Genomic DNA, 72,089 nt, shown 5'->3' on the forward strand with positions numbered 1-72,089 from the left:
AAATCTACTGTGGGGGCTGCTGTGATCCAAGTTGCCAGGGCAATGAAAGACCTGGTGATATCAAGGGTAGTGACTCTGGGAAACGTGCAGGCCATAGTGGATGGCTTTGCTGCAATGGGATTCCCAAACTGTGGTGGGGCCATAGACGGAACCCATATCCCTATCTTGGCACCGGAGCACCAAGCCACCGAGTACATAAACCACAAGGGGTACTTTTCAATGCTGCTGCAAGCCCTGGTGGATCACAAGGGACGTTTCACCAACATCAACGTGGGATGGCCGGGAAAGGTACATGATGCTCGCGTCTTCAGGCATTCTGCTCTGTTTCGAAAGCTGGAGGAAGGGACTTTCTTCCCGGACCAGAAAATAACCGTTGGGGATGTTGAAATGCCTATCGTGATCCTTGGGGACCCAGCCTACCCCTTAATGCCATGGCTCATGAAGCCGTACACAGGCAGCCTGGACAGGAGTCAGGACCTGTTCAACTACAGGCTGAGCAAGTGCCGAATGGTGGTGGAATGTGCATTTGGACGTTTAAAAGCACGCTGGCGCAGCTTACTGACTCGCTCAGACCTTAGCGAAAAGAATATCCCCATTGTTATTGCTGCTTGCTGTGCGCTCCACAATATCTGTGAGAGTAAGGGGGAGACATTTATGGTGGGGTGGGAGGTTGAGGCAAATCGCCTGGCCGCTGATTACGCGCAGCCAGACACAAGGGCGGTTAGAGGAGCACAGCAGGGCGCGGTGCGCATCAGAGAAGCTTTGAAAACGAGTTTTGTGACTGGCCAGGCTACGGTGTGAAACTTATGTTTGTTTCTCCTTGATGAACCCTCCGCCCCCCCCCACCCGGTTCACTCTACTTCCCTGTAAGCCAACCACCCCACCCTCTCCTCCCCCCTTCGAGCACCGCTTGCAGAGGCAATAAAGTCATTGTTACTTCACATTCATGCATTCTTTATTAATTCATCACACAACTAGGGGGATAATTGCAAAGGTAGCCCGGGATGGGTGGGGGAGGAGGGAAGGAAAAGGACACACTGCAGTTTAAAACTTTAACTCTTATTGAAGGCCAGCCTTCTGATGCTAGGGCAATCATCTGGGGTGGAGTGACTGGGTGGCCGGAGGCCCCCCCACCGTGTTCTTGGGCGTCTGGGTGAGGAGGCTATGGAACTTGGGGAGGAGGGCTGTTGGTTACACAGGGGCTGTAGCGGCGGTCTCTGCTCCTGCTGCCTTTCCTGCAGCTCAACCATACGCTGGAGCATATCAGTTTGATGCTCCAGCAGCCGGAGCATCGACTCTTGCCTTCTGTCTGCAAGCTGACGCCACCTACCTCCCGTTCTGTCCATGCTGGAGCTCTTTTGCGATCCTGGGACTCCATCATGGTTACCTGTGCTGATGAGCTCTGTGTGGTCACCTGTGCTCTCCACGCTGAGCAAACAGGAAATGAAATTCAAACGTTCGCGGGGCTTTTCCTGTCTACCTGGCCAGTGCATCTGAGTTGACAGTGCTGTCCAGAGCGGTCACAATGAAGCACTGTGGGATAGCTCCCGGAGGCAAATAACGTCGAATTCCGTCCACACTACCCCAATTCCGACCCCCTAAGGCCGATTTTATCGCTAATCCCCTCGTCGGAGGTGGAGTAAAGAAACCGGTTTAAAGGGCCCTTTAAGTCGAAAGAAAGGGCTTCGTCGTGTGAACGTGTCCAGGCTTAATTCGATTTAACGCGGCTAAAGTCGACCTAAACTCGTAGTGTAGACCAGGCCTAACAAACTATTAGCACATGTCAGCAAGATGCACACAGAGAGTTAGCTGTGGCAGGCTAGAGCAGGGCAGATTCATACCCCAGCTTGCCATGGTCTAATTATTCATGTAAACAAGCCATAAGACTTTTTGGAATACCATTAAAATCAACTAAATATAAAGGGCTGACGATTCAGACACCACTCAAAATGCAACATAGAGCAATTTCAATTTTTTTTTTAATAATTTACTAACAAAACTGGACTTTGCATGAAAAGGGTTTTTGAAAACCCAGGTTTAAAGAAGATAAGAAATGTTGACATTAAAGAATTGCCGTGTTTTCCTTAGCTCCCTCTTCCCTGCAAACTAGATTAAGGGGGTAGAATAGGGTAACATAACAGTGAAATATAAAATGAAGGGTTGCTAAATGATAATATTAAAGACTTTGATAGTGATTTTTTAATTATTTGAAGGACGATACTGAAGGACCAGACCAGGAGATCAGAGGAGGTGATGACCATCCTCTGATGGAAGGTAGAATGTTGCAAATTCCTGGTGGCACAGAATGTGGTAATTTGGGCCTCTCCCATTCTATCATGTCTGTTATTATTGTCTGGTATAAATGTATCTTCAGATAGTATACATGACAATAATTCTGTCTAAAATTGTATAAATAAAGGTGATTAAGCGTGAACTTGTGTCTCAGATCCCAATTTAACCCCTGACAGACTCATGGTAGTTAAATTCCCATGGCACTTTCCCTGGTGCTGAATCTACAAAAATGTTGGAATTCTGAGTGAGTAAAACTATGTTTAGGTGACTAAACAATTATATATATCAGTGGTTCCCAAACTTGTTCCACCGCTTGTGCAGGGAAAGCCCCTGGTGGGCCGGGCCGGTTTGTGTACCTGTCGCATTCGCAGGTTTGGCCGATCCTGGCTCCCAGTGGCCGCGGTTCGCTGCTCCAGGCCAATGGGGGCTGCTGGAAGCGGCACGGGCCGAGGGACGTACTGGCTGCCGCTTCCAGCAGCTCCCATTGGCCTGGAGCAGCGAACCGCAGCCACTGGGAGCCGGCCCGGCCTGCCAGGGGCTTTCCCTGCACAAGCAGCGGAACAAGTTTGGGAACCACTGATATATATCATTCATAAAATTATTTTTCAATACGTTTGTATAGCATTTCATTCAGTAAGATTCATCTCTTTTTTTATTCTTATTAGCTGTGAAAAAAATGTTTGGCATATATTGTAATCAAAGGTATATGGGTGCCTATTTCCTGGTACCTAAAAAACCTTAATCGTGTACTAGAATAAAATGTGGTTGTAGATAGCATTTTTGTGTCATACTCAAAGTTTCTCCAAGTACTTTACATTTGCTCACACCAGGAATTGTTCACAGACAGTTTTGAACAAGTGAAGGTGTTTTACTGAGCACAAATGTTGTCCAGAACCTGGTGGTTCACCATGGTGATTTATTTAGCATGCATCTAGATAGCAACAAAAATGGGTTAAAAAAATAATATCTCTTCTGAATGGAAGTAACTCTAAATATTCACCCTATATCATCTTATCGGGCTTTATTCTGAGTATGTTCATTGATTTTACTTGTGAAGCAACATAATAATGGGAGTCTGGTGGCATCTTAAAGACTAACAGATTTATTTGGGCATAAGCGTTCGTGGGTAAAAAACTCACTTCTTCAGATGCATGGAGTGAAAATTACAGATGCAGGCATAAATATACTGACACATGAAGAGAAGGGAGTTACCTTACAAGTGGAGAACCAGTGCTGACAGGGCCAATTTAATCAGGGTGGATGTGGTCAATGCCCAATAACTGATGAGGAGGTGTCAATACCAAGAAAGGGAAAATTGCTTTTGTAGTGAGCCAGCCACTCCCACTCCCTATTCAAGCCCAAATTGATGGTGTTAAATTTGCAAATGAATTGTAGCTCTGCAGTTTCTCTTTGAAGTCTCTTTTTGAAGTTTTTTTTGTTGAAGGATGGCTACTTTTAAATCTGTTATAGAATGTCCAGGAAGACTGAAGTGTTCCCCTACTGGCTTTTGTATGTTACCATTTCTGATGTCTGATTTGTGTCCATTTATTGTTTTACGTAGAGACTGTCCAGTTTGGCCAATGTACATGGCAGAGGGGCATTGCTGGCACATGATGACATATATCTCATTAGTAGATGTGCAGGTGAATTAGCCCCTGATGGTGTGGCTCATGTGGTTGGGTCCTCTGATGGTGTCGCTAGAGTAGATATGGGCAAAGAGTAGGCAACAGGGTTTGTTAGAGGGATTGGTTCCTGGGTTAGTGTTTCTGTGGTGTAGTTGCTGGTGAGTATTTGCTTCAGGTTGGGGAGCTGTCTGTAAGCAAGGACTGGCCTGCCTCCCAAGGTCTGTGAGAGTGAGGGATCATTTTCCAGGATAGGTTGTAGATCGTTGATGATGTGCTGGATAGGTTTTAGCTGGGGGCTGTACGTGATGGGCCTCTCCTGTAGTAGGTGACTTCTGGGTACCCATCTTGCTCTGTCAATCTGTTTCCTCACTTCCCCGGGTGGGTATTGTAGTTTTAAGAATGCTTGATAAAGATCTTGTAGGTGTATGTCTCCGTCTGAGGGATTGGAGCAAATTTGATTGTATCTTAGGGCTTGGCTGTAGACAATGGTTCATGTGATGTGTCCTGGATGGAAGCTGGAGGCATGTAGGTAAGTATAGCGGTCGGTAGGCTTCCGGTATAGGGTGGTGTTTATGTGACCATCACTTATTTGCACTGTAGTGTCCAGGAAGTGGATCTCTTGTGTGGACTGGTCCAGGCTGAGGTTGATTTTGGGGTGGAAATTGTTGAAATCCAGGTGGATTCCAGGTTGGATAATAACTGTTTAAACAAATACATGTTTAAAAAAAAGTTATCTGCCTGTGGACAGATGATGAACAGAAAAAAAGGCAAAATTCATCAAACAAATTGTCCATTATGAATTATTCACCCAGCACTAATTATCATCAAAGATTTCCAGAATTCCATCTTGAGAAATACTAAATAGTTCTAAAAATGAATAGCACAAATAATAATTCAAAATGTAAGTCACCACCTGTTAACATCTATACATTCTCAGGTCAAATTGCTGCTATGAAGTTGTTGTGAATTAAAACTTGAAAGTTTAAATTGAACACTGTCTTGTATGTTCTAATCAGTTTTTTGAAAAATGTAACAGTAGTCCCAGGATTCCACTTAAGTAGTTATTTCCCATGGTGTAATTGCCAGTGAAGAAGAATAGGGTGGCTAAACTACAGTGAGATTGAATTTACAACTGATAATGCCCTTCCAGCCTGCCCTACTTTGGAGTGCATTATTGGCAGAAAGGCAGGTTTGGGGTCCCCTAAGATTATGTGATTTAAGTCTCAAAGCTCTCTAAAGACTACTGCATGCATAACCAATGGAAAGAGGATTTTCAAATGGCTTAGGGACTTCACTTTAAAATCTATGCTTATTTTAATCTTAATGATTATTTTAAAATATGAAACAAGAATTAACATTTATATTCATGACAAAGTTACCAGCTCCCTCTCTTCATGCCCTCACCCTTTATGTATCATAAGCATCCTATAGCTACTTTCCTATTGCCTGCAATAAACCCTCAAATTAGTGCTGTCTATAAATTTCTGCTTGCCTATTTATGTATGTATTTATTTTTTATTTATCAATAACACTATGTATAATCCCAAACACATTAATAACATCACTGCAACAAACTAGCATAGGATGACATCCTGTGTTATCTTCATTTAGGATCACAGAAAGAAATGCAGAGCTGATTTTTAAGGCAGTGTACTCAATAAGAACCCCCCAATACTCAGACTCCCTCATACCTGCTGACACCCAGGTATTGATGTGCAGGTGAGTTTAATGGGTTGTAGGCTGGTATAACTTGGACACTCAGGATCTAGAAGAAGGCAAACCTTAACGTAGTAGTGGTCTGTTATTCTAGTTACACACTTCCATTCTGGCCCCTCAGCAAGTGAGTTACACCAACTTAGACAACTTTATGCACTGTTAGAGTGGGGCAAATTCAGACAGTGTTTAATAAGCGGGTGTGAGAGTAAGTTACATATTGGCAGGTGGATGTGGGCCTCCATAGTGAAGTCAAAGTTAAGTCTGAGGGAGTCTAGAAAAAGCATAAGTTAGTGCAATGTATCATGAGGGGACAAGAAGAAGATGTAATCTACATCCATTTAGACTCTTTCTAGTCTTACAGTACTTAAAGTCTATCCTGAATTAGACTCACCTCAGAATTTGACCCAGAAGATCCTGGCAGTTTAAGAAAGAAACTTTGTTTGACCATCAAGTCCTTCCCATGATATCATTCACTGGCAGAGGACAAAGCAGATATTAAACTGACAGTACACTTTGTGTTTGATCTAATAGCTCAGTGGTTTGAGCATTGGTCTCCTAAACCCAGGGTTGTGAGTTCAATCCTTGAGGGGGCCACCTAGGGGTCTGGGGCAAAATCAGTACTTGGTCCTGCTAGTGAAGGCAGGGGGCTGGACTTGATGACCTTTCAAGGTCCCTTCCAGTTCTAGGGGATAGGATATCTCCATTAATTTATTTTCTATCCCTGTTGCCATTAGATTTTTTTCATGTTAGGGCTAATTCTTTCCTATTTCTGTTGCCATTAGTTTTTGACCTAATCCCACTCTAGATATAATTCAAGGCTCCAAGCTTCAGAAGCTCTGTGGCTGCTTTGCTGTCAATAGGAAGATGGCGCACTGTATGGAGATCCTCCAGTGGCATAGAACTGGTGTAATAACTCTTATGCAACCCCCTTCCATGTAGCTGGTATAGGAGATATGGCTGGGGATTCCTTTACCCTCGTGATCCCTAGCTACCAGGAATCAGCCTCTTGGCACCTCTGACCAATTGGACCAGCCCTCCTGATGCTCTGGTTCACACCAGGGAAATGGACTAGAGTACAACCAGTCTGGGGTCAGGAAACAACTCTTCCTGAGTTATGCTGTGCAATTCTCAGCTCCATTTGAGGATCAGGGTCCTGGCTGGTAGCAAAAAGGAAGAGGAAAAGTTAACCTTTTTCCTTACCAAAGGACATATACAAGCTCCTAACCAAAGAGCTCCTATAAACTTAGGAGAGTCACATTCAGAATAGAAGTGCTGCAGCTGCTGAGTGTGTTTTTATATATTAGAGCATTTTAAGATTGTGGGTGTATCACACGCAAATGATTTAACTACAGTCAGCTGTCCTGTAAGTTGTTCATAATTACTGATTTTGCTTTTCAGATGAACATAATAAAGTTCTCAATGTAGTTCTTTCAACTGCTGCGGCAGTGCTGACTCTTCAGTATTGGATAGTTCAATCACATAGGATATCTCCATATTCAAGTGAAGCAAGATATAAAAAAAGAAAGATAGAAGCAACACAGAGGTAATGTCTGGTGTTATTAGCAGCTCAGTTTCATTTGCCTCACAGTGATGGCCTGGTTCTTTGAAAATTTGAATTTTTTAATCACATTTCTAGCAGCAGCCACAGCTCTCATATTTCAGTAAATTCAGTAAAATGTTTCCTTCAGATTTTGTTAATTTCCATTTATAGACTAGAATAAATCTTTTTTTTAAAGGCTAAAGCTCTATGAAAATATCTGGGCCTGCTTGTGCAGAGAATATACATTGCCTACAAAGCAAGGAAAAGGCTGATAAGATTGACACAAATTCTGATTTACACTATTTAGGCTCTTCTAGAATTATGGTACCTGTGTGTAACCCACTGGTGAGTGTGCATTGCAAGTCTCCTGCTGTGCCAATACACAGAGGATGAGTTATTAACTAAAGTCTTGAGTCTTGAGTTCAAGCTGTAACAGCTCATGCTTTAACCTCTGGAGGTCCCCCATTGCATTGGCCAAGATGGCATCCATCAATGTCTCCTCTCCCCCAGTATATCACTCCACATGTTTTGAAAAGGTCTCACTCCAATAGAGCAATATATTTTATCTGTCAACTCTGTTATAATAGCTGAATATCTAAGGCCTTGGTTGGGCTGCTGTGTACAGTCAAAGTTCAAATTGTTCTATTAAGATGGATTACCTGGGGCAAGTTATGGTGGGTGTCACATGGGATTCCTCCTGTGTTTCCAATTGGCAGTATAGGAATAATTAAATAATTAAGAGAGAGAGAGAGAGAGATCAAATATTTTATTTAAAAGAATATCAGATTTGTTAAATCAGATCTAAAGGCTGCTCATTACTACTTCCTTTTGTTCTATTTGTACAGCACCTAGCACAATGAGGCCCTAGTCCAGGACTAATGGTAATACAAATAAATAATAGTAATAATAATAATACTTCCCTCTTCCTTTTCTATCAAATATATGACAATGGGACAGAACAGCACTGAATTTTCCTAATAGGTTCAAAATGAGATTCAGCCATGGGAAACTGGATTCGTATCAACCCAAATGTTTTTAACTTCCGGGTCCTCAAGCCCATGTGACCGGGTTCTGACACAGATACAATAAACCACAGGCATGTTTTGACTTAAATCGGGAAGGGTTTATCAGATAGTTAGATGGAACAGATCCTGCAGGGTGCTGAATACCTTCTACTCTCAAACCTTCTCATAAGATCTTTCCTTTCAGGGAAAAGTCTTAGGAGGAATATTTTAGTTTGCTTTTTTGGGGACTCCTGTCTAAACTTATTTCCTGGCTGCCTACAGTTTGCTTTTGAAATTTCCATCATCCCCTATTCCCTTTTTGTTGTAGTGATCTTTGTCTGAAAATAAACTGTTTCAAAATGTCAAATCAGATTTGACTACAATCACTTTAAGGTCTGGCCAACTGGTAGAACCACTATCCAATCTACATGAATTTCATGCTAAAATTAACACATTACTCCATATTTTAAAGTATATTTAGTGCTCATGAAAGGTGCCAGACTGACAGCCTGGAGTCTGAAATCTTTCATTTATCCACAGATCATTTAAAGATCAGGCAGCACATAATTTGATTGGGCACTTTTTTTGTGGGGGGAGGATAGGAAAGGGAGACTAAATCCAGGATTACAAGAATATTTCAGTTACATTAAATCTTTGGCTTTTTTGCTAATGCTGCCAATAAAGGTACAGACTAGTGCCAGTTGTGATGATAGTTTTCTACATGAAGGACACAACCATCTTACACATATGAGAAGTGCTGTTGAAGTCCAGTGAGCAGGATTTGGCCCAAACTGCTCTCTTCTGTGTTTCACTAAAGCTATTTGTACTCATGTACTGTACAAGAACTTAAAACAACAGTAAAGTGAGGTGATAACCAATCACCAGTGGAATTAATGTACATTTCAATGGGTGTTGTGCTCGCGCAAGGATTGCATGATTTGGCTTGTGATGTAAAAATCAAGCACAAATATTTTTAGAGAAATAATGCACTTTAGAGCAGGAGCCTCCTGATGGAACTATTATACATAGTCTGTCAAGCAATTTTTCTTAGCATGGAAGCAAATTTTAGTCTTGTAATAAGATATAGTGCTGTTGGTTTTCTGATGCACAGGCATCTTTAGGGAAACTGTGGCAAGCAGCAAGGGAGTTTGGTCTCTGACTTAATCCTCTCTAACAAGCGTTAATTCTTGAGGTAGAGCTGCTCCCTGAGAATTGGCCATTAGTGTTTCGGCTGAACGATCTGAAAAAAGAGATTGTCTTCCTGGTGTTTGTGACCTCCTCTGTTCAAGGAGTGGTTTAAATATTGTACAATAAACAAGGAATAAATCCAGACTGTATCACTGTTAAAGTAATTTGCAAGGCCCCAACATCTGCTATCACAGAGGGGAAACAATAGTATATAAGGTACATGAACCTAGACACCAGGTCTATGCTGGCAGCAAAAAATAGCCAATACTACTGGAATAGGGCGGAATCTTGGCCTCACTCAAGTCAACAGCAAAACAGATAATTTTCATCCATCTGCCCTACAATTAAAATGATTTTATTTGAATGGGTTTTTCCCTAAATAGTAAAACTAATATATTTCTGACTTAGTATCTACAACATGTAGACATTAACATCTTCCTTGCCTGTCATTCATCATTTCATCCCCTCTCTCTTTGAATCCTACTACTAGAGCTAAGCAAATAATTGATTTTTCAGTTCAGTGGACAAAATGAAAAATCCAGAAAAAAAGAAATCTGTTCATTCTGAATGACAATTTTTTTTATGCCGAAAAGAAAAATAAAATTTTAATTCATTTCAAAGAACACGCTTCAAACATTGTTTCAAGATGACATTATGATATTTCAAAATGACATTTTCAAAACAAAATGTTTCAAATTGGCATTTTTAAAATATTTTTACAAAACAAAATATCAAAACAGCTTGTTTCAAAAATGTCAAAATGAAACATTTCAACATTTTTTACTTGTTTTCCATGGTGGAGGGTTTTTGGCTGAAACTATTTGCAAATTCAGCCTAAAATGTGCTCCCTGCCCAACAAATGCATTTCTTGGTGGATTTCATATTCACTGGAAAAAATTGTTCATTTCTAATAATAACTAATTAATGACTTATTAAACAAAGAATGTTATTAAGACCTTAAAAGGTATATTGGGATCAGATTCTTACAATCATGGTCAAAGGATATAGTGCCAACAGTTTGTCTAAACTCTATTCCCTTAACATTTTCTTCTTCAGTACTTTTATTTAGAGGAAAGACTAAATGTTGAAGAGTCATTTATAAAACTACAAGAAACAGCAGCCATTTTAAACAAATGAACATATAACAGGCTTACAGCACTGTAACAGCAGGATACAGGAGAAAAAAATGTAAAAATAGCCACTTCAAAAAAATTGTTTATTAAAGCCCTTGTCTCCACAGCAGGAAATAAAAAGGAAAAATACAGAAGCAGCCACCTTAAAAATGATATATTAAAAAATGCATCACCAGAGATATACAGAAAGAAAACACTTTACCAACTGCCTTAAAATGAATTTATTCAGCTACACCCCAGCAGGAAATGCTATAGAAAAAATAAAGCTGCCACTGTGCAAAAAATAAAGAAAAGTGTTTCCAAACAAGGGAAAATGAGGATGCCACTCTTTCTTTAAATAAATTACTGGGCAATGTTTGTATTGTATTGAAGAACTGTAATAGCTCTACTAACTAAAAGCTTGATCTTACACGGCGCTGGGCACTCTGGCCCTGATCCAGCAAAGTACTTAATCATGTGCTTATATTTAAGCATGTGAATAGTCCTTTTGGTCTCTATGCTTATGCATTTTTTTGGATCAGGACCAGAGTGTTCAGCAACTTGCAAAATGAATCCCTATTGACCACATTCTGCTTTGCAACCACCCTTTGCAAGCTCACTTTTCATGGAGAGGATAAAATTGGCCCCAAAGTTGCTGTAGTGATGCTGCTGCTGTAGTGGTGGTGTATAAAAACTGTAAGCATAGCCCCTCCCCTCAGGGAGTCAGGACTGGAGACAGAATGGTCTAGAAACTCCTGCTGAGGCCAAGAGGAAGGGTTCTTCATGGGGTGATCTGGACAAGCAGTTTACTGGACCCAGGGCTGGCTCCAAGCACCAGCGAAAGAAGCAGGTGCCTGAGGCAGCCAATAGAAAGGGGCAGCACTCCGTCCGGTATTGGGGCGGCACGTCCGGGTCTTCAGCAACTTTGGGGCCAATTTTATCCTCTCCATGAAAAGTGAGCTTGCAAAGGGTGGTTGCAAAGCAGAATGTGGTCAAGCTCAAGCTATCTTGCTGGTTCTTGCAACTTGGAGTGGTTTCTCTACTCTTCTCACCTGGGTTCTTTTTCTGATTCCTGGTGCCTCCACCCCAGGTGACTCCTCACTGTGCCCAAGACACAAGGGGTGTTGTCCCTTGAGAAAATAAGTAATGTTACTAACTGGTAAGGAGTATAATACCTAGTATACAAGAAGCTATAAAGTACATCAACACAAAGCCCAGCAAAGGAATGACACACCCAAAATAACAATATAACAAAGGGGGGATTTATTGGGTCAGGAAAATACACTTTGGGGAAGGAAAGGGTTAAGGATAATTACTAAGTACTAAACAGTAACACATCACCCAATTCCCCACCTTCCAACACTCCCAACTGCTCCCAACATCCAGCTCCCTCTCTAAGGTGACCAGCTAGTAAGTGTGAAAAACTGGGACACATTTTTTTCCGGGGGTGGGGCAGGGAGGTATAATTGCATATATAAAACAAAGATCCTTATATTGAGATTGTACTGATAATATTGGGACATTTGGTCACCCTATCACTGGCATCTTCCGAGGCAGATGGTATGCTGAGGCTGAGTCCTGAGATGAGTGCTGCAGTGCTGTGTACTTACACACACACACAAATCTACTAATTGTGGCTTCACCCTGGGTGGGGCAGGGTCCTTTCCTGGTTCCCACCAGGTTCACTGATTGCCTGGTCTGGAGTTCTGTGGAGGTCACTGCTGGCTCTTAGCTTGTGCTGGGTTGGATCTTGGCCTCTCTGGTCTCTGCACAACTGGAACTGACTGATCCATGCAACTTTCCCACAGCAGTACAAAGTCTTTGAATCAAAGACTCCCTATGTGGGGAGTGGGAATTAATCAGAGACTCACTGGTTACTCCGCTTCTCTCTCTAGTAGCTCCCAGACTCAAAAGCTGAAAACTAAACTTGTCTCTTGCTTTCTGAATCAAGCTGACCCCTTAACTGGGGGCTGAGCAGCCCTGGCTTATCATTGGTCCAGTCAGGGCCGGCTCCAGCTTTTTTGCTGCCCCAAGTGGCGAAAAAGAAAAGAAAGAAACCCCCCCCCCCCCCCGATTAAGCTGCCGCCGAAGTGCTGAAGAGAGGGACTGAAGGACCCACCACCGAATTACCGCCGAGCACCCGGATGTGCCCACTGCCGAATTGCCGCCGAAGACCCAGACATGCCGCCCCAATACCGGAATTTATAGACCATTCTGTCTCCAGTCCTGACTCCCTGCATGCTGAGAAATGGTGTCACAAGGTTCAGGTAGCCATTACAGTTGTAGTCTGTTGGGTCAGACTCCCTAGCTGCTCAGTCCAGAGCGGCAGGAGCTGGCAGTCCAAGTGGCGATTACATAAGCTATCACTTCAAATTCTTAAGGGGTTTCTTGGTCCAGCCTGCAGGCTAGGGGGCTCTGTGGTGAACTGTGTGATCTGCATCTTGAAGCAGTCAGTCTGCAAAGAGACTTGAAGCTATTGAGTCAGGTTTTCTGCTCCACCAGTACAAAGGTGACTTAAGCTTCCCTAAAGGGGCTGCTGAGAATCCTCTGTTGTCATTGTTACCCTTAAGCCCCCCTTCACCTTGTCAGGGCAGGTGAGGGGGCAGCAGAGGATGTGACCAGAGGGTGCTGTGGTCCAGCAGTCCTGAGCCAGTGGAATGGCCCCAGGGACCATTCCCTCTAACATAAATTAGGGCAGCTCTTTGGTACTCCAACTAGTTGTACTGGGGGGTGGGGGCTAAACCAGCCCCTAGATTCTCCCAGGATGAAAGGATTGTGGAAAGGTGGCATAATGCAATCTCTGCTTCAAGAAGCACAAGTACACCTGGGGATCCAGCCCATAAAGTTACTGTAGAATAAAACCAATGTGAGTAAGATCACATTATGGCCCATTATATCCAGGTTTGTTCAAACGGGTTTTGTACTGGCAAATATGTTACTTGTGTGCACTTGTGTATGCGCATGTGTGTGCAAACACACACACACATACAACTGGAGGCTGGGAGAAAATTGTGCCTTTATTGAGATCCTCACATGAAAGGTGCTTGATACGTGTAGAGCAGTGGTTCCCAAACTTGTTCCACCGCTTGTTCAGGGAAAGCCCCTGGCAGGCCGGGCCGGTTTGTGTACCTGCCGCGTCCGCAGGTTCGGCCGATTGCAGCTCCCAGTGGCCGCGGTTCGCTGCTCCAGGCCAATGGGAGCTGCTGGAAGCAGCGGCCAGTATGTCCCTCGGCCCGCGCCGCTTCCAGCAGCTCCCATTGGCCTGGAGCAGCGAACCGCGGCCACTGGGAGCTGCAATCGGCCGAACCTGCGGACGCGGCAGGTACACAAACCGGCCCGGCCTGCCAGGGGCTTTCCCTGCACAAGCCGCGGAACAAGTTTGGGAACCACTGGTGTAGAGCGTTAGCATTGTAACATTATTTTTTTCAAGAATTAAGATCAGTTTTCCTACTTTTAAATTATAGGAGGGTAAATTAACTAAAGTCACCAACTTGGCACCTTATTCTGCATTTCTCACTCAGGTAAAACTCCCACTTAATTTAAAGGGAGTAAGGGCTTCAGGATCAGGCCATTGGTTTGTGATTTATTTTCACTCCTGCTGTATAATGCAATAACTAGATCTGTGGGGCGGAGTCAAACAACTGCATATAAAATGGAACCTATTATGGCTGTTCACTTGCTTCATCAAAAAAAGAAAATGGGGTGAGTAGAGTGGATGAAATCAAAGTCCAGTATCTGCTACAATCTCAAAAGACAACAGCATCAGAGACAGCCCTCACTTGCAGCAAAGCTCGTGTAGCTGATTCAGCAAATTATGACAGCGAATGGCAATGATAATTAGAGCTTGGACAATAATTCATAGCAAATTATTTATTTAGTGAATTTCATCTTTTCCTCTGTCCATGGATTGTCTGTGATCAGACTGGTTTTCTGAGACTTATTCACCATTCAGAACTATTTAAGGGTTTCTTTAGTAAATGCTTCTTGAACTGCAGAACATTCACAAACAGCACTATGCAAGACCCATAGCCTGTTCTGAAATCTGTCTGAGAGAAATTCAGGATACCGGCAACTAACAGGTGTCAGTGGAGATTTTTTTTGTACTGGTTTCTCAGTGGGATCGGGAATGTGGCTTGGAGATAGAGCTGGTAGAAAAAATTCTACTAAAACTTTTTCCTATAGAAAAATGCCATTTTTTCAGAAACTAATTGTGTCACAGAAACTGATCAGTTTCAACAAAAAAATGGTTGGGACAGTTTCTCAGGTCCAGAATGGGAGAGTGAGAGAGAAAGATCCAAATAGCCCCATGCTTAGGGAAGTTGCCTGGGTGGTGAGACACACCTGTGATCCTGGAATAGCTAATAGCTCAGTATTTATGACCATTGCTTAGGAAGTGGGAGATCCATTTTCAAGTTCCTGCCCTGTCTGATTTGGAGCAGGGTGCTGTCTTGGATATTCTGTGGTATCTCACACTTAAAATGGAATTGTTGTTTGCCAGCCAGCCATCTTTGGAGGTCAACCACTTTGAACCAATGGAGGAAACAAATTCCAGAGTTGGTTTTTCTTCCTCACTGGAAAGACCATACCGTTGTCTGTTTCAGGTGTTTCCTGATTCAACTAGGGGTCTGAGTTCTTAAATGCCTCAAGTGATCTCAAATATCATGTACAGACAGAGGTGATCTTTAAGGTATAAATTGTCCTTAAATCCTTTTAGTGTCTCTCTCCTCTCCATCAAACTGCTATGTACATGGAGTTTGCTATAACAGCAATTCCAGGCTTGTGGGCACATCAGAAAGCCATATTTTCAGGGGCTCACACATTTAGTCTCCAGCTACTTTGTGGCTACCTGAAATTACGTCACACTGATGCTGAATGCTGTGACGCTGGCAGTTATTTCTGTATTTACTGCAGATATTTATGTTCATAGCTATACTGATAATAATAATATTTACTGAGGATACCAAAGGTGGTCATCTGCAGAATGAGGTGAATTCAACCCAAAAGTTTCTCCCGCCTCTTCAGCAACTTCTCACCCACAGGCTGATATAAATCTATAAATGCTATTGCTAAATATGTACGCTAGCCTCAGACTAAGAACTCTACCCAGCATTCCCTCTGGAGGCAAAACTCTCATAGGATTTAGCCTGTGAAAGAAAGGGAGGATCCAGACCCTGAATACAGGATACATTTACTAATAATTCCGGTGTTTGAACTTTTATTTGTTACATTTTTATTATACTGAAAAATTTTGCAACCATTTAATATTTTTCTACAATATTTTCTATAATATTACACCTTCAAATTGTGCACAAGAATTCTAGAATAAAATGGAGTAAAAGTCTTTCATGATAAGAATTCTCTTTTTTAGCTAATTAACAGTAACTCCAAAAAGTCCTTTTGCATTTCTTTTTAAAAGATGTTTCTGTCTCTGGGATGATTTTTAAAAAATCATTTATCTAAGATAACCATAATAAAATGTCCTATGTAAAGAAAGGGGTTTTAAATATTAATATGTGCCTTTTATGCCACTTCAGCTGTCATTCTATCTTTAATTTCATATAAACTATTTGGAGTTGATTAACTAGCATATAATCTCTGCCAGCCAAGTACATGAAAAGTTGGTGGTATATTTTTAATCATCTATATTCAGAGCTGAAAATTAATTTTACTTTGATTTTTTTTAAAGATCCCCTGATTTTTTTTTTTTTTTAAGATCCCCTGATTAAAACTTAAGCAGCTAAACATTTTAGGCATTTAACTTCAATGTTGTGTCCTCCTCTATCAGAACAAAATTGGGCATTTTCCTATACACAATAGAGGGAAAAAAAGCAATTACTATCAATCAGTGACTAAGCAACAGATTGGAGTATTTAGAAAGACTCATTCATATACAGATTTGCAGCAGTGTTCAGCTTCTCTGATTAGATTCCATAGATTTTAAATTGTAGCTAATTAGGCTGTCATAGGTTCATTAATGGCTCTACTGATTCAGCACTCCCTCACCTGCATGCATATTAAAGCTCATTAGCTCCCTTGTCTAAAATACCACCTGCATTAATTGCTGCTGATGCACTAGGCCTCTTCAGAAGCCTCTTGTGACAACCAGTCTACCTGCTTGTAATACCCATTGCCCCCCAAAGCTCTTCAGCAGAGCTAGTGCATAAAGTTCATGGTGTTTCACATGTGGTGATGCTGCAGCTGTTGAGAGGGCAGTCATGCCTGTTTTCTGCTTAACAGCAGGAAATAAATAATTAGCAATGCCTTTACTGTAATGCTGAACACAGGACCAGCTTATTTTCTCTTGAGCCTCTACTGTATGTTATGTAACTATTTAATTTTCAAGCACAATCTAAATGCTAGGAAAGATACAATAAACATAAATAATCTATGATGACCAAGAAGAGTACAGTAGTTGACTTTAAGTCAGGAAAGGCCAGTGAAGTAGGAGTCTACACCTGTGAGGTAATGAGTGCCTAAAAACTCCCAGTAAATTCACTGGACACACACTGTAATTTAACTTATTAACACATTACATGCCACACTCTTCAGGGAAGTGTATGATGTCTGTGGTATCATTTATATAGATTGTGGGGGGGGGGGAGAAATGTCTAACTTTTTAAAGTTGTGCCCGTGTCCCTGTTCTTTTCAGAAGTGCTGAGCAGCTACAGTTCTGTCTGAAGTCAGGGAGAACTCGAAGTGCTTAGCACCTCTGAAAATCTGACTTTCTATGTTCAGGAAATAACTGTCAACCAGGTAGAAGTTTCCACCTGGTTGAAATATTATTATTGTGGTGAATGTGGGTGGTGGACTGTTGAATGGCCTAAAACAGAGATTCTCTCAATAATTTTTTTTGTGGCCTCAGAGTGTGGCCACCAACTCTTGCTGATGGTCACTCTGACAATTTTTACTTAAATACTAATTAACTTTAGGAAAAATAAAAAATATGCACATACACATGTCCAAATCATTGCAATTTATTTATGTACAATTTTTTTTTTTTTGCAGACTGAATAATAAAATTAATGTACAGTTGTCTCTAGTCTTTATTGAACCTAAACAGAACAGAAACACAAATAAGGTGCTTTGCACGTTCTTATCTTTTTTTCTTGTTATGTCTTTTGCTTTTTTGGTTGCTTTTTTTTTTAGACTTCCTAGTTACAAAGTCTGTTGTGAAAAGTGATATTAAGAAATATTTAATATGGCAAGACTGGGGACAAATTAAGCCCCAGATAGGGAGGTGGATATGGAGGCAGCAGGGGCCAGGAGCACTGGGGGAGGCAGCGAGGGCCAGTGGTGATGGGGGGATGACTGCCACCTGCCACCTCAGGGCTGGACCCTGACCCCACCAGCCCTGGGAAGGTGGGGAACTCACTGGCTATCTGTTCCTCCAGCTTTTGTGTCTCCAGAGGTGGGCAGGGTCCAACCACTGCTGGCTGCTTTGCCGCCCCTCCCCCAATCACTGCCCAGGAGGCTGTGGCCGCACGAAAAGTCCCTGGTGGTCACATTTGAGAAACGCTGGTCTAAAGATTGTTTGCTGAGCCAGTTGAAATTTTTAACGTGCAAATTTTTCCACCAAAAAGTGGCTTTTTTCAAACAATTTTTTTATGAAAAATGTACATGGCTATTCTTTCTTTCTTTCTTTTCAAAATTTCCATGATCTTTTGTTTTGAAAGTGTATGTTATTGAGAACTGCATTTTCTCACAGAAGACCATGATTTTGCTAAAGGAAAAATGTCAAAATGTTTTCAGAAAAAAATTGGTAAAAATGTGGATAAACATTTTGGAAAAACATAATGGAAAATGTTGCAAAAAAAATGGAAAATGGGTCTATACTATTAGGGCAATAATATGACCTTGTGCACCTGAGTGGCACCAGGGGGAGAATAGAACCATACTGCGAATAGCAGGTAGCTTGAGTTATCAAGACACAGCAGATGGAACCAGCAGAGGTCTTTATAGGTGCTTTGGAAAGGTAGAGCATATTCTTCCTCCTTCCCGCCTCCACAGCCACTGAGAGATGTCAGCAGGCATGGGGTGGGGGAGTGAGGACGGTGACAATGCCTTCTCCCCCACTGCCCCCAATTGGCCCCTTTGGTGCTATGGAACTCTGGCATGTGATAGGTGGGCCTCAGGCTCCAGCAATCACTAGAGGTCCATACTCTGTCTGACTCCTGTCAAGATGCTGGAGAGTGGGAGAAAGAGGCTTCTTCTACCCTTTTCTCCCCAGATGCTTCCTTCTCCCCTCCCTTTCTGGCACTCATGCAGGGACAGCAAAAATGTTGCCCTTAGTTTTAAAACTTTTCTTCAGCCCCTGATCTTGTTCCAAGGCTAATCAGATTTTACTAAATGTTTTTGATGAAATCCTTCTCTTGTGTCTGGCACTGATACAGCTTGTATTCAGGTTTCATTATGAAAGTGAACCAGAGTCAGTACAGATGGGGGAAATGACAGAATCGCAGGTATTTTTTCATTCAGACCCACATTTATAACACAGCCCTAGGTAATGACTATTGGCACTAACTGACACCTTTGCTGGCTGTCACGGTAGGGAGACCAAGAGCATAGAGACTGTGCCATAGACTCATAGACTCATAGACTCATAGACTTTAAGGTCAGAAGGGACCAATATGGTCATCTAGTCTGACCTCCCGCATGATGCAGGCCACAAAAGCTGACCCACCTACAACAGAATCTTCCAGCCTGCGACCCCTGCCCTATGCTGCGGAGGAAGGCGAAAAACCTCCAGGGCCTCTGCCAATCTACCCTGGAGGAAAATTCCTTCCCGACCCCAAATATGGCGATCAGCAGAACCCCGAGCATACAGGCAAGATTCTACAGCCGGACCCTCATTTTACCTGCGATGGCACGTTAATGCCTAATTGACTAAAATCACATTATCCCATCAAACCATTCCCTCCATAAACTTATCAAGCCTAATCTTGAAGCCAGAGAGGTCCTTCGCCCCCACCGTTTCCCTCGGAAGGCTGTTCCAAAATTTTACCCCTCTGACGGTTAGAAACCTTCGTCTAATTTCAAGCCTAAACTTCCCCACGGCCAGTTTATATCCATTCGTTCTCGTATCCACATTACTACTAAGCTGAAATAATTCCTCTCCCTCCTTGGTATTAATCCCTTTGATATATTTAAAGAGAGCAATCATATCCCCCCTCAGCCTTCTTTTGGTTAGGCTAAACAAACCGAGCTCCTCGAGTCTCCTTTCATAGGAAAGGTTTTCCATTCCTCGGATCATCCTAGTGGCCCTTCTCTGTACCCGTTCCAGTTTGAGTTGATCCTTTTTAAACATAGGAGACCAGAACTGCACACAGTACTCCAAATGAGGTCTCACCAGCGCCTTGTATAACGGAAGCAGCACCTCCCTGTCCCTACTAGAAATACCTCGCCTAACGCATCCCAAGATCGCATTAGCTTTTTTCACAGCCACGTCACATTGCCGACTCATAGTCATCCTGCGATCAACCAGGACTCCGAGGTCCTTCTCCTCCTCCGTCACTTCCAACCTATGCGTCCCTAACTTATAACTAAAATTCTTGTTAGTCATCCCTAAATGCATCACCTTACACTTCCCACTATTAAATCTCATCCTATTATTGTTACTCCAATTTACAAGGTCATCCAAGTCTCCCTGCAAAATATCCCGATCCTTCTCCGAATTGGCAATACCTCCCAACTTTGTGTCATCCGCAAACTTTATCAGCCCACTCCTACATTCGGTTCCGAGGTCAGTAACGAATAGATTAAATAAAATTGGACCCAAAACCGAACCTTGAGGAACCCCACTGGTGACCTCCCTCCAACCCGACAGTTCCCCTTTCAGTACTACCCGCTGCAGTCTCCCCTTTAACCAGTTCTTTATCCACCTCTGGATTTTCATATCGATCCCCATTTTTTCTAATTTAACCAGTAATTCCTCGTGCGGCACAGTATCAAACGCTTTACTAAAATCTAGGTAAATTAGATCCACCGCATTTCCTTTATCTAGAAGGTCTGTTACTTTCTCAAAAAAGGAGATCAAGTTGGTTTGGCACGATCTTCCTTTCGTAAACCCATGTTGTAATTTGTCCCAATTGCCATTCACCTCGAGGTCCTTAACCACTTTTTCCTTCAAAATTTTTTCCAAGACCTTGCATACTACAGAAGTTAAACTAACAGGCCTGTAGTTACCCGGGTCACTTTTTATCCCCTTCTTGAAAATAGGAACCACATTAGCTATTTTCCAGTCCATCGGTACCACCCCCGAGTTTACAGATTTATTAAAAATTATCGCCAAGGGGCTTGCAATTTCTCGCGCCAGCTCCTTCAATATTCTAGGATGAAGATCATCCGGTCCACCCGATTTAGTCCCATTTAGCTGGTCAAGTTTGGCTTCCACCTCTGATACTTTAATGTCAATTGCCCCTCCTTTATTCCCCTCTGTCCCGCTCCCTCTATTCCTAAGCCCTTCATTAGCCTTATTAAAGACCGATGCAAAATATTCATTTAGATATTGTGCCATGCTTAGATTGTCCTTAATCTCCACTCCATCTGCAAGCTTCAGTGGCCCCACTTCCTCTTTCTTTGTTTTCTTCCTATTTATATGGCTATAAAACCTCTTACTATTGGATTTAATTCCCCTCGCGAGGTCCAACTCTACACGGCTTTTGGCCTTTCTCACCGCATCCCTACATGCTCTGACCTCAATAAGGTAGGTTTCTTTGCCGATCTCTCCTCTCTTCCATTCCATACTTCCAGCAAAGGCACATTAATGAGTGGTGTGGGGATGGTTGCACTGTCATTGCTCTTTTTTTAAACCCTCCTGCGGGTAGCAGGCTTCAGCCAGTTTAACATCCTTATGGCCACGGGATTCACTCATATTTTGAAAAGTGACAAAAGTAACCCTGGTGTTCGTCCTTTCTTCTAGCAACAGTACTTCTTTCCAGAGCGTCTTTGAGAGTCCCACAAGCATTGATTGCAAAGAGCTGTTGCATCACAGTAAAGTTTCCCTAAAAGAAACTCTGTAATCTACAATCACTGATACTTCCAGCACTGCTCAGAGACTAATATATTGTATATCTCCTAAGCATATATAATATCAAATTGTCAACCTGTATTATATCAGGAAAGCATAGTCTCTGAAAAACATACATCTTGGGTTATCTAAAGACTGCAGAACAGTATACAGTATACAGACAGTAATATAAAGTACTTGTCTGTGTAGGCCTGGGGACTGTTTAAATATACTGGATTACTGGAGCCTTCTGTTCATTTCACAAGCACACATACATTCTTGCTGTATTATAGAAGGGAGCCAAATGACCCATAAAGCCAATTTAAAGCCAAGGGGCTATATGGGATCTTCCTCTTCCCTCCACATGGCAGCCTCTATTCCCACAAAATAACTGTTAGGACAAGGGAAAAAAGTGGAAAAGGCCAAGGAAGAGCAGATGTACCTCTGCCTGATACTGTTCTCACCCAATGCAAACTAAAATCTGCCTAAAAATCTAGGATTAGTCAATGCTGCTCAGAATACCATTTACTTTCCCTGCACACACTGTTAGCCCTACTGGAGGGGTCAGCGAACAGTCATTGGCTGCCAGCCAATGGTAACATAGCAGCAAGGGATCAGTGCTGCTAATGCTGGACTGATGGTGTGTACACATGGTTGGAACCAGAGATTTTGACATGTCCTTGGTTCATAAAACCTAATGTGGTCCTGCCTCTTGTTCTTCCTGCTCTACTCAGCTCCACACAAAGAAGGGTATGTAGCATCAGAAATTCATCTCATCCTGGGCCTGATCAAAAGCTCTTTGAAGTCAATGGAAAGCCTCCCACTAACTTCCATAGACTTTGGATCAGGGCTCTAATCCTGCCTACTGTTGGAAGTGTGTGTTTTTACACCTTTTGACATCAGAAGGAAACATAAGAACCTCAAATTTTGCCTTCTTTGAAGAGTAAAATTCTCACCAGCATATTTGGAAAACAAAGTACCATTTATGGGGTCAGCTATACAGCAGAAGCAAGTTCTAATGCACATCATATTGCTGTATTTACATTAAATTAACTGGATATATCCCCGCTTTTCTTCCCTTAAAATGTTTTGTTCATAGATTTTTGAAATTGCAGTGTTAGCCAGGAAAAGAAATCCTCTCCAGTTACTGCTGCAGTGTCTTTTATGAGGCTTACACAAAAGGGAGTGCATACAGCTTTTGAGACCTTAAAGAAACCTGACCTAAAGGACAGGCCTTTGAAGTCTAAAAAACATGTATAATCTACTTTTACTTAGTCTAACAGAAGAACCGTATTTACCATGCTCATGTCATTATGGATTTTATTTTTTTGTTCTGAGTACGAGGTGTATGATAGTCTGGAGATTATCAATTTGGGATACATTTGAAAGTTGACTTTGATCTTCTTAAAGCTACCAATCTCAGCTTTGGAAGGAACAAAGAGATAAGAGAAACTAGAAACCTAATTTGCATCTGATACCTCTGGAAAAAAAAAAAGAGAAACAGAGAACTAAATAACTAGAAAGCCAAAAGTCCTGCTCTACTCACCGCAGGGTCTTTGTAAAATTGCTTGTTTTATAGCCAGAGAGACATCCAACAGACTGTAGTGAGATAAAACCCAGTAACTCAATTATAGCCATGGGCAGCCTTATTCTTTATATGGCTCATAAAACTAGGATTTGTTTTTAATGATGAACTAGAACCTGTATCTCTTTTAAGATGTAAGCCAGAAGCTGCACAACAGGGGCATTTATTCAGACTTCAAAAAGAAGTCAAATGAAAACTGGATGTTAATTATAAAAGAAAATACAGGAATAACACTCTGTTAAGAACTATGTCTGAAACGTATATTTTGATTTTTCTTTTGAACCTGTTTCATTCTCTCTCTTAGCACGTCGCACCCGGGCTCCACCAATGATTCTAGCCTCATTATGACACAAACACCACAGATCTTTCTTCCTCACTACTTGTTTGCATGAAATGCCCTGCCTGAGCTGGTCTGAAAAGCCAGTGACCTCTCCTCATGCAAATATCTCCTGAAACCTCATGTCTTTCGTGACACCTACCAGTAACTGACCGAGTCAGGCAGCACTTCTTTGGCCTGGCCTTCTCCAACATAAACACATGGCAGCGTGAACGTTAACAACAAAAACCAGAAAACCCAAACCCCTAACAAAACAAAATGCTACATTGCATACACAATTCTGTCTTGGGGAGATGATGACACAAACTACATGTGTCAGATGTTAATCATGCTGCTTAATGCACAGTTGCAAGGCACTCACATACTACAGTGATGGGCTGTTATAAAAACCTACACAGAATAGAAAATCACCTACTTACTGACATCATTTATTTATCTCATAAAAGAACTGCTCATCTGTGTGGAGAAAGGCTGTTGAATGCTGGGAAGAGCATAGAGAACTGGATGAAATCCCAGTGCCCCCCCCCCCCAGGTAAATGGGAGTTATGAAATTGACATCAATGAGGCCAGGATTGTACCCGCTGAAATTAAAGGTGGAAATTGGTGTGGGATAAGAACAAGAGGGATGAATTGTTGGGGAAAGAATATTTGTAATTTATAAGATGTGCATTTGTAATCACCCTACCTGTTTTGCTGATATGGTGTATCCCTCTCCATCCCGATTCATTTATCTTGTTTCTTCTGTTGTATTCCAAGGGGCTGCTTCCCATTCATCCAACCCATCCTATGGTAGCAGGTCTTATAAACACACTAACATGTCTAACTGTTGCAGGACCTATAAACTGCCATCTGAGGCTTGAGACGACCAAAGGGCATTGAAGTACTTTGTCTCAATGGAGAAATTGTTTTATTTATTTATTCATTCATTTTTGTATGAATATTCTCCTTGAATTCTTCTTTAAATTGTCGTATATTGCCTTACATTCACAAAATATTAAAATTATCATGAATAAAGAATTAAAGCTCATGGGCTTGATTCTCCTCTCACAATAATGTAAATCAAGAGTAACTCCAGAAAGGTCAATTGGCTTTGTGCCTAGTAACTCAACTTCATCTAGGCATTTACCACAATATAAACTGAGTGTAAAATGCTGCCATTCTATTAACACTGGTTAATAGTAACTTCTTTTCACTGGTGTATATGACTACAAGATTTCAGACCTGAAGAAGAGATTTCTGTGGCTTGAAAGCTTGACTTTCCAACCAACAGAAGTTGGTCCAATAAAAGATATTACCTCATTCACCTTGTCTCTACAAGATACAAGACAGAGGAGACTATGGGCCAGTTTCTTGGAGCTATGTTGATTTATACCAACTGAGGCCTTTGAATTTCTGAAGAACAATAGAAAGCACTTATGAAATGCAAGGAATGGCATTTCATTTTATCTAGATCAAATACTGAAGGTTTTGAGCCTTTGTGACACATTTCCCTTCTTTTAGTGGAAAGAACTTGAACAAGTCTTAAGTGTAGTTTGGTTTCAGTTGAATTTCCTGACAGGATCATTTCTAATGAATCATATCAATTACTCCAACTAAAAACAAAAACAAAAAATCAAATCCATGGATCACTTTCATTCAAATCAATGAAAATTTCTATTGAGCCTACATTCCATTTCCTCTGTTTGATTTCAGTGGCGCATTAAGTATGCAGACTAAAAATAATGAAAAGTTTCTCTCTGAGCATGCAAGAGGAAAGAGAGTCTGAGAAAATCTTCTCTTAAGAAATAAGGACCTGCTCCAAGGTGGGTTTAAGGTTTTCTCTTAATCCCACCAATTAGAGCCTTATGTGTGAATTTCCCTACATGTGTGGAGTTAACACGACACACAACTCTTCCAGCATAATTTTGTTTAGGTAAATATTGAAGATTTGTCCAGGATATGTTGTATTTGTACTTATAAGAAAATAGCACCTGGTAATTTTTGACAGACAAAAGCAGTGAGTTACTGAGCTCTTTTCTGAGTAGAATAAACACAGGGTTGCTCCCTTTGGTGACTAAAGTACTTGGTTCTGATTAGTTAATTCATCCCTTCTGATTTTTTTTTATCCTTATGTCTTATTTGCCACTACACTTCTCTCCTCTAGCTCCGATATACCAACAGTTGAACTAGCCCAGCAGGCAGCCTTTTAGTTTGAACAGCCACAGAAACAAGAAGGATGCAGTGCAGCAGAAAATTAGGTGAGCTTTATTCACACCCCCTGTAATAAAATAGATTATCCACTATAGGGACTAAAATGTGTGGAGCAGACCTTCCAGAATCAAAACACATTTATCTCTTATGGGAACTGAACATTCTTTTCCAGGGAACCTCCCATTACCCCAGTTCTTGAGTGAGGACTGATTAAAAATATATCACAGAAACTATAGTGCTGGATGGAGACTATCTCTGCACTGTTGAGTAAGGGAAGGCAAAAGGCACAAAAAATCAGCCGTCCCACACATCCTTTACAACAGGATTAGATATACTTAAAGTTGTAGCTCTGACTGCAACAACTGCTTCGGAGCTACTACCAGCATTAGCCTTCCCAAATGAGGTTGGGAAAAGAAGGGGCTATGGCCATTTGACCCGATTTAACATTTTGTGTGTGTCTGATAGGCTTAGGGGAAAATTCTTCCTTCAGTAATACATATATGAATCCTTTGAAATCTGTGGGTGTGCATGGGTGTCAGTGAAAACATTATTTAGCCCTTAAAGATGATTTAAAAGAGACCTCTTAGGTCAACATTTTGAAGACTTGTCCAAATACATTGTACAGATTCCATAAGAAAAGAAAGCCTTGGCAATTCTTGCTGGTCCATGAAACTTCATTGGTATTTGATGGTATTCACTCTTCTTTGCCAAACTCTCCAGTTCTTTAAAGCAATCATTTCTAAGAGGTGTATGTATGGGTAGAAACTTCCGCTTGAAAACGTGAAAACAATAAGTTTAAGGATGCATTTTAGAAGTAGCATCTGAATAAGCAGCTAAAGCAGGATAGGTGTTGCTGTACTTTCTTTCCCTTTGTGATGGTCCATTGTGGGGCTGAGATTCATTGGCAGGATTACCACTGTCTGTGCTGAAGTGGTTTTGTTTTAAATACACAGGAGCATCAATAAAATAGCTTCCATCAGCACTAAAAATTCTACTGATATTTATTAGAATTCAAAGGAAGGAAAAATGAAACAGAGAATAAAAATATTGCCTTTGTATCAGATCCTCATGTATACTGAGATTCTGTGGCCATGGGGTTTACTGAAGAATTTACCCCTTTGTGCAGAAACCAACCTTTCGTTTCGACAGAATGATGTTGATAGTCATTGTGGTTGCAAGGAAAAGCTGGAAAATGAGAACCAGTTATAAACCAATGTAGTATTCTCTTCCTGAGTTTTCAAGCAGTCTAAAACAATGGCCCAGAGACATGTGATCTTCATCACAATGAAATGTTAACTGTGAAAATGAAATATATTATTGTAAATGTCATTACAGTTAACCATTTCACAGCTTGTCATTTTTGCAGAAATGTCCAGCTAATTTGCTACTCCCTAAATCCCTGTCTCCCACCTCTCCATAGATATCAAATGCCCCAGTGATCCCCTGCCTAGTTGCCAAAACTTCCAGGTTTGTTTCTGACAAAACTGAATTTAAGCTCAAAATAAACAATGAGAGGGCAGTTGCAGTGACTGTACCATTCAATTTAATAATTAATTCATCTAAAGCTTTTTTTTTTATTTAAATGAAGCTGCTGTAGAATTTTCAGTTGGCATAACGGAGTGCCACTGAACCCAAGAATCTTGTAGCAGAACACTGATTCAGCTTGCTGTGGAGTATACAAGGGGTTTGCTGATGTAGTTAGGGACAATGTAAAATTTCCCAGTGCACTTCAACCTATCAAAGACTCATCCAAGGAGCCCAGGAGGAACTACCAAAAGCCAACCCCAAACGAATTATATTAATATGCTAGTATACTCCCCAAAAAGGGGAACAACCCTTTTGGATCTACTTGTTTTATCTTCAAACAAGCCCTGTGTGGCCAAAATGTCATTTTCCTGCAGATAATCGTATATACATTATAGTTCTAGCTGTCAAGCTGGTACTGTATGCATTGCAGTCCCCAGCCACCAGATGCCCTTAAAGTAGCAACAGTAGTTGCTTCCTTTCCTTGTTCTCCTGCTAGCCTCCTCTAGCACTGCAGGGTAAGGGAAGTGAAGCTTAATTTTGCAGAGAGACACCAGGAAGCCACAATGGCAGCAGCAGCAACTACATTAATGTTATTATAATAATTATTAGTAGTATTTATTATTTATGTTGTGGTAGCACCTAACGGGCACAGCCAGACTGGGCCCCATTGTACAGCACACCATACAAATATATAATAAAGAACTAACATCTCCTTCTCCCTCCTTCTGACTCTGAGCAGCTTGAGGGGCAGGTGCAATAGAAGACAGAGCCACGCATCCCCGAGATTTGAGGGAGGGATAAGGGGACAGGATTGCCATGGGTGGTTGCATCAAGAGACTGAGGAACAGAATGATTGGAAGCTTGTGGCTGAAGTGCCAGTCTGCTCTTCTGAGATTTTCAGCCCATTTTCACAACCAAAAGTGTTAGGATAAGCTTTTGATAACGATGCAGACTTTAGGATGATTACGGGAGCTGAACCTCTAAATCTGTTGCGGTTCATCCATCACTGCGTGACACCTGACATCTTGATAAATCATCATTTATTTCTAACTTAGTTTTTTCCTGCATTTTCTGCAATGCAGTTGATTACAACAGCATTTTGTTATGAACTCTAATTTTCAGAGGTTTGCATGAGGTAGCGGGATGGCTCAGAGCATTAGTAATGATCCATATATAGCCTTTGCCTTAGGTCGCCAGTCTAACTTAAGATCAAGTTAGTAGTGACTAAAAGTTATTGACATCCAAGGACTTTTTAGTAGCTTACATTAAGGAAATTAATTGTCTCATTGCAGTTCCGAGAGGGCAGGTGCTGATATCACAAAAAAACAACGTACATTTGACAGTCACTGCAGGGAGTCTATGCACTGAATGGGCAAGGAGAATGAATTACCATCTCATCACAAGCGATGGTTCTTCAAGGTCAAGGCAGATACATGATGAAACAATGAAGGGAAATTGATGTTGTTAATGCTTGTACTCTACTTATTTTTATTTATATTTCAGTAGTGCCCAATCAAGGACCATGTTTTGCTAGTTTTTCTACAAATGCCTCAGAAGACACAATTCTTGCCCCAAAGAGCTTGTGATCTGTAATTTAAGACAAGGCACAAGTGATGGTAAGAAAAAAATAGGAGGCACCAGATGATGGAGGGAAGATGAGGATAACAATAATATCATGAACATACAGAGGTTACTCATGTACCTTTTTTTTGTAAATAATACAATTAAAAAACGGTTATCTCCAGCTGCTGCTTGATTCAGCCATTATTAGTTGGTTGATCTTCTGTAGATATCACAGCAGACAGGGTTTTGAAGAGGAGGATATTGTGGTTGCTCAGGGAATGCATTCCATGTATAAGCTGCTGCATGGAAGAAAGTGCAGAAACGTGTGGGAGAAGTGGACGAATAGGCAACATTGTGAAGTGGAGAGGTGAGAACTTGAAGCTTAAACTTGATGCAGTGGATGGAACCTGGAATGGAGTTATATGCTCAGAGCAAGAGGTCGGAAGATAACCTCGGCAGCTGTATTTTGTGTAGATGGTAACACAGTGATGTGGTGTCAGGGAGACAGGAGAGGAGGAGGTTGCAGTAATCAAGGCAAGAAATAATTAACAAGATATTTTCTGGGATGGGTATGGATGAAAGGGTCAGATTTTATTGATGTTGTGGAGGAAGACATAGAAAAAAGGTAACATGAAACTAAACATTGAGACATTTACTAGGTAAAGCTGCATGTCTGTGCTTCTCTCCCTGTAAAAGCATCTTTCATTGACAATGTGAAATTTAACAGTCATTTAGTTCATGATTTGGTATAATCACAAATGTCTAAGATTATGAAGTTAGAAAATCAGATACTGTGCATGTGGTAACATGTGTTTCCTAAAGTGTGCTAGGATGTCTAAGTAAACATGCACTACTCGTACAGGAATTCACCAATGTTGTTCACCAGTGTGGAGAGGATAATATGGAGGTGGCTTGCAAATCTTATACAGAGTGAGGTTTGTTTCAGGAAGTCCCCAGTTTTTTTGAAAACCAAAACTACAATAATTATTGATTTGTTCATTCATTAAGATATGTATTAAAATGAATATAGCATGTATGTCCCATGCTGTTGGTTCCCTTGCCAAACTTTTAAAACTACTGCCTTCCAATAGAAGTAATGGGAGCAAGCAGTCTAGCTAGTTTCAAGATGGAACTTGATAATTTTCGAAATGGGATTATTTAGGTTACCTGTGATAGCAGGGGACTGTACTCAATGAACCTCCCTGCCGGTCCTATGTCCTATATTCCTTTACGATATAATCAACAGACTCCAGCAATCATCCACAGTTCACACTACCCTGGCAGCAACATAGATAATCACACACTTAATAAATGCCATAGGCCACCAACAAAATCACCACCAACATTATTTATATCATAGACAGAAAGAAGGAAGTGTTTCAGAGAACTGTGACTTTCTGTACTAGAGAGTGAAAACAAGAAAGAGGAAGCTAGAAATGATCTGGTGTGATGGAGTAGGTGCATGCTGCTTAGTCAATGCCTGCCATTGTCAGACACACTTTTTATGGATATTTGCAATCGCACATTGTCACACACTATCTAAACACACTGGAAACAGAATTGATATAGAATGTGCAAGACAAACAATGAAGTCTCATCACCATTGCTCTTTGTTACTCTTTTTTAAAAAATTCTTTAAGTTGAATACATTTAGGGACAAATCAGTATACTATGGGTTTTAGCCTTTAATGTTTAAACTGCTTATAATCTCATATACACATCAGGGGATTATTTGTTGTTTATCAAAGAGCGTGTTGAAGGGTATTCATACAGAATATCAATATCAACATACAATAAAACTCATTGGAAGAATCTAGCAACTAACCAATACCATAACATGACAAAAACATTTACTTAATCCTTCCTGATATTTCTCTGTAGCCTAATGTGGGGGAGAAACATGAATAATAATAAAAAACACTATTTGTTAGATGTACCCTAATCATGCTCTTAAACCAGATGAGATATTTAAGATAGCTAAGTTGCTACTAAGAGGTACAGTATTCTCTTCCTATTTGGTGATACTTGGCAAACGTACAGCAATCTGTAGTTTGAAGGAAAGGGAGTTGTAGGCTTGTAACGAACCCTCATCTTCTCTCCTCCTTCCCCCCCAAAAAAAACGAAATAGGAGTTTAATCTCTGGATCAGTATCAGTGGAGCAAACAGAACAGAGAATAATTGTATCAGCAGTATTTGCAGGAAATAAAAGGTAATAGTATACTTTTCAGTTTAGAGGACTGAGCCAAAACTGTCATCCTGACCCTAATCCCTTGTTGTTGTGATTGCTGCTTTTTCTGTTGTAGGTGGTGACAAGAGAGAATGTGATAAAATATTAGTTAACAAAATGATGTTCTTTATATTTCCTCTACAGAATGAGAAGGGCCTCCTCTTTTTGTGGACTGAAATACTTTGCTGTCAGTTCTAGACCAGTGCTATGTGGAGCCTTTTCTTTAGAAAGAGGATATTTTGTTCATTTCTAATTCTGCTTAGGATCCACTTTAGTAGCACTTTCTGCCTTAGATTAATTACCCTGATCTAATTCATGTAGTGGAGGACAGCTGTGGTACGTGGGTTGCCCACTGATGTATTGTGTTAAATGATGCCCATCTGTCATTGCAGCATATCAGCATGGATTCAGTGTCATCCACTTCATTGGTTCTGCTGAGATGTGAAGTACAGCTACAATGTTTACTACTGTTGTTAATTTAATATCTACACCTTTAATAACCTGACTGCTGTCATTCGCCGAACAATGATACATGATGGCCAGTGAAGAGCCAGATAGACGGCATTAACTTGACAGCATAGCAGACCATTTGGTACAGTTAATTAGAGCACTTCTGGGCAAACTCGCTGTTCTGGGTCTTGTAGGGCATTCTCCTGTTGAAATGCCATATTGAAAAATAAAGGTAAAAGAATCTCAACACTTATTCTAAAAAGTCTGATCATTAACCCATTTTCTGACACAGAACTGTTAATTTTTTTTAATGCTCATTATATTTTTTCACTGCTTATCACTGTCCCCTGGTTTCTCTACAACTCCCCTCTTGCCCCCAGTTCCCCAAAAGATTTCAGTGTATTTGTTTTGTTTCCTTCGAAACAGAACACTGCAAATATAGTGCACAAAATCTAAATACTGTAGTTTAAAATGTTGTGGTTACATGCATATGTCCCAGGAGTTGATCTTTTGCAAGGCCCCTGGTGTGCATGTCATGCCAAGCTATTTGCCCTGTCAAGGTATTTTTTTATTTTTTTATTTAAAGGCTGTGTGTACTCATGGATGCAAAGGTTGTTATCTGTTGGCATATTTTAATACCAATTACAGATATGGACATGGTAAAACAATTTTTCACTTTATTAAGTAATGCTACAACTCCAAGTTTGAATGATGTCACTAACCTTTATTCTTTTACATAGTTATATGATCCAAAAGCCAGGCTGATTTGTACACATCAGAATGCAACATATGCTTCCTCCTGTACCGAGACATCTTCTAGTTGGCATGAAGACTAAAAAAAAAGGATTAGGTGACAGAGAATTTGGAACACAGCACTGGTGGCAGGCAGCTCTGATGATTATGTACCATATGGGACTGTCACATGCCTTGAACATCTGACTGCCTGGTCATGTGTAGCACAGAAAATGGGACAGAGATAGCAGAAACTGGGTGGATGACACTGCTTTCATTAATATGCCCAATGGTTACATATCCCTGCTGCTTACCTGGCATGTGAGGAAGGCATACATACTGCATTCAACAGTATGTCACACAGTGCTTAACACCAAAGATAGAATCAACAGTTGCCTGTGTTGCTGTAGAAATAAAAATCTTCCTTCATTTGCATTTGGAGCCAAAGGAGAGTCGGAATGGACTGATTCTGATCTGACCTAACAACCTCTGCTTCCTCTCTCCATGATGTGGCTTCCAGAGGGAGGTAGTAAAAGAGTTGCAGACGGCTCTGTTCAATTTGAAGCCCCTCTGAGGGAACATTTTGCCTACAATTCCAGTGGAACATGCCAGGAGAGAAAACAGCTGCACTTCCTCTAAGATGGCAGCCAGGTGCCATGGTACTCAACTTACTGACATCTAGCATTCATGCAACACTGATTCTGAGAAATCAAGCACTCTCAAATCTGGATATGCCCAATTCAGTTTGAAATCTCAACCCTACTTCTTCCTCTTTATGCTTGGATCTTAAAATACTTTTTTTGGTTATTCTAAATTACTTGCAAATAAATACACAGAGAGCCTGCCACATTGTGGGAGACAGAATAATAAATAAAATAATAATAAACTAATTAATAATAATAATAAATACAAGCTAATGGAATATTGGGAGTCCTGCCAGCTTCTGGTTGGATTTGAAATACAGTAAGATCTGCGTTTCTCACATTATGCAAAACTTCTTCCCGTCTCATAGACTTATAGAATTTAAAGCCAGTATGGACCATTGTGATCATCTAGTCTGACCTCCTGCACAATGCAGGACACGGAACCTTGCCCACCCATTCCTGTAATACACCCATAACCTCTAGCTAAGTTACTGAAGTCTTCAAATCATGAATTAAAGACTTCATGTTACAAAGAATCTACCATTTACTCAATAAAATCTTCTAGAGACCCGTGCCCCATGCTGCAGAGAAGGTGAAAAAAAAAAACAGGGTCTCTGCCAATCAAACAGGGGAGAAAGTCCTAGTGGAGCCAGGAAATACAGAAGGGTGCAAATAAAATAAATAGATAATGATCTTATCAGTAATAATAATTAATAATAATATCATGTGTTTTTAGACCCCAGAGTGTCAATTCCAGGTGATATTTACTGATTTTCTCTTTTATTTCAAAGATACTAGATTTTATTTCTATGTTAGTCATTGTCTAATAATTGCATCAGGTGTGATGTCCTATTTAATGTGCTGGCTTGAATCACCTTGAAAAAGCAAACAAAGCTAAATCTATACCAGCAAAGAAAAAGTTCGGCAAGAAAGAATTGCTTGTTTAAAAATCTTGTAAATTAACAATAATATCATTGTTCTTTGTGTGTGAGAATATTGATTTTGTCCATCTCACTTGACTGGAAAATCCTAGTTCAAAGGCTGCATGGCACAAATGATGGAAGTTCAGATTGACAAGAAAGAAGGAAAGAAAAATGATGCCATGTATTGATTTCTTTCATTTTCTTCATGTTGATAACAATCAGGAAAAAAAAACCCTTTCATATAGGAAAAAAAACAGAATTTTTTCTTGACTAAATTTTGCTCCCTGATTTGTGCTGGAAGTCAGTGAGAGCTAGCCATGCACATACAAAATGGCAGAAGATGTCATTTAAAGCCATATTTAGAAACCAATATATCCTGACTTTTGCCAAGCAAGATAATGTTGTAGGCTCCAGAGAACTTTCATTTCCTTCAGTGGATTTACTCCAGAGGTACATTAATGCAATTATTAGTATTATTATTAGTAGTAGTGATAGTGTCAGTACCCATGATGTCCTAGGTGCTTTCCAGACATACAAGAAAAGGCAGTCTAAGCAGTTCATCCATCAAATTGATCTGTCCTTGACCTAATGAGTCCCTGGTCCTATTAAAGTCTATGGCAAAACTCCCATTGGCTTCAATGGGGCCAGATTCAACCCCTGCTATCTATAGGCCAGAGCTTCAGTTACTGTAAATTGGAGTAATTCCACCAAACTCAATGCAGTTACCCTTATCTATCCCAGTTGAGGATTTATCCCTGTATATCTCAATATGAAGGGATACAGCCTCCATGGGTGTAATTCAGCATAACTCCATTGACATCAAGGGAACTATGCTGATTTATGCTAGTTAAGAACCCAGTTTGAATATTATAACTTCATTTTTTTGCAGATTTAAACAGGAGCTTTTTTTTCTTCTCTCATACCTTGTAATATACCTTTGACACAATGACTGAGTCTTGGAGGTGTGCTTTCCACCTTATAACATACTGAGTTCATATTTGCAAAATCAAAGGGTGTATATTACATTAGGTGAGTGCAGGTTTTATGATTTTTTTTTAAAGAAAGTCCAATTAATGAATATATTGTACTATAAAAATGAAATATATATATTATGATGTGGAATATATTTCCTTTCCCCTGGAATATATTTCTCATACACAGCACCTTTTGGCTCTTTGGAATTAAATATATTGCAAACAGGAAAATTATTAAAGGTTAAGTACTGTATTTTTCATTATAAATTTTCACTGCACAGTAATGAAAACTGAATAAGCAGATTAAAAACTGATTTAAAAATTAATCCACAAATCTCTTCTTCAAGAGATTTCAGCCTTCAATTAGTAACCCAAGATTTAAAAATTTCATATTGAGCACACCAAGATTTATGTTATGGTCATGGTTGTTGTTGCAAATAACCTGGATATAGCAGACATAAAAACGAAAGTATTCTTTGAATCCTACTGTAATATGGGACTTAATGAGTAAGAGAAAAAAAATTACATATTAATTGGCTAATATCGGTAAGTGAGTGAATGTAGTCACACTAGCTTACCACAATAAAATGCTAGTATCTAAATTTTAATCTAGAAAAAGGGAGTGCTCAGAAAGAATTACAACAGGGACAAGTCAGGAAAACCAGTTTGTTGAGCACATTTGAAATACTGGGTGAAATCCTGACCCCATTGAAGTCCATGGCAAAATGCCCAAGAACTTCAGTGGGGCTTGGATTTTACCCAGTGTGTTCTACTAATAAGATAGGGAAAATTTTGCTCTTAAATGTATATATAGCTCCCATGACTAATAATTAATATTAATAATATGAAAGATAATAATGCTTCCTTTCTCCACTCTTTGTCTTTCTTGTGGACTTTTGAGGATGGTAGTCAAGGCACCACCACAGATGACCAAGAAGAGTTTAGTAAAAATGATGTAGTGAGTGAGTAAATGCAAAATGTAGTTGTTCAGACTGGATGAGCTAAGTGGTGTTTGTTTAGGTTTGTATGTTTTCTATGCGCCAAATCCTTAATCACTTTTTACTTCATTTTTAGTCAGGCAAATTCCTATCTTGTCTTCTCCCTTACCAATCAAATCTGGTTGAATATTGGAAATAATTCAAGAATTTTTTGTAATGATGAGGGGCTTTGATAAACCCAGAACAAAACTTTGGGTTTTTTTAAATATCACTCTGTATACAGGTGGATCAAAAAATTTCAATGCCAACTCCAATTTCAACTGTTAGGTCCAGCAGAGTTTTGCACAAAACATAGCCACTGTGCTTCTAAGTATGAACTTAAACAAACAGAGTTTCATGTGGTTTTCTGCTTCATAAATGTTTGCATTTCTCAGCCCCAAATTCAGTAAAGCTTTTGCACATGAGTTTAAATGCTATCCTGAATAGGGATGCTTTCCTGAATCAGGGCCCTAGTACTAAGTAGACTGTTGCTCATATATATATATTCCAACTCTTCCTTGCCCTCCATACAGTAAATAATCATGTGCCATGTTATTCTTCATCAGTAGTCCCCACTGTATTTCGCAGACAGTGAAAGGTTTCATTTAGAATGCTCCACCCAAGAAGTTGCAAGCAAAATTACACATAGTTTCTTACTCATTTAATTTCCTTGCAGCAAGCAAGTAAGATCTAGTAAAAACTGATACATAGGAATCTGTAATGTAGTGTTTTTCTACATATCATAAGACATTGAAGCAGTTATTAATAATTTCCCCCAAATATTCAGTGTAACAAATGACTTTGTGTTTCTCCTTCATGTAGTTATTTACCTGTGAATAGTACACAGCACCATTGCTTTAGAGGGGTTAGAGAAAAATTCATGAATTACAATAGAAGATTTTCTCCAAAATCTACTCCGGGGGGCATTCTGTGCAAACAAATTATTTTAAAATTCTGCAAATTTTATTTGTCAAAATAACACTACTTAATCACTTTTCAATTATTCTGGTAATTTATTTCAAAATACCTGTCAGCAAGTATGTCTGTAACAATACACACACACACACACACCACCACCACCGCCCCTCTTCCCCCCCCCCGCAGAGTCCAGGGATCCATAGGGATCCTGATGCTCGGTACTAGGCTTGCACAGAGTTTCTTGTGCACCTCCCTCTCCTTTCCTCAGAGCATGTTGGGAACTGTACCTGCCAGGAACCCTCTAGCTCCCTATCCCACCCTCCAGCAGTGTTGTCTTCTATGTGCAAGCTGGACTCTGCAAAGTCCAGTGGCCCCTAGTGGTGGCTAGCAGCATTGCAGCCCATTTCTGTGAGTGAAAGGAAATTTTGCACGCATAACGTTAATTTCTGTAAAATTCTACATTGCGCAGTGGCGCAGAAGTCCCCCAGGTGTAAAAACCTCTGAGTCTTAAAATGAATCTATAGTCATTTTTAAGTAATATAACAGGCTCTATTCTACCTGCTTAATGTTTCCCATCAGGAGGACATAAGTAGAGTGCAAAGATAGATTTTTTCTGAAACTTTTCAAAGTTTTCTTTGGCAATGTATGATTTTAATTGTAAATAGTTGAAGATGAACACAGAAATCTTGCAAGACAGATGATCATATAGAATTTGAACAAAAAGATTCACTTAATTTATGCCTTTTAAAAGAGGCATTTCAATTTTTTTAAATGATATTTGATTTCTTCTTCTCCTTATTGTATTTGGGGGGCTCCTAACAAAAAAAATATTATGGCAACCAAAAAAGGAATGAATATACAGAGATTGGTTTCTTTACTTCAGGGTTAATACCAAATCAGCAGTAATGACCATGAATATTATAGGTTTTCCTATACAATAGGATTTTTGTTCTTCAATAGCTATGTAAATTACAGTATTTTTTCTATTTTCCTACCAGCCTCTAGCAATATCTTACAATATACATAATATACCTAGAAAATAATTAGCATACTTACTGCATAAGTACTCTCCCTCCCATTCTTAATCAGAGAAAGTCAATTATTTCTTGCACTCACAAATAACATTGTGATGTAAAATACGTTTGATCTTCCCCTTCGTCCCCTTTGTTCAATCATTTCCAGATCCTGCATTTTCAGGAAAACACTAGGGCAATCTCACTCTGTAGGATACAAGTAAATCCCATTAAGTCAACTGGAGCTATTCATGTTCTGCAGGGGGAGAATAGGGACTGTGCTTGTCAATTACAATCATTATGTCAGGAATGAGTCACAAACTTGTTGTGAAATGCATCTTCCTTAACGGGCAAATAAGGGAACACATTTTGCCCTGAGGAACAACCCATGCACAGTCTCTTACTCCCACCTGTGTGGTAAGGAAACGCTTGGCAGAATTTGGCTCAAGGATTCTAAATATGGATCTGTTCTGCTCATACAATGAGACTAAGAGACTCTGAGGGAAAAATATCTGAAACAGAATAACATAGACCAGGCTTTATGCAGTAGCGATCATCCCAGTGCAGAAGAAATTGAGGAGCGAAGCGTAACTGATGGAAGTCCTATTACTAAGGAATTAAAAGATTTATCTGAAGATAAAGAATGGGAAAGTGATGGAAAATTGTCCTTTTTTCCTGCAGCAAAAAGGACGGTGATGCTAAAGAAGATTGTGGCTCATATGAAAAGGAGAGTAATGACAAAGAAAAATCTGGTTTACATGAAAAGGAGAGAAACGATAAAGAAGAATCAGCCTCACATGATGACAGAAACAGCAGTGAGAAAAATTGCACAACACAAATTGATACATCAAATTCTGCTTTACGGCCATTGAGCCTAAACTCTGCCGATATTGATTGTACAATTTTGAACGGGCCAGGCAAAATAGAGAATATGATGTTTCTAGTAAATAAGCAGAAGTGATACTTCTCAAAGCCACACTGCAAAAGAGTGCTCAAGAATGGTGAGAAACTGAATCAGCATTGTCTAGTTTACTTGAAATCAGAGTGTTCTGTTTTTGTTGCAAAATATTTCACAAGAATGGCAAATCATTGCTTGTGCTTTCTGGATACAATTACTGGCATAACTTAGCTGATGCTCTGAAGCAACATGAAAAGTCAACTGACCATTTTCTGGCCTACAACAAATGGATGGAGGTTGAGTCCAGACTCAACCAGAATAAATGAATAGTCACAGAAAACCAGTACATTATTAATGTAGAAACCCAGCATTTGAGGAATGTGCTCAAGCATCTGATCTCAATTACCCTCTTAGCCAGGATGGGCAGGGATGGTGTCCCTAGCCTCTGTTTGCCAGAAGCTGAGAATGAGCGATAGGGGATGGATCACTTGATGATTACCTGTTCTGTTCATTCCCTCTGGGGCACCTGGAATTGACCACTGTTGAAAGACAGGATACTGGGCTAGATGGACCTTTGGTCTGGCCCAGTATGGCCGTTCTTATGTTCTTATGTTCTTCCTTGCAAAGAATAATTTGGCTTTCTGGGTCTCCTTGGATAAGTTGTTCACTGAACTTAACGGTAATTTCCTCGGTTTGGTAGAGCTCCTTGGCAAATATGACGATGTCATGCGTGAGCACCTACGTTGAGTAGTTTGTAAAGAAACTATGGACCATTACTGCAGCAAAACAATTCAAACAAATTGATTGACCTTATGGCAAGGAAGGTGTTTTATAACAGAGTAATTCGGCTCAGCAAAGTGAAGTACTACTCCGTAATAATGGACTGCACTCCCAACATCAGTCACAGTGAAAAAATGTCATTTATAGTAGGATTTGTTGATGACAAGGATAGCTGTATCCAAGTAAAGGAACACTTTATCTATTTCTGATCTGTGAATGACTCTACTGGAAAAGGCCTAACAGAACTGTTTATGAAAGTTTTGAATGAGAATAAAATAAAGCTTTAGGACTTCCGGCGCCAAGGCTACAACAATGGCATGAACATGAAGGGAAGAAACAGTGGCGTCTGGGCAAGGATCCTTGTGCTGAATCCAAGAGCTTTCTTCATGCCTTGTGGCTGCCATTCCCTCAACTTGGTTGTGTCAGATGCAGCAACATCTTCTTTAGATTCAGCATCTCTCTTCAGAGAACTGCAAAGGACACACAAGGATCTTCACAGACAATGTTACAAACCGTGAAGCCACTAAGTGACACTTGCTGGGAGAGCCAAATTGATAGCATAAGGCCAAGTAACTATACCTATCAGCTCTGTGTTCTTGGGGAACCAGGGCACAGTATCCAGCCTGTCTGACCTCCCCCCGCTGGCCTCTACTTGAACCAAAACCGATCAGAAGAAAGACTTACAAAAACCAATGAAAAGGCAGTGGGAGATATATCTAAACCTCTCCAGACAAGGGTGACAGGATTAAGGAAACTCCCCTAGCCTCATCTGCATCAACAATGGGACAGGGAGGCATCTCCATTAGCATACAGAATGGAGTACAGAGATTCCAAGGCAAGAACTGCACTGGACTGCACAGAAAAGCAGGGAAGCACTGCATGATGAGGGATCTCTGCTCCAGATGTTATTGAACCCACACGTACACACCCCAAGCTCAGTAGTTATCAGACCAATTCCAGTAATAAATTCTTTATCGGTACCCAAAATACTGAAGCTGCCTAGTTGCATTGTGAGCTCCCTCAAAGGAACACGGCCCATAGCCATGAATGATCAGTTCCTATTGTCTAGCCTGAACAAAACAACTTTGGTATACTCCCTTGAGCCATCAGTTTACCCATAAACAAATCTAGTGTTCTTCCTCAAACCACTGTTCTTTCCCTACACGTTCAAGTAAGTGCTCTGATGCCTGGATCCAAAATCTGCATCAGTTACATTGGGACTGCTTTGAACAGGGGGTTGGACTAGATGACCTCCTGAGGTCCTTTCCAACTCTGATATTCTATGATTCTATGATGACTTCATCTTCTCCTGACTGATCATGTTGGGGGCTCTGCCTGTCTCCAGCACTCCGGGCCCTCAGCTACCACCACTACCTGGGACCCCCGATCGATTCAAGCGTCATGGAGTGGTGAAAACGAACTCTCTCTCTCTAGATATAACCTTCTGACCCTGACTTGTATGATCAGTTATAGTTTTCTAAACCTGACTTTTGTAATCAAATTTAAGTTAGATTTAATATAATAATTGTTTTGTTTGTTTGGCTCCCCTTGTATGGTTATTACCTGGCAATAAATAACTGTCATGGTTAAGTTGGTTGCTTCGCTCTCTCCCTCTCTCTCTCTCTCCTCCCTCGTGGGTGTTTCTTGACTTCCCCATTCGCTCTGCAGCAATGCTCCTCATACCTAAGCTAAAAATCCTGTGGGGTTTGCTCATCAAGTGGGTTACTACCAGAACAATTGTAACATGAAAGTGGGGATAGGGACGTGCTGAACCTGGGGCATATAAGGGTGGCAGCTTGGAAGTGCTGCTCGACCCAGCCTGCTCAGGCGTACTCTATTCTGGTGCAGTGCCCGTGGCATATGAAGGGCTTGGAGGTGCTGTTTGACCCAGCCTACTGAGTCCAAGTGCATATAAGGGGTCAGCTTGGAAGTGCTGATTAACCCGGTCCTCTCAGACGTGCTCTGTTAATGCGTGTGTGCGTGTTCATCTGATTCTAGGGCTGGAAGAACCCAGCCTTGGGGAACTTAGGTCCTGCAAGATAGTCCATTGGAAAGGAACGTGCAGAGGGGAGAAGTAGAGCTTTGTATGAGAACACAAATGACACAAGCAGTACATTGATAGAACTATGGTATAAAAGAGCTCAGTGGGCCTGTCACAGGGCAGGTATACCCCATCATCCTTTGGATGCTATGGCCAAGTCCAAATAACTGCTCTTCTTCTCAGGGCAGGGAAGCCCAACCGTCAGAGACAATATGGCTCTCCTTAGATTCCGGACAGCATAGCCTAGTGGCCCACATCAAAGAGGTGGTCTTGTAAGTCAGGACAGTATTTCCTAATGCCCAGAGCTGGGGGAGCTGTCTTTGGATTTAGGACAGTATGGCCTACTGGCCGGAGTCACTAGTACCGCCCCTCAGTGCAGGGCGATATGGCCCAGTGACCAGAGTCAATTGGGCTGCCTTTCTATGCAGGTCACGGTGGCCCAGTGGCTGGAATGAAGAGGGATGCCCTTTGGTGCAGGGGCACGTGACCTAGCATTCAAAGTCAGTAGGACTGCCTTTTTGTGTACGCCAGTTAGGCCTAGAGATCAATAGAGATCAAACTATTTGGGTCAAACATGGCAAATAATTTTGGCTGAAAAAAATGGGAAAAAATTTCAGAAAAAGTTGGAACATTTCATTTTGAATGTTTCTGAATGAAATATTTTGAATTTTCTTTTTGAAATGGCTAGATTTAACTAAAAAGATTGTAAAAACCATATGAAATGAAAACAAACATTTCATTTCAAGTAGAACAAAACATTTTGTTTGACCCATTTTGGGGGGGGGGGAAGGGAGAGGGTTCATTTCAGCTAGACAAAACTGAAAGATTGTCATTTCAGGTCAACCCAAAACTATTTTTTATCTATATATTTTGGGTTGCCTACTGAACTAAAAAAAATATTATTCATCCCACTTTATGTCACCGGGTCTAATGTACCTCTGTATCAATCCAAATTTATGCCAATGTATCTCCACTAAAATTAATATGCATACAATTCAAAGTAGATGACTATGTAATCTGTGGAGCTACTTTGGCATAACCAGTGGTTGATCAGACCTACTAATTTTTTTAGGAGATTATAAAAGATGATAAAATTCAATGCTGAAACTGGGAAAATTGAAAGAATATGAGCTTACTATTTCCCCTTTTGTAAAGTAAGTAAGATGGTGCTTACCTTTAATGTTTAATTCTCAGGCATTTTGTGAGGATTTATTTAAGTTTCTACAGAGATTTGGACCTAAGACAAAGCAAAATATTTTCCTGCTTTGAGAACCTTTTCTAACTCCTTCTTAGGAGAAAGCATCTGGGCTTTTTGAAAACAAAATAGTGTACACACTTACTAGGACCCATTTCTACCCTCTGATTTTTGAACACAATGCTCACTGGTTTTAGTAGAAGATGCAGCTATGTATAAGAGGTCTATGGGCTGCTCTAATTTACGCTTGACTGCCTACAGCCCCAAGGGATTGTTCTGGCAGCTGAGAATAGCGAGTGCAGCCATTCTCCAGCCACACATTCTTCTTTCTAACCATTCCACTTACACATCCCTTACATACCAGGGTCAATAGGTGTAAAGGGCAAATAATAAAAGGACCAATTGGGCCCTATGTCTTTAATATGATCTGGTGAAATATTTTTGCATAACAAAACGAAAGTCCAGACATCTGAAATGCAATATGAATGATTAAAAAGAGACTGCTATATACAAAGCCAGTTCTAGCATAAAGGCACAGCAGGTGGCTGCCTGAAGTAGCAAAACATTAGGGGCAGCAAAAAGGCTACTGTTTGAATGACTGCGGGGCTGAGGAAAAAAGAACATTGCCCAGATTGCTGAGGGCACCAAAAACTCTAGAACCATCACTGATTGCAAAGTAACAATTTTTAATAGAGTCTTTCAGGAAAGGCAACTCTGTTGAAATCATAAGCCTGAAATGATTATTAGACCAAAGCATCAAACCTATTGTGACATAATGGAAGGAGTCAGTTAATTTCATGGGATTATTTTAATATTTTCATGTATTTTTAAAGCTTTTGTTAAGAAGGGAAATTAAAAATTGAAATACAGCTGGCATAGCCCAGTGGTCCATTTGTAAGGCAATGTCTTGTCATGCAGGGAATACAAGATTGGGTTCTGAGTCAGGGTGATGAATGGTAAATGGCATAGTACGTTTACGGAATAATACAAGTAACCGTCAAATTAAAAAACTAAATATTTCTGACTATCCATAAGGAAATATGTGACTGCAGTATAGTTGGATGCTTGTGCCCCAAAAACTGATGAGAAGTTCGAAGATTTACATTTCTCAAAAAACATTCCAGCCAATGGCTGACTGAATTTACCTTCTCAGTCTCAAACTTTAGGGTCCAACCCTTCAATGGTCTGAGCACCCACAGCTGCTATTTAAGGCCCTAATACAGCAAGGAGCTGAACTATGTGCCACTAACCTCAATGGATCTACCCGTGGGCTTTCTGTTAGGCACACACTTATGTAGCTTCATGAATTGGGGCCTATATCAATGGGAGTTATAGGAACTCAGCCCTTTGCAAGAGACATTTAACACCTTTCACGATGAGTCCCTTAGGGTAAATTTTCATATATTTTTAAACTGTTTAAATAAAATGGGACTTTTCTTTTGCTGATGTTATAATTTAATTTAAGTTATGCTGTTTCATTCCATATTATATATACTATAGAGAAATTATTAATGCAGATCTACATGTTCTCTGGTTAGATGGGTATATTTTCCTTTCGACATATGTAGGTAACTGCTATTAATGATAATGGGAAGTACCTGTATGAAGAAAAAAAAGGGAAGTAGACTGTATTTCTTCTATAGTGGCAACAGTGATCCTTTCCTCTATCTTCTAACATCAATTCTTTCTTATGACCCTTCCCAGCTCTGCCAAATCCATACCATAAATCAAACACTTCCTAATGGTCTGTGCCAGAAATTATATTCAATCTTACTACTTTACAAACCTCTGGATAGTCCTTATTGTCAAGATCTCTCTTTTTCTCTCTCTCTCTCTCTCAGCTCAAGGAGGTGTTATGTAGAATGATTTTCTTTTTCTTTTTCAAAGACAACTGGAACTTTAAAGAACAATTGACAATCTAAAAGATGAAAGCTGGTGATGACAGTGTCATGAATTATGCTGCGAAAACCTTTTAAGGAGTTCTAAGGGATACTGTTTTTAAAGAGCACTGAACCATTTTGCCTTTCCTTGTAAATTCAAAGCAACACAAGCCTTCTTGCCTCCTTTGACCTAGCACTTGTGCATTTCATCTTACCAGGATTTCCAATAGATCAAGAACATTGATTGAAATCCTGTAGTCTACCGCTAGTTCTGTTGCTCATTTCAGATTCTGACAAAGAAAATTCCTCATTTTCTGCTGTGCTGTTTTTCTGTGCATAAATGATAAAAGAAATTAAGATTTGTAAATGTTATTTATGCCATGAACTTGGGAAGACTCAATGGAAATGAATACAAATAAGACACCTCTCAGCAAGCTCTGTGCTGCAAGTGTGGAAAACACAGCATACCTCATTATCACAGAAATAGACGGCAATATCTGCCTAAGGTGGTAATGGCTCTTTTTAAGCTCTCTTAAAATTCAAACACAAATGTCAAATTGGAATGTCTTTCAAGGAAGCAGTGTGTTACTTGGAATGTATTCATATAAGTTTTAAGAAATATCCCTCAGGGAAAGAAAGACTCATTTTTGCACTGATAAAGATAAAACAGAAGGCTATCTAAGGCGCTGGGAACATATGACACACAAAAAAACTAATGGAAGGCCATGCAAAAGGTATTGAATCTGGAAGTAGGCAAATCTCAAAAGGTTGATATTCATTTTGGATTCACTTTGACCTTCTAATGTTCTCTGTATTTCACAGCCTGAAATCCAACCTTTGTGTTTTTCAGCAAAGCACTAAAAGCTTTATATTTTTAGTAATGGTACTCAAAAGCAGTGTATGTGGCTGAGGATCATACAGGTGGGTGAACACATGGTTTATGTTTTGTGAATAATTCGTAGCAACCTTGTGAAAGTAATTCACATAATCAGTAGAATTGAATAGCAAGGTTACCATTGTAACAGTGGTAAAACTCCACAACATCTAACCACCAAGCAAAATACTCTGTATAAAATAGTAATATGTATATTCATTTGGTGCCAAGTGGTCTGAGGGTAAAAGGTTGTGTGCTATGAAAGGACGAGTTTGCCAAATGTTTCAAAGTGACTAGCAATTTTGAGTGCCTCATTTTTCAGATGCCCAACTGGAGACCAGGGCCGCCCGGGGGGGAGGAGGGGGCAAGTGGGGCAATTTGCCCCAGGCCCTGGGCCCCGCAGGGGCCCTGCAAGCCATGGTCGAGAATCCCTTTCCTCACCCGGCGGCGGTCCGGGTCTTCAGCGGCATTTCGGTGGCGGGGGGCCCTTCAGTGCTGCCGAAGATGCGGCGCGACTGAAGGGCCCCCCGCCACCGAAATGCCGCCGCCGCTGCCGCAGACTCGGAGTGCCGCCCGGTGAGTACAAGCTCCCCCGCTTTGCCCCAGGCTCCCTGATCCTCTGGGCGGCCCTGCTGGAGACTCCTGAAAGATACCTAGTTTTCAGAAGGTGGTGACCAACATTGATAAGTGTAAAGTAATGCTTCTAAATTAGCTGTTACCACTCAAAAAAAGAGATCTGGAAGTCACTGTGGATATTTCTTCATCAGCTCAATGTTCAGCAGCAGTCACAAAGAATGTTAGGAGCTGTTAGGAAAGGGATAGCAAAAAAGGCAAAAAATATCATAATGCCATATAAATTTATGGTGTGTCTACACTTTGAATACTGTGCCCACTTTTGGTTGCCCCATCTCAAAAAGGATATAGTGGAACTGGAAAAGGTTCAGAAAAGGGCAACAAAGATGATCCAGGGTATGAAATAGCTTGCATATGAGGAAAGATTAAAAAAATTAGAGAAGTTCAGCTTAAAAAAGAGATGACTAAAGGAGACCATGATAGAGGTTTATCAAATCATGAATTGTGTGGAAAAGTGAATAGAAAAGTGTTGTGTACCCTTTCCCATGATACAAAAATCAGGGGTCACCCGATGAAATTAATAGGCAGCAGATTTAATAAAAACAAGAGGAAGTACTTTTCCACACAGCTCACAATTGTGAAACTCATTATCATGGGATGTTGTGATGGCCAAAAGTATAATTGGGTTCAAAAAAGAACTAGATAAGTTCATGCAGGATAGGTCCCTCAATGGCTACTAGTCAAGATAGTCAGGGATGCAATTCCAGGCTTGAGGCAATCCTACACTGCTGACGGCCAGAAGCCAGGAGGGGAAGACAGGGTTGGATCACTCCAACTGCCCTGTCAAAGACAGGTTACTGGGCTAGATGGACCATTGATCTCACCTAGTATGGTATTTCTTATTTCTGATGTTCTTAATAAGGTGCTATTCACCTTACTCTTAATTTGGCCTTGAGTAAGGTACTATTCATTGTAAGGGTGGAAGGATCGGGCGTAAGTGAAAATATTATAGCATATTTATTTTTAAACATTAAGTCATGATGAACTGATTAGCAATTATATAAGCTGAGAGCCTTACTGGTGGCATTTTCATTAACTATACAGCTGAAATGTACAGGAGTCCAACATTCTTTGATACATTTATTTTGTCAGTAAAACTTTAAAACCTGTTTTCATATTATGCACTATTACAAAAGCTAACAATTTTTTTTTTTTTTTTAAAAAGCAGTACAACAGTTAATACGAGAAACAAAATAGCAATTGATCAATGATTCACTTACAGTCTGAGGACCTGCTTGTGTAAAGCTGTGCTCACAGAAATATTTCATATTCTCATGAGTCCCACTGAAACATATTTCATTTTCTATCTTCTTTCTACTGTACCTTTAAATCAATAACACTTTGTTTTAATCAAACATGAACAGGTTCTAATTATTATTTGGAGTATGCCAGGACCATTCTCAGACAAATTGTTAGGTATTCATTTTCAATTCCAGGAGAAAGTAATAGAGAAAAAAGGGCAATAGCAAATCTGTTGTGTGTTACTGGGGAGTTACCATCTTATGTGGTGAAGATTGCCCTTGTATAAATTATCCTTGCAGAGACTATTGCATATATCTAGCAAATCACTGAACTATAAGTGTAATTTTAAGCATGTGAGTAATTGTATTGACGATAAGCACATGCTATAGCACTTTATCTGATAGGAGCCTACAAGAGGCTGGACACAACAGAAGCATAGACCAAGTGAAAAGACAATATTAAATCCTCTATAGTAGTACAACCCAGTATTGGTTTTGGTTTCATCTGAGTTTGTATAACACATAATAAGAATAGTACTAAAAATGTGTAGCCGAAGACCATTACATTTGTAGGATGGAGAAAATAAACATGACAAACAGATAGCTTTGAACTATTACCAAAATTAAGTCAGGCAGAGTTTAGATGCCATACTTAGCCAATAGCCATTCCAAGAACCATCACACCACCACTTCAGAGCTAAAGGAAAGACAAAGATCAACTTTCATGTTCACCAAGCATTGTAAAATTAAGACTCTATTTGTTATAACATGGCAGATGAGATGATTCTGTAAAATGCCAATAGAATAAAATTTGCATAAACATTAGCAGTTCAATTTGCCCGTCTAATTATCACAACAGGACAGAGAAGATACACAAGAATTGAACTGGCTTGCATTATCCATGAAAATGGAAAACAGCCTAGTGCTGGGTTATAGTGTTAGAGTTCATCTGAATATAGATTAGAGCCAGAGGTGGTAACTTCTATCTCAGTTTGGTGATGGGAGCTTGGAAGAATTGGAAATATTACATTTTTTAATACAATGCTGTCTTAGTTGGTGGATTATTCCTTGGAGAAGGCTGAATCAGAGGGAAGAGAATCAAGCAATTTTTGAGATGGTCCAGGTTGATGAGAAAAGAAACTTTTGATTCTAATTTTATTGACGAATCTGAAAGGAGTTTAGTGTCTTCTGGAGCTTATCAATTAGGTGCTGATCCAAAGCGCATTGAAGTCAATGGGAGTCTTTCTATTGGCTTCAATGGGCTTTGGACCAATCCCTTAGTGCTAGGAATCAGAGAGAGTGTTTACTGTTTATCTAACTTTGTTTTCCTTGTTTCTTGTGTATAGAGGAAGAGAAACAGTATCAGAGGTGTGAGATAGGTGCAAATACTTTTTAAATACTGACACATTTTGCAGGAGTTCAGGTTCTGTGCCTCTATATCAGGTTCTATCTATGCCACACCTCAAAGTACACCTCTACCCCGATATAACGCTGTCCTCGGGAGCCAAAAAATTATATAGGTGAAACCGTGTTATATCGAACTTGCTTTGATCCGCCGGAGTGCGCAGCCCCCCCCCCCCCCCCCCGAGCACTGCTTTACTGCGTTATATCCAAATTTGTGATATATCGGGTCGCGTTATATCGGGGTAGAGGTATATTGTGAGTAAAGTAAAATTAGCTATCATTCTCAAATCCTCCTGGAAAGTGAATCTGAAATACACTTTTAGTAAGCAGTAGCACTAGAAAGCAGATTATAACTGGTTTCGCCATATCATTGACCGCCCTGCACCTTTAAGCGGCGGGGAGTGGGGTTGGCTGGCTGGCCAAATGAAGGGAACAATGTTTTATGGCTGGGGGAGGGGGAAGATGAAAACTGCTGCAAAAGGGTCAGCATGGTTACTGACTCATCCCCTAAAAATGCAGGATTTAAAAGGGGCAGCCCTGGGCCTGAGGCCTCCCTTTTACATGGAGTAGTCTGAAGCAGGACCTACCCTCCCTCCCCTTTATGTGGTACAATACCAGGTTTGGTCAAGACCTGCTGTGGGCATTACACTAGTTACCCCTTTTTACGGGGGCTGGGAAGGAATTTTTCCCTTACCACCATATTGGCTTGGGTGCAGTTGGGTTTTTTTCGCCTTCCTCACAGCAGGTTCAGGAAGGGCTCTGTTCATGCATGGCATGATGGGTGGTAGGCCATTTAAGTGTAGAGCGGATGTCCAGTGCAGGTACTCCATAGGAAAGGTATACAGTGACCGAACAAATGGCTTGGAAAAGGACTTAAAAAGAGGTGTTAGTTAAAGGAACAAACAGGGGCTGGTTGGGGACTCCTATGGTTGGTACAGCAGGGAGCCAACCCCCCATTCTTATAGCCCACCTAACTCTCCTATGGGGAGGGGGAATGGTAAGGTCCTGGCAATGGAAAAGAGGAAGAACTGGTGGAAGCCCCCCAGGTATGTAAGGTCCTGGAAATAAATTTGCTGGAGAGACTTGGATAGAAAAAGAGGGGGAGCTGGTAAAAGCCCTGAGGTAATTATGGAAAAAACATGGGGTTACCTGCACTGTACACTTTTATCTGCTGGGTAGTCCCAGACATCTAATAATAAAGTTGCAGCGTGATTAAACCCATGTCAAATGTCTCCTGTCCGTCTTTCGGTATAGCCAGACAACATAATCTACAAATATTTCAGATTACTACTGAAAACAGATTTGCTGCAAGATCAGTATTCCCGCTGACTTTATGACCATAATTGTGAGTATTCCAGATATCTCACTAACCAGGAGAGGAGGGAAAATATCAGCAATGGTACCCTGCATATTAATGGTTTACATAAATGTGTTATATTAATCCTAGGAGGACATAGGCAGTACAATGTACGTAATCGATTAATAGAACATAATCTCCAGTACCACTCCTAGCTGAGGTGAGATGGCTGTCAAGAAGGCTCCAGAGCACTGTAAACTATTTATTTGACATTTACTGAAAACAGCTTAATGACAGTGACATTTTAGCCCTGTGCGTCAGTTTAATAGTTTTCATTAAAATGCTTCGTTTACTTAGATTTTCCATATATCTCTCCCATTCTCTTTCAATTTTTTTGTTCTTTTGCTGTTAGAGGAAGTAATCTCAAACCTGTACACTGGCTTTGGAAGAATACAATTTACAATCATTATCATTACAAACCTATCTAGATTAAAAAAAAGTATAAGTAATTAGAATTTTGTGGGATTATTTTTTCATTTGTTAAAATGACAGTAAGTCATTATGTCCAAGATAACTGTTCAGATGAATCCATACATCTATGCCAAAGGTCATCCCTGGAAACAAAATCGTATATTGTTATGAAACTGCAATTTATAATGCATATTCCTCTCAAAAAAATCTTTAGTAATGATCTTCTGTAATGAACATGATGAATTCAGTTTTCAGAGAAGGAGTTTTTGTCTCAACATCTCTCTGCAAAGCAATCAGAACTCAAGCAATGCAATAAGGATGCTGACAAATTAAGATGTAACTGGCTGTAGATTACCTAAATTGGGGATAGAAGAAGATAGAAGGATGATGTTGAGACACAGAAGACTATATCTACACTAGAGACCTTACAGAAGTACAGATGTACCGCTGCAGCTGTACCGCTGTAAGGTATCCCACATAGCCGCTCTATGCCCAGGGGAAAGAGAGCTCTCCCATCAGCATAATTAAACCACCCACAAGGAGCGTCGGTAGCTACGTCGATGGGAGATGGTGTGTTTTTTTCACATCCCTGACAACAAAAGTTTTACCAACAAAACTGCTAGTGTAGACATAGCCTAAAACACTGGACAAGAAACCAATTGACTTGGGTTCTAACTCCAGTGCTACCGCACACAACATGTGCAACTGTCAGAAACTGAGAAGTCGATGGTCAGGCCTAGTGGTTGAAATAGAAGTGGTCAGGCCTAATGGTCGGTCTGGGAACTGAAGCCAGGGATCAGAGCAGGAATCAGGATCCAAGAGCAGAGTTGGAACAAGGCTGGAGCAGGAGCAGGAGCAGGAGCAGGCTGGAACAGGGACAGGAGCAGTCTGTGAGAACCACCAAGCAGCGGGGGATACTCTGGTGAGAAAGCAATGCTGAGCACACCAGAGTGGCTGCTCTCATTGGGAACCCATCCCTGGCCCTTGGATCAGCTGGTTAGACCTTTGCCTGTGGATTGGCTGAGCCCTAGTTGATTGACATGGAACCTTCAGATAATCAAGCGCAGGGATGACTCAACAGACTCAGAAAGATGACTCATTACAGCAACTTTGACAAGTCACTTAATTTCATTGTGTCTTTTTCACCATAGAATGGGGATAATTATTCTTGCCTACCATTTAGGGTATGTCTACATTGCAGCAGGGAGTGAGCCTCCCACATGGGTAAGGTAGACTCACACTAGCTCTGCTAAAGCCTAGTGCACTAAAAAATCCAGTGTAGATGTTGCGCATGGGTGGAAGCTCAGGCTAGCTGCCTAAGCTCAGTCTCAGGTCAGGTCAGGTCAGGTGGGCTTCAGAACCTGGTTTGCCACACAAGCCACAACATCCAATCTGCAATTTTTAGTGTGCTAGTGCGAGTCTGTCTACCTGGGCAGGGAATCTTGCTCCTAGCACACCCATAGGGTCATTTTAATGCTAGGTCTATTGATGTATGTGAGATATTCAGGTATTATAATGACCAGCACCACAGTAAGATCTCTCCTGCTGACCTCTGAGAGAGATAAGTGTCAGTGTTTCCTGTCAGCAGATAAAAAAGCTCTAGAGTCCTGAATGCTAACCCAGGTGCTATCTAATATTCAACAGACTCCTGTATTTTTTCCAAAGAACTAACTATTAAAAAAAAGAAAGAAAGAAAAAAGGATGTTAAACTGTACAGAGAACTCTGAACAGCATGATTCATTCTAGAAGCTTGAGCACCAGTTTTTTTGAAAACATTGAAAACTCAACATAAAAATTGAATTGGCACTTTTATTGTTGCAAAAGAGAAGCCAAATTTTGAAATAACTGCCTATTTGTGCCTGTATATTTATATTTTGTGGATACAAATTACCCACCTTTTTTCGCAAAATGTAGCCCTGTATATTTAACTACTTATTTTCTATAACTGCAAAATGTGGGACAAAGTGACATGTCTGCACAAAATAGTAGATTTATTCTGACATAAGAACATAAGAATGGCCGTACTGGGTCAGATCAAAGGTCCATCTAGCCCAGTATCCTGTCTACTGACAGTGGCCAATGCCAAGTGCCCCAGAGGGAGTGAACCCAACAGGCAATGATCAAGTGATCTCTCTCCTGTCATCCATCTCCATCCTCTGGCAAACAGAGGCTAGGGACACCCTTCCTTACCCATCCTGGCTAATATCCATTAATGGACTTAAACTCCATGAATTTATCCAGTTCTCTTTTAAACGCTGTTATATTCCTAGCCTTCACAACCTCCTCAGGCAAGGAGTTCCACAAGTAGACTGTGCGCTGTGTGAAGAAGAACTTGCTTTTATTTGTTTTAAACCTGCTGCCCATTAATTTCATTTGCTGGCCCCTAGTTCTTGTATTATGGAAACAAGTAAATAACTTTTCCTTATTTACTTTCTCTACATCACTCATGATTTTATATACCTCTATCATATCCCCCCTTAGTCTCCTCTTTTCCAAGCTGAAAAGTCCTAGCCTCTTTAATCTCTCCTCATATGGGACCCATTCCAAACCCCTAATCATTTTAGTTGCCCTTCTCTGAACCTCTTCTAGTGCCAGTATATCTTTTTTGAGATGAGGAGACCACATCTGTATGCAGTATTCAAGATGTGGGCGTACCATCGATTTATACAAGGGCAATAAGATACTCTCCGTCTTATTTTCTATCCTCTTTTTAATGATTCCTAACATCCTGTTAGCTTTTTTGACCGCCGCTGCACACTGCGTGGACATCTTCAGAGAACTATCCACGATGACTCCAAGATCTTTTTTCTGATTCATTTTAGCTAAATTAGCCCCCATCATATTCTATGTATAGTTGGGGTTATTTCTTCCAATGTGCATTACTTTATATTTATCCACATTAAATTTCATTTGCCATTTTGTTGCCCAATCACTTAGTTTTGTGAGATCTTTTTGAAGTTCTTCACAGTCTGCTTTGGTCTTAACTATCTTGAGCAGTTTAGTATCATCTGCAAACTTTGCCACCTCACTTTTTACCCCTTTCTCCAGATCATTTATGAATAAGTTGAATAGGATTGGTCCTAGGACTGACCCTTGGGGGACACCACTTGTTACCCCTCTCCATTCTGAGAATTTACCATTTATTCCTACCCTTGTTTCCCTGTCTTTTAACCATTTCTCAATCCATGAAAGGATCTTCCCTCTTATCCCATGACAACTTAATTTACGTAAAAGCCTTTGGTGAGGGACCTTGTCAAAGGCTTTCTGGAAATCTAAGTACACTAATGTCCACTGGATCCCCCTTGTCCACATGTTTGTTGACCCCTTCAAAGAACTCTAATAGATTAGTAAGACACGATTTCCCTTTACAGAAACCATGTTGACTTTTGCCCAACAATTTATGTTCTTCTATGTGTCTGACAATTTTATTCTTTACCATTGTTTCAGCTAACTTGCCCAGTACTGATGTTAGACTTACTGGTCTGTAATTGCTGGGATCTCGTCTAGAGCCTTTTTAAAATATTGGCATTACATTAGCTATCTCCCAGTCATTGGGTACAGAAGCCGATTTAAAGGACAGGTTACAAACCATAGTTAATAGTTCCGCAATTTCACATTTGAGTTCTTTCAGAACTCTTGGGTGAATGCCATCTGGTCCTGGTGACTTGTTACTGTTACGTTTATCAATTAATTCCAAGATCTCCTCTAGTGACACCTCAATCTGTGACAATTCCTCCAATTTGTCACCTACAAAAGCCGGCTCAGGTTTGGGAATCTCCCTAACATCCTCAGCCATGAAGACTGAAGCAAAGAATCCATTTAGTTTCTCCGCAATGACTTTATCGTCTTTAAGTGCTCCTTTTGTATCTCGACCGTCCAGGGGCTCCACTGGTTGTTTAGCAGGCTTCCTGCTTCTGATGTACTTAAAAAACATTTTGTTATTACCTTTTGAGTTTTTGGCTAGCCATTCTTCAAACTCCTCTTTGGCTTTTCTTATAACATTTTTACACTTAATTAGGCAGTGTTTATGTTCCTTTCTATTTACCTCACTAGGATCTGACTTTTTAAAAGATGCCTTTTTATCTCTCACTGCTTCTTTTACATGGTTGATAAGCCACGGTGGCTCTTTTTTAGTTCTTTTACTGTGTTTTTTAATTTAGGGTATACATTTAAGTTGGGCCTCTATTATGGTGTCTTTGAAAAGCGTCCATGCAGTTTGCAAGGATTTCACTTTAGTCAGTGTACCTTTTAATTTCTGTTTAACTAACCCCCTCATTTTTGCATAGTTCCCCTTTCTGAAATTAAATGCCACAGTGTTGGACTGTTGAGGTGTTCCTCCCACCACAGGGATGTTAAATGTTATAATATTATTATCACTGTTTCCAAGTGGTCCTGTTATAGTTACCTCTTGGACCAGCTCCTGCGCTCCACTCAGGACTAAATCAAGAGTTGCCTCTCCCCTTGCGGGTTCCCATACCAGTTGCTCCAAGAAGCAGTCATTTAAAGTATTGAGAAATTTTGTCTCTGCATTTCGTCCTGACATGTTCCCAGTCAATATGGGGATAATTGAAATCCTCCACTATTATTGAGTTCTTAATTTTGATAGCCTCTCTAATTTCCCTTAGCATTTCATCGTCACTATCACTGTCCTGGTCAGGTGGTCGATAATAGATTCCTAATGTTATATTCTTATTAGAGCATGAAATTACTATCCAACTATTACAACTGATATTGATTCCATTAGGAATATTAAAGGCTACATTTCCATATGGGAATGTCTACTTTGTGCATGTAGGGCCTGATTCTCATCTTTTCTTACACTTACATGATTTGGGAATATCTCCATGGAAGTCAATTGAGTTATGTCATACTGGTGTGAAACTGATGTGACATGGGAATCAGGACTATAAAATCAGGATTAATAAATTAGGCCAAATTCAGCAAGGCACCTAATCATACACTTAATTTATAAGGAAATGAGTATTCCCATTGGTTTTAAAAGAAACACTGAAATAACCTGAAAAATAGCTTCATGAACACTGATGGTATAAGGCAATGTATATAGCTCAAGAACCAGTGGCCAATGACTGATGCTTCAGAGAAAACCAATGCCTCCTTCGCCCCAACCGCCAGAATGCACCTGAACAGTTGTGCAAAGCTGTATTGATATCAGACTCTTGTCTTTCAAGGTTTTTAGATAACGCAGACTCAAATGTTCCAATGTTAAAAACAATAAAGCTGACTGGATCATGCTGGTTAAACTAGTGCAGGGGTCCTCAATATGTACCCCTGGAGGTACGCAGAGGTCTTCCAGGAGGTACATCAACTCTTCTAGATATTTGCCCAGTTTCAGAACAGGTTACAAAAGCACTGGTGAAGTCAGAACAAACTAAAATGTCATAGAATGACTTGTTTATACTGCTCTATATATTACACCCTGAAATGGAAGTACAATATTTATATTCCAATTGATTTATTTTATAATTATATGGTAAAATTGAGAAAGAAAGCAATTTCAGTAATAGTGTGCTGTGACACTTTTGTATTTTTATGTCTGATTTTTGTAAGCAAGTCATTTTTAAGTGTGGTGAAACTTGGGGGTATGTAAGACAAATCAGACTCCTGAAAGGGGTACAGTAGTCTGGAAAGGATGACAACCACTGAACTAGTGTGAGATCAATCTGCTGTTGAAATCCTCTTATGCTCTATTCATTCTACTTGTACTTTAGAGTTACCAAAATGCCTATTATTACCCTGTTAGCACATAAATGTGTATATCAAATTTCCACTCTCCTCTAATATATAATCTAGAAATCACTTATATCTATTACATGACAAAAGTTTGTGTGACCTGCTGTATGACAACAGTATTCATAATCTCCATTAAACCAATATTACCATCTACTGAGCAGTTAAAATACGACTGTTATTTAGTGTTTCAGCTGTAGTGTCATGTGGATTCCAAACCATTACAGGCACCAGAGAGATTGTTAGAACTCTTCTCAAGTGATATGAAAACTCCTGCCTCAGGTTCACCTGTGACTGTTGCAGGTGAAAAGTATCTTGGGAACATTATTCTTAATTAAAAAGTGGATTAAATATATAGCAGAAAGGATTGTAGGAATTTGTTTGGGTTTTTGAAGGAATCTGTTGTGTATTTCAATCCACAGCATTCACCTATGAAAATGAACCTAACCATGGTACCCAATTTAGAAATGTATGTATACATAACAATACTAATTAATAATTAATTCTAGAAACTGTCTGCTCTCACCATGTTTATGGAGGTATTGTTCTGGGTATATCAGTTGTTTTGTTATATTTTATAGAGATTTTAAAGAATTTATGTTGTTAAAGGACCCTCACAAATGGCTTAACTTTTGAAATGAAAATGTTTATTTATTATTATGATCATTGTCATCCTTATTAATTAATAATTAGGCATAGGCAAACTGGTTTAGCTAAAGTAGGAATGAATGGAGCCAGTTTATTTGACGTTAACAGGTTTGGCAGACAAAGACCCTGAACCAAAACCCATTAAAGTCAACTCCCATCAGTTTCAATGGACTGTGTCTCAGTCCCAGAAGGAAAAAGAATATATCATAAAGCATAAGAGAACCAGTGGTTGAAGTAGGCTACCCAGGAAGAGAATCTTACAGCACCTGAAGCAAGCAGAAGTAGGAGCTGTAGGATAACACTGCTTACCAAAACCAAAAGAGAAGAGGGAGAGCTCCCCTTTGGTCTTAGAAAAGCAGTGGTGGACATCTATAGCAATTTATACACTGTGCAAACCCACTGAGATTAGATAGGTTGTAAGTAGTGAAGGTAGAACTCAGCATGGTCTAACATGAGTACAGTTTGCAACTGTATCCTCACCAAAGATAATTGATTTTATAACATTTTTAAAAACATCTCAGTTTAAAGAATGACATTTATTCTTTTTTTTAATTATATTTTCACTGCCGAAGTGCCATTAACAAAAAACAAAAGGAAAAGATGAACTTCTTATCCTTGAAACTAATCTCATTAGATCAATTGTTAAATACTTTTTTATGTCTATGGTCCTGTGGAAAATAATGAATTGCCATTGTTCATTCAGACATGCAGGACCACTTCACTCCTGAATTCCTTCTAATTTTCCAAGAAACTGATCAAATGAATCCCTCTTGCTGAACAAATTAAAAATATTATCAGTCATGACTACAAAAATTAATTAAGAAATGCAGTGAATATAGGAACAAAGATTAAAAATGCATCTTCCTTAATTTTGAGTCATTATTTTGCATAATCACCACCACTCTTGTGATTGAAGGCACTCTCCAAAAATCATGCATAGCATTTAGCAAGTGGCCTGATCTAGACATCAGAAATTATTAAAGATCTAAAAACCAGTGGAAGTAGTAAGCTTTTCATATTGAATGAAAAAATAGGAAATTCATTTTCCATGATTAAAGGTTTATATTATTTTTATTATTGTTATTTGATTCACAGTGCCAAAAGTGTGCTATGTGATTTGCAAAAGTATGTAAAATGACACAGTCAGCTCCCCAATCACTTACAAGTCTATATGACAAACAAGTGAGAGCAAAAAATGTGTCTTGAAGGGCAATAGGAGAACACGGGTACAATAATAAGATCACACAAATATGTTATGCATATTTTGTCACAATTACCAAGCTAACTGCACCTCTGGCCCTTCCTTCAAGTGCACCCCTTTAGGTCTCTGGCTTCACCTCTATCTTGGATGTGGAATCATGCAATTCTCCCATTCTCAGGTTGAGTCCTGGGCTGCAGTCCCCTATGATCAACCCCAATTGTCTTTGGTATCTGCAGTTCTGTTCTCTCTGGGAGCAATGAGAGTGGACAATAGCCAAAATAGCCTTCTTAAAGCAAGGTATTATTTATGTAGAACAAAAGACTCATAGAGGGAAAAGGTCTTAAAACAACAGGACAGACTATAGGCATGTCTACCTTACCAGGTGTTTATCCATCTTCTGTATGGGGATGCCAGTAGGTCAATGCTTCTTATAGGGGCCCCACTCTATCTCCACTAAGGTCTGGATCCATCTCTGCCCTTTAACTCATCCCAGTTCTCTTCCCTCCATCCCCTCCCCCCAACTTCAAGAAGTGTCACTTAATTTAGTAAGGATACTGAATGCACTGTATGCAGTCCTATTTTTTCAGCTTATACACAGCAACCAACGTTTGTTTAAGTAGTGCAAGTGGCAAAAGGTTCCACGAGAGACTTGAAAGCTCACAGATTGATCCAGGCAGAACTGGAGATATCAAAGGAGTTGAGAGGAAGGAAATGTGTTTTCTTCTTTATGAATTTAGGGACTGATCCTGCAACCCTTATTCATGCATATTCAAGCTAGCATATTCATTAAGGGTGAAATGCACCCCATGCAGGCAAACAGCACAAGGTCTATTTGTAAGTGACACTTAAGCCCTATTTTGAGGCCCCTCCGTGCGGGAGGAAGTGGGGGGTCATTCTAATGTTGATTAAGCACTTTAAGATCCTCAAGTGGAAGACACAGAAATGCAAAGTGTTTCTGCTTGTGGGAAATAAATATAGAAGGGGATAATTTGGGCAGAATTTGTGGTGAATTTGAAGGCACCCCAAATTATAATGCAGTGAAGTGAACCGGCACAATGAGAAGGAGTGAAGCAGTTTCATTGTGTTGGTACAACATTCTTGGGCCTCCCCTTGGAGAAGCAACCTGAACATAAAGGCAGAGAGAAGGCCACTACCCGCACCCTGCCTCACCCCCCACAAACACCTATTACAGAACAGAAAACATAGATCATCTAGAGGGGAGCTGAGATATAAACCGGGTGTAACTACTGAAGACAGCAGCAGGTTTATGCCAGTTTAACTGAGAGTAGAAAAAGGCCCATTGAGTATAATTGAATCAAGGAGTTTTCTGTTATGTTCAAATGACTTTCACAGCAGGAAACTCCTGAGAACACTAAGGACAGCCATGCTTTCAAAACAATAACACTTTAGCTTTTTTTTTCAGCATTTAAGCTTTACTGTTTGGGTGGGATGTTTTACAATTCACCCAGGATTTCTTGAGTTATTTACATTACCAGTGATTGACGGTAAGATTTTTTTATTCATGATAAATTGAATTCCAGGACAACTCTACATTTTACAGTTTGTTTTTCGATAGAAATTTATTTCTCTTCTCTATCATCTGAATTGGATCACTTACCTTACTTATGTCATTTATATTCAATCAGATGTTGAGTTTCAATTTTCTACCGTCATCTCTGTTCACATGTCAACTGAGATTCAGGGATGTTTGAAAAAGTCTGAAGATTAAAGACGGTAGAGCCTGCAAAAATTGAGATTGTTACATATGTCTGGAGATGTGTCTAAGACCCTTCCAGATTGTTATTCTTAGGGACAGTGACTCAAACACAGAGACAAAACTGTTGAAACCAAAGTTTGAAGGTAATTAACATTGTGTTTTCCCTTTTAATTGAAAAAAGAAAATGTAGTTCTGGTTCAGCAACCGTGACTCAGTATTCTGGGTTCATTTTTTTTTTCCCCGGTAAAGCCTCCTCATTTAGCTGGTGGAGATAGTGGGTAATGCAAGCTTGAGTTAATAAGCAGAAAAGTGTACAACAAAAAGCACTAGATTTCCATTCTTAGAATCAGAATATACTTTTTGATACAGGTTAGAACACTGGCCCTTTCCTTTTACTGTGATAAAAGACTATGGAAACATCTCTTATTGTCTTTGTCGATAATTCAGTGTACACTTGATTTCTCTTCCCTACTTAAACCTACTTTAAACTTAAGTTAAAATTTTTTACAAGGGATTATTTGTTGCACCATTTTATGATAATTTTTTTAATTTTATGAACTTTTATTTTTTTTAAATCTACTTTTTAATTATGTTTTATTTTTTTCACTTATTTGTTAAATTTTTTTTAATAGCTCCCTTTTTTCTGGCCAACCTCTCATCCCCAAAAAAGAGAGAAGAGATGCATGAAGGTCACCAGTGAAGATTCATAAACCATTGTGAATAATGTCAGAACTATAATTTAATTAGTAGCCCATCTGTCACTTTCTGTTTGACGAGCACTAAATGTCCAATTATCATTTAATATCTGCTCTAATCAGTTCTGGCAAATTTCGCAGGCACACAAGAGATGACATTAATAGATGGAAGTGAAGCTACTTTTGCCACATTATCAGAGAGAGAGAGCTTGTGCAGTTTTGACTTATGATGGGGAAGGTATGAATTCATTCCAATTAGTATTAAAGACATTTCATATACACTGTATTGCTGTATATTACTAACTAAAGCTTCTCCTTGTTCTTTCAAGAATTTATCAAAATAATGATGATTTTTTGTGTGTGTGTAACTTATCATTCTGGCATACTTCCAGAAATAATGTATCCATTACGTAATGTGTTCTCTCTGCCTGTACCTTCACATTCTCTCTCTATAACGTGTCCATGAATTACTTTGCACCTTCTGTATATTTATTCTGATTTGATGCAAACATTAACACAAAATGCAATTGATCTGCAGGGTGCTTTATAAAGAAAAAAGATGTTGAATTAATACTACTAGTTGTTGTTTAATCGTAACACATGATCTAGTATGATTAACAAAAGATTTGCTGACATTTCTGACTGCCAAGCAGGCAGCACTCCAACCTAAATACTTCCTTTTCTCTGGCAAAGACAAAAGAAGAAAATATATAGCTTAATGAAAATTCACTGTGTCTCCTAGGAAAATATAGTGCTTATGTTTTAAAGCCGTCTGTTGCCTGACATTTATTTCCACATCATGTTACCAGGCATATAATAACATGCTGATAAGATGGATGAGCTCTGAAACACATATTGATGACATCATAAAATGCACTTCTTCAACTGTAATAAGAGATTAATAACACTACTTGGACACACCTAGGGTCAAGGGCAGATCAGCCCATACCCATTCAGACTCCAGATCAATATTGGAACGATCTTTGAGAAAGAGATCTTTGTTTTTGTCTTGACAAGGAGCTTCTTCTAATGAGATAGTGCTTTTCATGTGACATTTTAGATGTAGTCCCCACCTCTGATGCTAACTGAAATGCTTCAGCACTCAGAACAAAAAAACAAATAAAAACACACCGAAAATGTTTGTAACATGACTGCTTAGGTTGGCTGCTTAGCAGCTAATAAGTTTGGGAGAGCTACTTGGCAGGCCCACTGTAGTGATAAAATAGCCAGTCACAAAGTAAGATTTAAAGTAAAGCCTTATGCGATAGTTTTTGGCTGTATTTCTAGTGCTAAAATGTCATTTCTGATACATCCATATTTCTACTAATAAGATTGAATCTGAGATTGTACTGACTGCAGCTTGACTTTAGTAAGAACTTGAAAGGTTGCTGTGATCCTGCTTGACCCTTCATTATTCTTCCCAGCCCAGCACACATTATAGCACAGAGTATTTAGAAAACAGAAATCTGCTCTTTGATACCTTGGTGGTTCATCTACTGTACACGAGGAGGAATTCTCATTATATGCATCGCTGTGTGTATCCTGTAACCTCTAACAACCTGCTGCGCTTATGAGGCAGTGATTTAACTGCCAGCTTTTAAAACTGGTGTCTGGAAACTTCTGAATAAAGAGACAACAAAGGGGTTTCTGCTTAAGAAAAACCAACAAAACACACACACACAGAAAAACTAATACTGCTCCAGGGGAATGAAAATGCAGAAGAAGGAGGTTTTGAGTGAGCAGGCATTGTTGATCCTGAATTCTCCCTCCGCCTTTAACTCCCACAGCTCAAAAAAAGCTGACCCTGCTGCAGGTCTCTGCTGTAAGAAGCCCTGCAGGAAAGCTGTGATCTACTAGTCAGTAGCAGGAGCAAAATCCACCAAAATGGCTATCAACAGTGCTCGTCAGCTCGGTCATGTATTACCTTCCTTCTTGAGGGGATTCTTTAAGAGCCTTTGGGGAGTGGAAGATAAGAGCAACTTCTTTACTATGGGAGTAATTACACAAGAAAGTGGTGGTCTGGCACCTGTAGAGCTGATATCAGGATGCAAAAATATGAACATGATCATTTTTTCTTTTAACCAGGATAGAGCAGTGGTCTTCAAATATTTTTATAGTGTGGGCAACATCCTAATACAGAGAGAATCTTATGGCCCATTAAGTTTACATAATATGTTACTCCCTTCTTAGTTATGATCATGTGACATCACTGTGACCAAGTACAGCAACTGAAAAATAATTACAGTAGAACCACAGAGTTACGAACTGACCGGTCAACCACACATCTCATTTGGAACCAGAAGAACCTGCAATCAGGCAGCAGCAGAGACAAAAAATAAATAAAAGCAAATATAGTACAGAACTGTGTAAAACGTAAACTACTAAAAAAATAAAGGAAAAGTTTAAAAAAAAGATTTGACAAGGGAAGGAAATAGTTTCTGTGCTTGGTTCATTTAAATTAAGATGGTTAAAAGAAGCATTTTTCTTTTGCATAGTAAAGTTTCAAAGCTGTATTAAGTCAATGTTCAGTTGTAAACTTTTGAAAGACCAACCATAATGTTTTGTTATGAACATTGTTATGTTATGTTATGAACATTTCAGAGTTACGAACAACCTCCATTCCTGAGGTGTTGGTAACTCTGTATTAGGAACATAGATAGTCTTTTTCAACTGTTCTGCTCATGGCTCTGATCCTTCAGGGTAACTCCAGTTTCCTCTCCTGTTATGTAACTTATGTAACTGTGGGGACTGGTGGAGGCAACTAGACAAGTTCCTTATTTGTCCAGCTGCTTTTACAGGTATCCAGATTGCTCTTTGCAATAACAAGCCAGGGCATCTGTAGAAGCAACTGGAAGCTGAAACTAATGCTGTGTAACCTGCCCTCTCTCTGCAATCTTTCAGCAAGTGCTCCAGGCTCCAAGGAGAAAAAGAACATTGTTTTGTGTACAGGGTGGTAACAAGCCTGCATCCAGGGACTAAAGTACAGCTACCAAGTATACACACAGCTCAGTATTCCAGGGCTGCACAGAGGCTTTTGGGGCCATGAGGCAGAATCTAAAACTGAGAGCGCCCCCTTCCCCCCAATCAAAAAATGACCATGGAGATGAAGGAGGCCCTACAAGGGATGGATTTGGAGAGAGACACTGCCCCATACTCACACTGCAGCAGTGGCTCCTCTCCTGCTGGGCCCAGCTCCCCGCTCTGGACATTGCAGGGGACTGGACTAGATAACCTCTCAAGGTCCCTTCCAGTCCTATGATTCTATGATTGTGACCTGGTGCACAGGGTCACAGCGCCATTCAGGTTCGACCCCGCCACCCCCTGTTATGACAGAAAGTTGGCTGGGTCAAACCTGAGTGGTGCTGTAACCCTGTAAGCCAAGTCATGATGCCACTCATTCAAATTCCATGGGTTTGAGGGCGCTCTCCAACTGCTCCCTTTGCCCCCTGCCCTTTCTGGATGGCTCTGCAGTATTCTGAACTAAGTTAATTGATGAGGATAGTAGGTACCTTTAATAGACTCTTAACAGTAGACACTAATGCTCACAAATTTAAAATGGAGAGTTAATAATACGTGAATTGGGGTAGCTATGTTTTATGTTGCAAAACTACCAATGTCATGTGGAGGGAATGTGTGTGGCTTTAAGTCTAAGAGCCTACAAAACTCCAGTGCAGATGGGATGGGTTTGGGGAGAAGCACAGAAAGACGTAGGCTAGGGTTGCCTTTCAAAATCGGACACTACAGGCCCCTCCCCCTGTCACTCGCTCCCCCCTCCTCCGGGACTCTGCCACCTGCAGAGCTGGGCTGGGAGGAGCCGATGTGGAGCCTGCCTTTCTGCCCAGTTGAAGCACAGCAAGACAGGGCGGTGGTCCCCAGATCGAGAGGCTGGGGGCAATCGGGGCACAGGGGGAAGAAGGGGGGTTGGTCCCCAGAGAGAGGAGCTGGAGAAAGCCAGAGCCCTGGGAGGCTGAGAAGGCAGGACGGGCCATCACAAGCAGCGAGTCCGGCTGCTGGCCCTGCGCCTCAAACACAGCACGCTGTCAGGATCCCCCCCCCCGGTGGAGCTGGTACCTTCCTCTCCGCTGGAGCCAGTTCCTCAGGGCATGTCTACACTACAAACTTAAGTTGACCTATGTTAGGCTGACTTACAGCCACTGCAGCAATTACTGCAGTTTTTCATATGCACACTACCTTTTTCTGTTGGTGGTGCGCATCCTCACCAGGAGCGCTTCCACCGACTCAAGAGGGGCAGTGTGGGGGACGGAGAGCACAGGCTCTCAGCTCTGCATGGGGCTCCTTGCTGGGAGCCCTACTGCCACACGGGCTGCCAGCTCCGCACCCCACTGGGAGCCCAGCCCGGGCTCTCAACTCCGCTCCCTGCTGGGAGTCTGGCTACCCAGGGCTCTCACCTCCACATGGCATGCCCTGCCGAGAACCTGGCTGCCCCCTGGGGCTCTCAACTCCCCCGTCCACAATGGGAGCCCTGGGGTGACAGCCGGAGCTGTGAACCAGGCACCGGGTTCACAGCAAGGAGCCTACCAGCCTTTCTTGACAAGAATGAAAGTCAACAGCTGATCTTCTCTCGATCCACTGAGCTCCTCCAGCAGTAGCTGCTCTTCCCACCTCCTGGCAGCAAAGGCCGATTGTGGTTAATGCCGTTTCTGGTCAGCAGCACTAACTGGACACTGCACAGGACCCCATTCAACCAACTGGACTTTCCAGTCAAAAAACAGACACCTGGCAACCCTAAGATAGACAAAGAAGTTTGCTGGAGTTTGGAAAGCTGTGTGCTCTGTGTTATTTCAGGGTTAACAAAAACATTTCCCATTGTATAGATATAGGTTAACATCTGTCACCAGGTGAGCTGGCTCTTTAACGTGGTTGGGACTGAGCTGCACTTGTCACAGAAATGACTGCAAGGGTCAGATGATGGGGAGAATGTGACTAAAACTTGGTAAGAGCAGCCTGTGCTCAGATGGAAGCAGATCTGGGGGAAGATTTCAGGGAGAGCAGACCTGGGAGTCAGTGTTCTATCAAGAATGAGAGCCCTGTTAGGAAAATGCCTCTGGGGATTGCTGCCTGTGCTGGTCAGGAAAATTGCCTTGCTATTACTTATGAGTTTTGTGTTTGGACAATTTTTGTGCAAGGCCTGAAATGGACTTGGCGGCTGGCACTGGTTCTTTTTGGGTTGATGAGACAGCTACCAGCCTACAACATCTTTTACCTTGATTTAGCTGGTCAAGGTCAATCCTTGGGAAGAGCATAAGATCTACCTTTACTAGCTAAATCAGGGCAAAAGGCACTTAACTGCACCTGCACTAAAGAAAATCTCATGATTAGGTTGGGGGTAGGTAACATATATTAACTGGAAGCAGCTGGGCCAGCCAGCCACAATAGCCCAGCAGAGTAGGGATATAGCCCCAGCTTTCAAGGAGCTTTGCTGGTAGGTCTAAAACAGACTCTCAGAAAGAGAGATTCCTCCAAAGGAGCCAAGAGTTTCAGGGCTCCTCCTGCCCAGAGGAATGTCTAGCATTCAATAAATTAGCATGGCTCTTTTTGGTGCACGACTAGTGTTACCAGCTGTCATGATTTTATTTGCAAGCTTCAAAGTATTTGAGGATTTTTTCTTAAAACCCCAACTCCTAGAATCATATGGTTATATGAAAATCTTGGCTTTCATTTTTAAAAGAAGTATCTCATCCTCCTGGTTGAGGAAAAAAGGTTGAAAACATGAACCCTAAAGACTCAAAGAGGGAGAAGGCAAATAAAAATAACAATCTGAAATGTGTTATTTTTTTCAATCTCATGATTTTAGGGGACCTGCGGTATGATTTTTTAAAGTTGATTTATTTATTTAATGCTGGGGTTGGTAATACTGATTTCCCTTATTCCTTCCTCTCTCTCATCCCCACATGGAGTCTGGACTTCTCACTTCACCCATTCTTTATTGGCAACTGAATTTTTTTATGTGGGACAGCACATCAAACTATGAGTGAATAGAAATACTTTCAAAATAATAAAACCAAGCATTTAACCTCAGCTTGTATTTAGACTTCAGTTTCACTAGGACTTGAAGGCACTTAAATGTCCAGATTCTTTTTTTTTTTTTTTTTTAGATCTTATTGTCTTTTATAGCATGCCTGTGAGCATAGCAACTGGTAAGAGCTAGGAATAAAAGAAACATTTTAAAACAGCCTTTTAATATTAAAAAGACAAACTATGCAAATAAGACAATGCATAACCATCACACATACAAATTAAGTTGCTGCTTCAGTAGCACAAAATGTCCAGATTTCTGGGCCTTCAACCATACTATGCACGCACTGCTCTTGACTGTATCTTGGAGCAGCAATTGTAAAGCCGATGCACATCACACCAAGCACTGCAGCTGGGACAAGAGGTTTCCATTCTAGCACATAGAATCATAGAAATGTAGGGCTGGAAGGGACCTTGAGAGGTCATCTAGTCCAGTGTTTCTCAACCTTTTTAATACCAAGGGCCAGTTTGCTGCTTTCCTAAACTGTGTCAGGGAAATCTCTGGGACCGGTGCCGGTCCATGGATCAGTCATTGAGAAACACTGATTTAGACTATCCCCCTGTGCTGAGGCAGGACCAAGTATAACTGGCTCATCTCTGACAGGTGTTGGTCTAACCTGTTCTTAAAAACCTCCAATGATGGGGATTCCACAACCTCCCCAAGAAGCTTATCCCAGTATATCCTTATAGTTAGAAAGTTTTCACTAAGATCTAACCTAAATCTTCCTTGGTGTAGTAGATTAAGCTTAAGTTTTTTTTAACCTTCCTCACAGGTCAGGTTTTCTAAATGTTTTATCATTTTTGTTTCTCTCCTCTAGAACCTCTCTAATCTGTCCACATCTTTAGTAAAGTGTGGAACCCAGACCTGGACACAGTGCTCCAGCTGCGGCCTCACCAATGCCAAGTAGAGTGGGATAATTACCTCCCATGTTAATCCTTCTGTTAATACACCCCAACTGCATCACTCATATTCAGTTTGTGATCCATTATAACCTCCAGATAGTTTTCAGCAGTACTACCACCTGGCCAGTTATTCCATATTTTGTAGTTATGCATTTGATTTTTCCTTCCTAAGTGTAGTACTTTGCACTTGTCTTTATTGACTTTCATCTTGTTGATTTCAGACCAATTCTCCAGTTTGTCAAGGTCCTTTTGAATTCTAATCCTCTCCTCCAAAGTACTGGTAATCTATCCCACCTTGGTGTCATCTACAAATTTAATAAGCATAATCTCCATTCCAAGTCAGTAATTAAAATACTGAGTACTCAGCCCAATTTCATGGGTTATAGAATCTGCAATAAAATGTCATTCTTGCAAGCAAAATGATACCAAATTCTTCAATTTAGGCTGAAACCAGCTGTCTTTACAGAGGCAAAGCTCCCATTCTGCTCAAATACTGTAGTTTTGCCTGAATAAGGAGTGCAGGTTCTGGGTCATTTTCACGAAAACAAGCAATCTTTTTTAAACTTAATACAACACCCACCCATCATCAAGAATATCCTTTAATACCAGTTGTCAGTCACACAATTCTATCGAGAAAAACAGAATGGAAAGCTACATCACTTACATTTTAAAAGGACAACTATTTTTATGTTACCTGTAATTTGCCTGAAACAGCTCATCTGTGCATCTGGTCTAAATTATTTGTGTATTTGCAAAATTGTGGTTATAGTCAGAAAGCGGTTAAAGTATTTTAAATAAAAATACTTTTTGATGGAATATGGGTTCCCTGGTAAAAAGGAGGGGGAAATAAGCAGAAATGCATAAACTAATGTAGATTTTTCTTATTTGTGGGTCTAGTTAATTTGAAATATTTTGGTCTAACTAAATCCTTTGGGTTAAATATAGGGGTCTCTGGGTGAAGTGTAATAGCCTATGACATACAGGGGTTCTCTAATGGTCCCTTCTGGCTTAAATTGTATGAAACTATAAGGATGACCAGGAAGGTTTTGGCTGTTGATTCTGTTTGTTACCCTGATGATGATGGTGATGATTTATTTGTATTGCAGTGGTGTCTGGAAGCCCCAGTCATGGGCCAAGACTCCTTTTATGCTAGGTGCTGTATAAACACAGAACAAAAAGACAGTCCCTGCCCCCAAACAGCCTACGGTCTCACTGAGGGTGAAATTTACGCCTGCATAGAGGGCCAGCATATGTACCGTAGATAATGCTTAGATTTGGGTAGTGCACAGGTGTTGTGCAGGCCCTGTGCACAAGGGTGAATTTCAATGGGAGTTGCTGTTCAGCAGCATCTCTGAAAATCAGGTCACTTCTGTGACCCTTGGTGTTCCAATGCTTTGTCTCACTGACTTCATTGAGATTTGTATGTGTAATTGAGAGAAGAATGTGCCCCAAATGAAAAGCCGAAGAATATTCTTTCTCCCCATCTTTACTCTTTCCCACATTTAATATCTCATGACAGGAGAAAGCAGCTCAGCATTGGGCTGCTCATGCTCAGAAACACTTGCAGAGCTCATTACCAAGGGATTTCAGAAACTATTGGCTCTCACTCATAACTGAAATTGTCCGGATGCCTACTAGCAATGGCTCCTTAACTAGCCGTCAAGTCATCATCATTACAGTGGCACAGGTATTTAACTTTTAAAGTGAAACTCAACCAATATCTCATTTTTGCAATGGACTGGAAAGTGCCACAGGCACCAAAAAACAACACAATTCCCCCCCACCACCACCTCCCTGCAACCAAACCTTATGTTATACTAGTCCAATTTGCAAGTGCTACATAACTGGCGTGTTAGGCTAAGTAGTACAGGGCTTGGGGAATTTACTTTCTGTATGCTGAACTGTAATATTTAAATGGACCCCTACACACAAGTTCAAAGTAGATCCTCCTCCGTTAAAACTTCTAATGGCCCTCCCACCAAAAATATATACCCTAAATCAGATCACCCGTTCCTTGATCTCTTTGCTGGTGACTGTCTCTCTTCTTAACTCCTTCAATGCATCTACCCTTCTTATCATCCCTCTGTAGTGACTCTGCTCCTCTGCCTCACTTATCAGGAGGCCATATTAACCAATGTCCACATGACACTTGGGGTAAAGCATGTCAGTTTTGGGGATCTTGCTTTGGAGAGGTAGCCAGGAGCTGGTGATGTTTGGGGGAACATGAGGAATGGCTGGACATACAATGCGAAGCCGCAGCTGTGCTGTTAACCTAGACCACACAGCAGAGAAGCAATGTCCCAGTTAGGTAAGGGGGAGTGAACAGGCAGACTGGGGAGGGTAGCTTTGAAGATTAGAAGGAAGACGACTAGGAGCTGTAGAAGTGGCTGGGTGGAGGTAATTAAAAAATAAAAAGTGTAATTGGAATGCTGTACTATTTTTTGTTTTATTATGGGGATTCTGCACCCTTTTTAAAATCTCTGATGGCTTCCCAAATTGCTACTTATGTAGTGGATCTGGATTATAGCTATAAAGACAGATTGATCGTTCTCTGCTTACTACATCAGAGTTGGATGCCATCAGAGTCTGATACCTCTGTCTGCTACTCCAAACGATGGGTGAGTGGTTCCCTCCTCACATTCACAGCTGCCACATGATGCTCTGGATACCATTTTAAGTGTTGGTGAGGAAGGCAGACAGATAAGTTGGAGCTACAAAAAAGCCTGTGATGATTCCCTGCTCTCTTTCATCAACAGTATAAGATGAAAACTTCTCAGTTGAGAAAAGGTTTGGAGATATTCCTTGCTCCCTGCTGGCCCTTTGCTTTTCCTGGTTATTACAATATATCAATTATATAGTGCCAGAAGTGTGCTTGGCTCTATCTTTATAGGCATGTCTGATGACCTCTCAAAATGGGAAAATTTCTTCCACAGCCCCTCTGAAGGCTCTTCATGTGCACAGCAGGGGGACTAGGAACTTTTGGGGTCCTCTAAAGCTTCTCCTCTCCTCACCAAACCACCCTCCACACCTTACTTATTGATTTAAAACAGTGCTTGTAGTGGGCAGTTGCAAATTCTGACCCTCACTTGTTTGAAAGTGGAGGTCAGAGACACTTTAAGACTTTAAATACCAATAAGACCTTGAAGTGAACACACTGAATAATAGGCAGCTAGTGCAGTCTGCATGACTGTTGTGGGAAAAGGCCCTTGAGCAGTCATGTTGCTGCATTCTACATTAGCTGCAATCTGTAAGTGGTTTTCAAGGGAAACGCCAAAGAAAGTGCATTACGGTAATTCAGCCTAGAGGCAAAGATCAAAGCGGAGAGATGGGAACATATAAATACTCTTCCCTAACAAATGACCAGCTGCTTCTTGAGCTGTCTGCCTAACTACTTTCCATAATGAGGTAATAGAAAATAGTGCAATCACATTAATGAAAACAGCGAAGCCACTTTAACATTATCCCAGCCCTTAGTCCTGAGTGCTGGCCACAATGCGCTCTTGTGTTGGCCTGTCAAGCTCCCTGAAGACTGGTCCTTAGCTTTAGTAACCATGACTACTTATTGCTTAACCAAAACTATCATTCAGACCATATTTCTTGGACCAGTCTCATCCAGTCTGGGAAGCAACACACAAGTACAGCTCATTCTGTGGAGTATGTAACTATGAAAGGTTGATGCCCTTCTTTTCTACATACGCACCTTTATGTTTCTGAGTACTCTGCCTGCCTGGGGAGGCCGCAACCATTTTCAAGTCGGGTTCAGGGGACACACACTGTGTTCTCACATGGATCCTTTATTTCTTCTTTCTTGTCTTTCTTAATTTCAAAATCAAATCAGTCAGACTGAAAGTGCATTATATGGAAAAACCATAACAAATTCCATAACTTGGTGTACAAGTTATGGAAGAATTAGTGGCTTTCTCTGGCTGAAATCAAGGTTGAGGTCAAGAATACATAGATTCAGTCTACTGGGCAACTAAACAAATCTATTTTTTAAATAAATTCTTTCTTACTGTTCCTCCTCAGCCCGACCCGTTCTTTGAATCACATGATATAGCCCAAGAGAGGGAAACAAAATTGTGTATATATTATGCATTACAGTATTCATAATCCTGTAGGTCAGGCCTCTTTGCATGTTGACTGAAATATGGTTTTCTGTCTTTACCTTTGTCTATCAAAGATACATATAATAAATATGGAAATGCAATTATTAACTGGCATCTGTTAGTGGCAGGGCAAGTTATTTGATGGAATCCCTTGCTTCCCATGCAGCTGTATTCACAGAGGAACCTGAAGAATGCAATTTTCAAACATTTGCTTCTTCAAAGGATAACCCAATCTTGAATTCGGATGTTCAGATCAGGACTTATACATGTAAAAGTCTGTTTAGTGTGCTAATCAGAACATCTGAATGTGGAATTTGAAAATCCTTTTGAAAAGCTTGTGCACAGCATACATCATGAATAAGGCATGCATATATACCACAAATACTAAATTGCCACCAACTTTAAATGGGTAATGGACTCATGTTTCCCATTAGCACTTGCTTCCTGGGACCCTTGAAGTCCTTCACACAATCCTTTTGCCTCCTTTGTAGGACTCACTCCGTTGAGGCAGAGGTTATTTCAGCTATATTTGAAACTTTATACGTTTTGTTTATTTTTTCGTTTGTTTAAAGGCTTTCTGGAGAATTGCCAGTAAATATTGGGGGGGTGGGGTTTACACTTTTGGAACTACCCCAGGCACATGTTTACAGATGCCATTTTGGGATCACCTGCCCCAAAGAATGGAAGTTTCATTAAATCCCACAGCTAGGTTGGAAGCTTTAAAAGTTCTGGCTTGTTTTAGAGCATAACTAATAGAACTGCTCAGGAATTTTTCAATT

This window comes from Emys orbicularis, chromosome 2 (genome assembly GCF_028017835.1).
Source record: "Emys orbicularis isolate rEmyOrb1 chromosome 2, rEmyOrb1.hap1, whole genome shotgun sequence".
Classification (NCBI taxonomy): domain Eukaryota; kingdom Metazoa; phylum Chordata; order Testudines; family Emydidae; genus Emys; species Emys orbicularis.